Source organism: Nymphalis io, chromosome 28, assembly GCF_905147045.1.
Source record: "Nymphalis io chromosome 28, ilAglIoxx1.1, whole genome shotgun sequence".
In the NCBI taxonomy this organism is placed as follows: domain Eukaryota; kingdom Metazoa; phylum Arthropoda; class Insecta; order Lepidoptera; family Nymphalidae; genus Nymphalis; species Nymphalis io.
In genome coordinates, this window is record NC_065915.1 from 8087063 (window position 1) to 8159151 (window position 72089).

Consider the following 72089-nt stretch of genomic DNA (forward strand, 5'->3'; position numbering starts at 1 on the left):
TTTTTTGGGAACCGCTTGCACATTAGCTCTTCTCCAAGCCTCCGGCACACATCCCGAAGAAAGAGAAAGTTGGAACAGGCGCGTTAACACAGGAGACAGCTCCGCCGCACACTTCTTCAGCACAATGGCTGGTATTCCATCAGGACCGCTAGCTTTCCGTATATCAAGTGATTGCAGCTCCGCACGCACATCACGTTGCCTGATTTTGATGTCAGGTATCGTGTGGCCACATGAAGGTATTGTTGGTGGCTGCGCACTACAATCATCGATCACAGAGTTGTCGGCAAAGAGTTTAGCCAGGAGGTCGGCTTTCTCCTGCGCACTGTGAGCTAGCGATCCGTCCGGATTTCTGAGCGGTGGCAGCGAAGGTTGGCAGAAATTGTTTTGCACAGACTTGGTCAGACGCCAGAAGCTACGAGAGCCCCTAGGATGCGAAATAAGTTCATGACCAATCTGTACAATGCGCTGTGCATCCGCTCTCGTGTATGCCTTCCTACAGGACTTGGAATTTTTATTGTAGTTTGCTTTCAGTGAGTCAATGTTAAATGCCCCGCTAATGCAGCCGTTGATCCACGTGCGATATGCCGCCTGCTTACGCCCGCCCTGACGAACAAGCATACTCCGGCTTTCGCTTTAAAAGATTCTTCTAGCATGTAGCCGGGATAGTTAAGGTAGCTGGTGTCGGCAGGGCGGATTATTTGCGTCTCCGTGAGAAACAGCATTGATTATAACTGAAAATAATTGACTCTTTTAATCTAATTGTTCGGTGAAACCGTCTCACTGTCCTCACTGTCATCCTAATTCTAAATGTTTGAAACTAATAATAATAATATCCTGGGACATTTTTCACACACGGCCATCTGATCCCAAATTAAGCTTGTACAAAACTCGTGCTATGGAAACCTGACAACTGATATACTACATATACTACTTTTCTTTTGTAAATACATACTAATACAGAAAATTACACCCAGACTCAGGACAAACAGACATGTTCATGCACACAAATGTCTGTCCTGGGTGGGAATCGAACCCACAACCTTTGGCGTGAAAAGGCAAGTATCTACCAACCGCGCCAAACGTCTCGTCAAAATTCTTTTAATCTAATCGTTCGGTGAGACCGACTCACTGTTTATGATCTCCTGGTACATTAGCACTGTAATCCTAATGGAAACTAATTGACTCTTTTAATCTAATCGTTCGGTGAAACCGTCTCACTGTTTATGTTCTCCTGGTACATTAACAACGTAATCCTAATTCTAAATCTTTGAAACTAATAATAATAATATCCTGGGACATTTTTCACACACGGCCATCTGATCCCAAATTAAGCTTGTACAAAACCCGTGCTATGGAAACCTGACAAATGTCTGTCCTGGGTGGGAATCGAACCCACAACCTTCGGCGTGAAAAGGCAAGTATCTACCAACCGCGCCAACCGTCTCGTCAAAATTAACTCTTTTAATCTAATCGTTCGGTGAGACCGACACACTGTTTATGATCTCCTGGTACATTAACACTGTAATCCTAACTGAAACTAATTGACTCTTTTAATCTAACCGTTCGGTGAGACCGACACACTGTTTATGATCTCCTGGTACATTAACACTGTAATCCCAACTGAAACTAATTGACTCTTTTAACCTATATTTGAATTATAATAATAATGTCCTCCAGACCGATTTCGGCTACGGTGGCCAATCTCAAGATTGATTAGTCAAATACGCAGGAGATTTTATAGTGCACAAGTGTGTGCGCAACACAGGTTCACTCCCTATTCCTTAACTCTCATAATCCGATGGGACGGCAATCCGACACGACCGGAAAGAGTTCAGGCGCAGGACCATCGGCTTTACGTGCTTTCCGAGGCACGGGAGTGTACACACTTCCAACTTCCAGACTCCGGGCTGCTACTCAGAATTTTCTGACAGACAAACACAATAGCTTTTTTTATTTGCCCGACCTGGGAATTGGCCCGGAGGGGGTCTGCCTTATATCAAGCCACTAGACCAACGAGGCAGTCATAATTATACGAGGACTTTGAAGAGAATAGATTAGCATCTCAACCACCCCATTTACCATTTCCCTTATAATAAATTATTTTTTATTGGACAGAGAGTGTCTGACCAGAGACAAATATTAACCATCTACTTGATACTCAAATATCAATATTTGCAAAGAAGATGCTCTGAACATAATGAAGATAGTAGAAAGCGGCACCAGCACCAAGTTGTGCCTACTACTATAAGAATAAAAAATCCAAATACAGTGCAGACTGGCGACATCTAGTGTCTACTACATGTAACATTATGCTAGACATTATGGTAAGTTCGTTTAATCATTAATTAAATCATATAATCGACTAAATGGGTACAATGATATTTATGATTATATACTAATGTATGGAATTCGATTAACGCTACAAGATTTACTATTGAGTTTCTTTCTTCGGTTCAGTTCTTCTTGGTAGAATCTGCATATATCCACAACTAGTAGCTTTAAACCTTTGTGAAATAATTCGAATGTACTTATAAGTCTACTTGATTAATTATCATCAATTCAGCAAGCGCGCATTGTCGTGAAACTTTCTTATGAACGCGGGTTGACACAATAATTGCTAATTTATTTTTTACAAAGTGTAGCTTAAATTATAAAGATTTTAAATAAAAAATCCAACATACTTTAATTATTTTTATTATAGTCTAATGATGTGCTAAAAAATGTTTTAATTTTTTTTTAAATATTGAATGACTGATTTAAATTTTTTTTTAATCTTTGCTAATATATAACATTTTTCTAAGTCAGTAAAAAACATTGTTTTATTTTTTAAGTCACAATCACACGTTTTATTCAAAGCATAATTAAATAAAAAGATTAATTTAGTCTAATAGCACCCTAAAATTTTCATAAATCGATGACACGAAGCTAACTTTTATTAAAACTGGCCGTTTACTTTGACAAAATTAAAAAATTAAAGAAACACACGTTTCAAATTAATATTCTAAGCGAACTGCCACAGATAATACAGAATTAATTATTTAACACCATCATTTCATCGCTTACCATTACTTTATCAAATTAAATTAATTCGGATTAACTGATACTTTGAGGCAAAGAGATCTAATAAAATACGTACTTAAAATTTATGCAATAAGGACTATTATTGTATAAACAATAAGATATGTAAGAAAATTTTAAAGTCGTTAAGAAGAAGATAAAAGTTAAAATGAATCTTAGTGGAATATATATAAAATACAAATTTGATGATAAATATAGAGTAAATGTAAAAAATACACTTATAAATATACATTTTTTAGTAGGATTACTTTTTAGGTATTTTTAGTTCATACAAATTATAAATTAAAATATTTACTTACAATTGTTTTTACAGATGAAAAACGAAACAGCAAATTATTTAATTAATTTTGTTCCCATAAATATTTCTGAATTTCAAAATGGTGTCACTTAAAAATGTCTTACGTTTGTGTTACATAAATACGTATATTTAACTTAAAATAGCAAGTTATATCAGCTTACAGGAACTAGAAAAATCATTTAGATTTAATGTACAAAATTTAAATACTTCGACAAAAGATATGTAGAACAACACAAATAACAACAACAACAATACAACAATACAATAATATGAATCGCGCCAAAATTTAAATTTAAAATGTCGTCATGATTATGTTTAAAAATATTTAATATTTTAATAAATTTAAATAACACAATACGAATTTGAAAATGGGGTCTTTTCAAAATAACAGAATATGACATAACAGAGCATTTTTTAATATTCTTGAGGATGGTTATCACTCAAATGCTGTTTTGTGATGTTAGGTCTGCTATTCTTTTAATAATTATTGTTATTTAGCTTAGCGGTATTTTTTTTCCATTCATGTTGCCGCAGAGTCTTAAACACAGGCCATTCCTTATATATTCAAAATGGCGCCTAATAAGAATAAAATATAATTTTAAAGCAGTGATGAATCGCTTGAATTTTGTAAAAATTTACCAAAATAGTAATATATGATTTTGTTTTGGTACATATTCAAATTTAGTATTGCAAAAGTTAGGTAATAGACGAAATTTCATTTATATTTATAACTGATCAGAATATGATTGACGTGAATAGTTCGTGCTTATAATGCCTGAAGTTCTCAAAAAAATATGACCGAGTTATTACAACTTATACCTAAATACCTGGATGTTTATTTTTTAATTTATATATAATTAACATTATTTTATGCTGCAATTTTTTTAAATTTGTTATGTGTAATATAATAATCAGGTTAGTAAAGATTTGAATATGTTTTTCTATTTAAAAAAATAACTTTTAACGCGACACGTTTTCTTAGACCAAAAACGTAAATGATACTAATTATCTTTGTTTAAAAAAATCTTATTGCGCCCTTATATTGAAAAACGATTTATCCCATACTTATCAACCATTAATTGCTTTTATTAAATTATATTTAATATTATTGTAGTTTAATTAATATCGATACCACAGATAGCTATAAAAATATTAATTAATACAAATCATAAAAAGTCAATGTCATATCCTCTAAAGTAAAATCGGCATTAAATAATCCGATCATTGATAGTTAGATATCGTAATGTTATATAAATATGTATCATTAGCTTAAAATTGCAATTTATAAACAGGAACTGGATATATCATTTAATGTACAAAGCTTAAATACAAAAATATGAAAGCTAATTTTGGTTTACCTCTTGAGGTAGTGATTATATTAATGGCGCCAAAATTGTAATTCAAAATGGCGTCATGACGTTTGTGTTTTTAAAATGCTAAGCATGTTTTTTTTTAAATAAATACAAAAATTATTTTACCGTACAACATTATTGTTTTAAATTTATAATCAATTTTTATTGGAGTCTTACATATCAGCGCAGCTTAATGCAAAAGTAACATCGGCATTGTAAGTAAGTAATTGTATCTACCATTAACAAAAAAAAAAAAATGCAAACCTAAAGATTTGTTCCTTGGGGCGTGATTATCATTATAAACAGTTACGTTATATATGTATGCATATAAATATGTTATTTCATTTAAACAGACAATAACTAGTGTATTAAAGCCACAAGAGTAGACAAAGGCAAATTAACAACCGACATTGAATTGGCGCGATATCATTGGTCGAGATTTTGAGTTATCTGTGATATTCATTATGGATTTGCGAAAAAATTGCGTTTTATTCGAGAAAGTAGTTAAGCTGAGCTGTTAGCGACTATCACGGGATATGGAAATATAAAGTTAGTTTATATTTACTCCTACGATTGGAATATACTAAATATACATTTCAACTAATTGTAAAAGGTGTATTAAATACAATATTAACACGTACATAGTGCTATTTTGATTTTAAATAAGAATATTTAATTTAAATCTCAGTTTATTTGAAATTTTAAGTCAACTAACTTCTAAATAAGTTATTATTGTAACAATTTAACATACGATAAGATTATCATAGTCCTGTCACCGTGGCGTCACGGAAGGGTAGATATGCAAACATGGTATAACTAAGAATTTAATGTTTTTGAATGTACATATTTTCAAATATAAAGACTTATAACCTTTTACTGTTGCGATTTCCGTTTCTCTTTTTTAATTTCGAATAGGAAGGCTAATGTAATTTTGGTGGTAATTCTCCACCGCGTCATTGGCGTTTTAAGAAATATTAACCATCATTTATATTGTCAATGTGCCACCAACATTGGGAACCAAGATGTAATATCCATTGTGTATGTACGTTATTTCATAAACCTAGTTATATAATTATTTAATATTAACTAGAAATTGGATGTATTATATTTTCATATATATATATATATATATATATATATATAAGCCTTTATATATTGCAATATTATTTATACATAAGCATAGACGTTTTGCATGTATGTTATATACGTAATAAAAACTCTGACACTGATTAATTAACTGACTGAATAAAAATGAGTTATGAGTGAAAATTTGCTCGATCACATATTTATTAAAAATTTGGTTATTAAAAATTTGTCCGCTAGTGTTAAATATATGAAAGTTTATATGGATGGTCCACATTTTTGTATACAGTGTTGCCAACTTGGGGGTTTTCCCCTTAAATAGGGCTATGTCAGATGAAATCAAATAGGATATTTTCAGGTTAGACATTTTTTAGGAGGAACATTTTTTAAAGAAATTCTCTCCGGGGATTAACTCTTCAGCTTCATTTAATTGAGTATATATAAAGTTTACTAATGCTACTTGCAGTACTTGATTTGCTTTTTTTTAACATCATATTATAAATGTATTTTGTATTTGTTTCAATTCATCCGTCAGGAGGATGCTTCTAAGAGATCATCATCATCGTTTGTCGTTTTTTGTAATTTAATCCGCAAGGCGAAACGCCCCCTACGCAATCATGAAGTGAACACGACAAGAAAATTGGTTACAGATACAATTAATATATTTAATTTATCTAGAATATTCTAGAGAGATCTCGAATTTTACATTGGAGCCGTGTTCTATAGAATTCATGGTATGTACGGGAAGGTTTGCGTGACCCGGCCGATGGCTCTGTAACAAAACAATTTCGTTAATATATAAAAATGGCTGTTTGTGTATCTGTTTGTGATTAATAGAGTTCGGACCGTTTGAATCACCATCATAGTTGAAATTTAGATGTATGTCTCATGGATGATTTTATAATATCCTCTTCGTTGTAACTCCGCTAGATGGCGCTGTACCACATTAACAGCCACCTACTGGGTTTTGCTAGTAAAGTACAAAAGTGTCTGTTGGTCGAAGATATCTCTTCTTAAGAACAAAACTTATTCCAACATGATTCAAAACAGTTACAGTATATAAATGTCCCACAGCTGGGCTAAAATCTCTCCTTCTCGGGAGAAGGTTTGAGCTTATTCCACAACCTGCTTCGATGCATGGATTTCCTTCACCGAACACTTATAAATTAAATGTGTGAAAGTCAGTGGAGCTAGCAATCTCGGATACCAACACTGAGCTGACGATATACTTTAATGGCTCAACAATTCTACTGTAATTAGAAGTTATCGTTGGGTTCGTTGAGCGGTACCTGGTCTCCAGCCCCGCCGTGAATAGCAGCCGGCGGCCCCGCACGAGGTACTCCGGACAGCGGGCGAACCTGAACAGCACGGAGGCCCCCTCGCCCGCCCTCAGCACGTTGTTTGGAGACATTATACCCTAAAGCGAAAAATATACCCGTGGTCAGCAATGCGATCAGCAACCCGATGGTAAATGGTCACCACCGCCCATAGACATTGACACCGCAATAAATATTAACCATCGCTTACATCACCAATGCGTCACCACCCTTGGGAACTAAGATGCTATGTCCCTCGTGCCTGCAGTTACACTGTTTTACTCACCAACAACAATGCTATTGCTGTTTGGCGGCAGAATATATTATGAGTGTGTGGTAACTGGTGGTAAGGGCATTGTGCAAACCCACCTGGGTAGGTACCACCCACTCATCAGATATTCTACCGCTAAACAGGAATATAACATAAAAAAATAAATATCATTATCATACTTAAGTATTTTACGCAACACCACAAATTATACCAAAATTAAACTATTTAATTCCATTCCGCAAAGTGAGTTTGATGTATATATTCGTTACCTCGATAATGGCCGTCTGACGCACGTTCCCGACATGCACAGAGCACTGGAACCCTGGGTAGATGGCCGTGGAGTGTCTCAGGACATGCACAGATGCCTGTTACATTCAATCAAATTTAATTCATGACCGCATTACATATTATATTGCACAGTCTGTGCTAATATTGCTAGCATATAAAAAAACAGCCGAGATGATCCAGGCACCACTGAATTTTCATGTACTTAATTTGTGATTATAATTCATCTCGTACTTTACGATGAAGGAAAACATCGTGAGGAAACCTGCATGTGTCTAATTTCACTGAAATTCTGCCACATGTGTATTCCATCAAACCGCACTGGAGCAGCGTCGTGGAATAAGCTCCAAGCCTTCTGCTCAAAAAAGAGAGAGGAGGCCTTTAGCCCAGCAGTAGGACATTCACATGCTGTTACGGATAAAAAAAACACACACACACACAATGTGCTGTGCAAACACATACAAATCTATAGTCGATTCCAATAGCAAGTAGAGTATATAAGCAACTTTGACTTTGAAATTTGGTCGAAACCTTAATATTCTGTGGTATTGACTATGGATTCGCGAAAAATTTAGCGTTTTGGTTATCTGTGAAGTTGTTATCGGAACTTTTTAAGTAAAACTAAAGTGTATACAAGTTGTTAAGTGTAACAGTGTCGTGTTGTATATAGAGATATATTGATCGAGAAGTGTTTGTAGTGTACAATACAGCAGAGCTGGTAGCGAATCGCATGGAATCGCATATCTAAGGTTTGCTAATCTTTTAAAAACGAATAGAGTTTTCTGCTCACCTGAAAGTATATACAGCCTCTAGGGTCGTTTGGGTCTTCGAGGAACACCAGGTCGTCACACACGCACTTGTCCTGCGTGTCGCTCGACACGTGCGCGTCGCTGTACTTGCTCCCGTCGTCCGACACGTACACGTTCGTGCACTTCGTGTCCGATGTCTTCGTGAGGCTGTTCTTCACGTTGGCGATGTCCTGGAGGATATTCTTGTTCTGTCTCTTGGACTAGTTCTGATATCTGTAACAATGAATTTTAAAAATAAAAAAATATATCACTTTTTTAATTTCGTATAGGTACGCTGGCAAATGACCACCTTATGGTAAGTGGTCGTCACTACCCATAGACTTTGTCACAGTCTATTAATCACCCCTAACATCGTAATGCGCCATAAAACTTGGGGATTAAGATATTACGTCTCTTGTGCCTATAGTTACACTGTCTAACTCATCTTTCAAACTGGCACACAATAATACTAAGTATTGCCATTTGGCGGTAGAAACGTTATTCAAAAAAGCCTTTTTAAATCGTTTGTATAATATAATTTTAAATATAAAGCTACAACCAGTATGGCTACTCTGTAAGAACATTCTCTCACTCATCATCATCATGTCAACATTTCACCGGAGAGTGATGAATCTAAAATTCTAGAATAGCACTACTGGCCGCGTATATATTTTCTGTCTTAAATACATGTAAGTTTTTATTTAGTAATAAGGTTTGAATTAGCGACCCACCTGTCGTGTCAAGTCCCGGGCGGACAGCCTCCGAAGGTGGGCCGCTCGTGTCCCGCGGCTTAGCCCCCCGGCCGCGCTAGCAGCATCATGCCCTGCCGCAGTCCCGGCGGGAAGCGACCCAGGCCCAGCGACGCCGACTGTCCCGCGCGCACGCTGCCGCACGGGACGCGGTTGCGGTATATCGTGCGCACGGATATCTCCGCGAACTCGCCGGACTCCAGAGGTCCTGGGGGGGCGTGGTGTTAAATATACGTCCTCGCGCGAGCAGTCCCCCAACGACGGGCCCCGTCGAGTCCCCTACGTGGAAAATTTCGTCTATTTGAAACTTGCACGCCTCCTGTAAAGTGACATAAATTATAACATTTATAATTTAATAAAAAGGATACTAGTCAACTGCGCAACATATGGTTCACTCACGTCCTCGGGGCGCTGCTGGTTGCGGCGCGGCGCCAACGCCAGCAGGCACGCGTGCAGCGCGTTGAGCTCACCGGGAACACGGCCACCCTGCCGGCCGACACTACTGTGATTTGCGTTCAACTATATATATATATCTGATCCGAAACTAAGCAGAGCTTGTATTATGGCAACCAGACAACTGATATACTATTGTATAGACAATTACACACAGACTCAGGAAAAACAGACATGTTAATGCACACAATTGTCTGTCCTGAGTGGGAACCGAACCCACAACCTTTGGCGTGAAAGGCAAGTATCTAGCAAGGGTGGTTGGCGTAGCTATAGACAATACTATTACCATTACCAACAGTATGGAACTCGTTTTAAGGTCATACATAAGAGTTCACCCAGAAACACTTCGGGTTAAATAAAGGCTTGTGAAGCTACTCACTCCTCATCCTTTTTGATTTCCTCGTCTAGATTGTCTATGGTGTCCAGTATCGACTTTTGCGGCGCAACGCAGTTCCTTGCCATATTCTCCTCAGTTATTAACAGCGGTTTCTGTAATAATACCAATATATACCATTACTTTAAATTTGAATAAATCTATAAATTATACAGCATCCCTGATTTATCATCTCGTGCACCTTGAAGAACATCGCGAGGAAACCTGCATGTTTCCAATTACAATATATACTAATATTATAAATGGGAAAGTAAATATATCTGTTTGTCTGTTAAACTTCCCCCCCCCCCCGGCTTCTCTTTATGTTATATGTGTGCAATTGGGCCACCTGATGGTAAGTGGTCACCATCAGCCATAAGCATTGATGTAAGAAATAATAACCTAGTTTATAAGCTAGTCTTTATAGATGCTATTTAAAATAAAATCACTGACCTTATTAGCGGGTTCCAACAATTGAGCCAGCCTCGCTACAACAGCGTTGATGTTGCTAACCAGTTCATACTTGTTGATCACTGCGAAGAACGGCATGTCCAAAGCCAGCAGAATACCGATGTGTTCTTCTGTGATGCGAGTTATACCGGCTGTTGCCGAAATCTAGAAATTAAAAAAAAACTTTATAGTATAAGTTGATATTATGACTACAGTGCCATCTATAATATTATCTTGTAGCTGAATTAAAAAACTTACAGCCACTGGGTCGCTGTGACCCTGGCCCCTCGGGCCAAAAATTAAAGACACGACAGGTTAGGGGGCAACCCCGCGGCCCGTACCCAGACTGGTCTAGGCCAGTTAGGAGGAACCAACTCTCTCTCTTAAAAAACTTTCATTAATAAGACGTATTGCTCGATAAGGGTTTATAAATATGATAAAAAATTGTGTTTAAACTCTTACATAGTTTAATTGTAGCAAAAGAGTTTAGTTTTTTGCCGATTATTTTTAGTAGGATCTACAGTTTGAGCCGGTGTTAGGTTTATATATTATTACCTGAATAAATTATTTTGATTTTGAGCTGTTTGTAAAAATGTATTATTAAGATAAGATATTTATTCAATAAAATGAAAATTAACTTTTGGTTTGATATGTCAGGACTCCAAAAAAATCCTTACCTAATAATAATTTGAAAACACGTTGTCAGGGCTATAGAAAAAGACTTAGGATACCTAAAATCTGAGCCCCCCTCACACTTATGGGAACTAGTAATAAATAAACATACTTACAACGAGCATGGCGTAGTGCGGGGAGTAACCCGTGAGCCCGTGGAGCGTGGTGCGTTGGTACTTGCTGTGGCCCGCCAGGTCCAGGAAAGACACCAGCTTGGCGCTCCTCTCTCCGATGCGCTCCGCTGTCATCAGCTCGGAACAACCGTAGTTGACGACATTACCCTGATTATATGAATGTAATACATTACATGACTTTCATTTTAGGTATAAGTAATACCGGGTAGTGTTGCATGTCGATAGTCCATTATCGATAAAATCGATAGTTTTGGACTATCGATTATCAATGATTTTTCGATAGTATTGACGTTTTGCCTTAAATGTCTTGAGGATGATGTAATGAAAGGCAATTGAGTATAGATATATGTATTGTAATATAATTTACAATATTTAATTGTTACGACGATATTACAGTGCGATGTTAGAATGGCGACTGGCGACAGAACATATAATAATGTATTAATTGACAATGGAGCATATCGAATATCGACTTGTTTCTAGGCGCCATTATGGACTGTGATTTTTGCTTACATTAATAAAAATTAATACGTAGGCACAACGTATTGATTTTTTGACGAGCCGGTAGACGTGGTTGGTAGTTACTTGCCTTTCATGCCAAAGGTCGTGGGTTCGATTCCCACCCAGGACAGACATTTGTGTGCATGAACATGTCTGTTTGTCCTGAGTCTGGGTGTAATTATCTATATAAGTATGTATTTACAAAAGAAAAGTAGTATATGTAGTATATCAGTTGTCTGGTTTCCATAACACAAGCTCTGCTTAATTTGGGATCAGATGACCGTGTGTGAATAATGTCCAATTTTATTATTATTATTATTATATTATTGCTTTCTCAAGATAAGTAATGTAGTAGTACCAGTAACAACTATAAAAGGTGGATTACCAGGGTGGCGGCGAAAATGACGATACGTTATATAAGAAAACACTTGTAATGCTCGTTACAACCGTTACAATACCAATGCCCGATATATTTAAAACTGGCGGTATTTATACAAAAACATCTTGACCTAATTTAATACTAAATTTACAAACTTAAAAGATAATATTAGACATTGTTTATCTTAATTATTCTAATGATTATTTACGGACAAATATTATTTAATAATACAGGATTATGTAACATTAAATATTAAAGATTAATATATTACACCGGAAGTTGATAAGCAGCAGATAACCTAGCCAGATCAGTAAAATAAGATTCTAGTAGCTTAATCCTTACATTATACATAATAAAACAAAATTATTATAGCATTGATTAATAGACATAATTTGAGAAAATATAAATAAACAATAAGCACTATTTATTAATTGCGCCGGAAGCTGACAAGCAGAAGGCGCCATTAATAAATAGAATAATATATAATAAAATGTTCCAAGTATAAACATATATGAATCAACTATTTATTTGATTATGAAATTACTAATTAAATTGTTAAACAGAAGTTCTATACTTATAAAAAATCATCAAGATGTACCCGAACTAGCCGTATATGTAGGACCGGAAGTATTAATTGATGACACAACACTATTATTAATGAAGTTTTATTAAATCGTTACTATCGACAGAATACCTATGGACTGCTGTTATCAATAGTATTAATAATAATAATGTCCTCCAGACCGATTTCGGCCACGGCGGCCAATCTCAAGAGAGATTAGCCAAATACGCAGGAGATATTATAGTGCACAAGTGTGTGCGCAAACACAGGTGCACTCTCTATTCCCTAACTCCCATAATCCGATGGGACGGCGATCCGATACGACCGGAAAGAGTTCAGGCGCAGGACCAACGACTTTACGTGCTTTCCGAGGCACGGGAGTGTACACACTTCCAACTTCCAGACTCCGGGCTGCTACTGAGAATTTTCTGACAGAAAAACCCAATAACTTTTTATTGGCCCCACCTGGGAATTGAACCCAGGACCTCCAGGGTCTGCGGTCTTATATCAAGCCACTAGACCAGCGAGGCAGGCAAACGAGTTATCAATAGTATTGTGAACAGAGAGCTACAGTAACTATCGATAATATCGACAATACTGACACAAGACGATACTTTCGGAAGTACTGTCGATAATAGTTTTCGAGGTCAAACTATCGATAGTTCTGCAACACTGATAGCTGGGATTAGGTAAATGAAACTACAATTTATTAGATTACAAGAACAATCACTTCTACACTATATATACTCCGTAGCGAATATCTAGACAGCGCGATTCAGGAATGTGACATTTTGAATGAGCGCCATCTATCGTTAACGGGGTGTAACATACGCCATCATACAACTGGATAATAGAATAACGGAAGCTTTTACAAAGATTAATATAATTGAAAAATGAGTATGAAAACTAGATAATGATGTTTAGACAACTTGTAGCCGAGATGGCCCAGTGGTAAGAACGCCTGAATCTTAACCAATGATCGTGAGTTCAAACCCGGGCAAGCACCACTGAATTTTCATGTGCTTAATTTGTGATTATAATTCATCTCTGCTTGACGGTGAAGGAAAACATCGTGACGAAACCTGCATGTGTCTAATTTCACTGAAATTCTGCCACATGTGTATTCCACCAACCCGCCTTTAGCCCAGCAGTGGGACATTCACAGACTGTTACGGATACGAATGGTTTAGACAACTGCACGGGACTAATAATGGTACTTGTGTGTGCGTGCAAGCACAGACAGTCTCTATTCCCACACACTCTTAATCCTATTGAGAACCGAGATGGTAGTGAATAGAATGTGTAAATCGTTACCAATGATAGCGTGTTAAAACCCAGATTAGCACCACTAAATTGGAACAGCGTATTGGAATAAGCTCCTCATCAAAGGGAGAAGAGGGAGGGATTAGCCCAGCATAGACATTTACATAATCCCAGGGTGAAGATTAGAGAGTTCAGGCGCAAACAATGTCTTTACACGCTTCCAAATCTCACTTCTAGTGTACAACTTACTTTTACTTTTTTTTTCTATTTACTTATTATAAAAAAATAACACCTCTGCTGGGCTAAGGCCTCCCCTCCACTTGTGATTTGGAGCTCTAACTTGCAGCTTCAATGCGGGTTGATTCATATACATAGCAATACTTCATCCCATAAAAGCAGATCTCCTGACAATGTGCCCATTAATTAAGCACATCAAAGTGCAGTGGTGTTTGCCCGGGCTTTGCAAGTGGGTGGGGGATTGTTCTTAATTTAAATCATTAGCGCACCTGAGCATCGAAGCCGAGTATCTCGTGGCTGAGCGAGAACGTCCTACCACTTTTCACTTCGTGCAAATGCCTGAACATGTTCAGGCGAGCGCACCCTCTACCGTTATCGAGTTCACCTGTAGAAAAGAAAAACTATTGTATTGCGCACTACAAACAGCTAACATACCATCAACCAATGACGTCATTACAATTTCAAGATCAAATTTTATACTGCCATTGTAATTACAACTAAGTTTCTTGACCATAAAATATTTATCTGAGGATAAAATAAATGATATTACATTATAATATTAACAAAGTCGGTTTTTGTCCCGACTGACTAGGTATCATTTAACTTGTTTAAAAATTTAACAGCATTTTTACCCACAGCTGGGATAAGGCGTCATCTCCTTATTACGAGTACACACGTATAGGACCTCTACATGATAATCGAATCAAAAACTTCTGGATACGAAGCCTTATAAATATATTTTTTTATAGAATAGGAAACATTGGCATTGCAAGAAATGTTAACCATCGCTTACATCGCCAATGCGCCACCAACCTTGGGAACTAAGATGTTATGTCCCTTGTGCCTGTAATTAAATACTCAATATTTAATTTAGTTACTAGAACTCACTACTTCAACAAGATAATAACGAACGTACCTTGAGTGAGAACGCCTATGAGCGTCGACTTGCCCGCCTCGTTCGCCCCCATCACCGCGACCCGCAGCTCGACGCTCTGCTGCGTGTCCGCCAGCTGCGAACCGAGTACGTACTGTAGCGTAGACAGGTTTAGACAGAGATAGAATTATCAAATCTTTTGACCCTTATCGTGTAACCAGTTTTGGTGTTTATTGAAACTTGACAGTTGGTGCGTTAATTGTGTTTTATGTTCAATTTTCGCTTATATTTATGTTAGAAAACGATTCTAATCCAGTGTAAAGGCCGAGAAACAATCCTTATATCATATCGATGGTTATACAATGGTGCAGTGTCGTATTATTTTATGTTAAAGCGACAGATAATATAGTTTCTCAGTGATGTTTATTTATGCCATAGCATGACGGAACCTTATATCGCATTAAAATCCTAAAGATAATATGATTTTCCAGTTTTTATTATTCATAACCTATAATTATTTATCATGTGAGTGCTGCCAGCATCGGCTAAAAAAAGTCCCGATATTCGATAAAAAATATCGACTCGTGGACAATGAAACAAATAAATACGGCGTCCATTAATAAACTAAAGTGCTTCGTTATATGTATATATGTTATTTTAATTTATTTGTTATCCTATTTATAGTTTTCTAATGACAACATGATTTAACATTCTTCATGAATTTATAATATTATTAGATTCCGAGTCAAGAGGGTAACATAGAAATATATGTGGCAACCATTCTTTATGAGGAGAACGCTAATCCAGTACCATATAACGATGCCGAAGTACTATTGATAACGGAAACAAAAACAAACAATGCAACGGTTTTCGGGTGTAGGAGGAAAACAAAAAAATATTATAATTAAAAAAAATGTATAATAAACATTAAAAAGTAAAATTTAATAACCCTATTTAGTTTTAATTAAGTCCCGAAAATCTCCCAAAACAGGGAACGCGGGTACTATGGCAACGTTATAAGCACACATCGACAAACCATCTCCGTCTCGATCGCGGCCTCGCGGCCCCTCGGTGTACCAGTTCCAGGCGTGCCCACCTTGCGGATGTACACCTCGGCGACGGCGCGCGCGGATGCCACGCGGCGGGCCCGCGCGCCCACGAGTGCGGCGCCGAGCGCGCGCGCCTTGTCCCGCAGCGCGCGCAGCGACGCCCGCAGCGCGCCCGCCCGCAGCCCACGCAGCGCGCCGCAGTCGCGCACGCCTACCACGTACACCGCCGCGCCACCGCCCGAGCGCAGCCGCCACTTCAGCTGCGGGGGGGGGGGGCACATGTTGAGGTGTCGGGGTGACAATACGATATATTTTTACTGGTGGGAGAGCTTTGTGCGAGCCCGTCCGGGTAGGTGCCACCCCCTCGTCAGATATTCTACCGCAGACCAGCGGTACTCGGTTTTGTTGTGTTCCGGTTTGAAGGGTGAGTGAGCCAGTGTAAATACAGGCACGGGGGACATAGCATCTTAGTTCCCGAGGTTGGTGGCGCATTGATGATATGAGCGATGATTAACATTTCTTACAATGCCTATGTCTATGGGCGTTAGAGACCACTTCCCATCGGGTGGCCCATATGCTCGTCCGCCTTCCTATTCTATAAAAAAAAAAAAATTATCTCGCTGAATGTTAATCGCCTATCAAAATTCATTTTAATTAAACGATTCGCTAACTAACAGCTCCACACGTGTGTATCTGGGGCATTATTATGTTTTTGACATGCCGCTTAACGTTGTACGTCACTCGAAACGGCGCCACCTATCGGCCCCGAGTGGAACTACGAGCGACATATAAAAACACTATTGTTTTTTTTTAATCCGTGTTATAAAATGAATTACCTCGTGGCGTTGAGCTGTCAAGACCACAGGGTCTGTATAAAAGCACACACTGTAGCTCGTGGTTGCGTTTTATCAGCGTTAAAAGTCAATATTAGCATATTTTTAAAACCTTCGTGATTTAATAAAATATTTCGAACAAGGAAAATGTTTTCCTAATAAAGTGTTTCTTTTGTATCAATTAATAACCGTTGTGTGATATCAAAGGTATTTTTTTTTATAGAATAGGAAAGCTGACGAGCATATGGGCCACCTGATGGTAAGTGGTCACTAACGCCCATAGACATAGGCATTGTAAGAAATGTAAACCATCGCTTACATCGCAAATGCGCCACCAACCTTGGGAACTGAGACGTTATGTCCCTTGTGCCTGTAATTATACTGTCTCACTCACCCTTCAAACCGGAACACAACAATACCAAGTACTGCTGTTTTGCGGTAGAATATCTGATGAGTGGGTGATACCTACCCAGTTAGCTACCTAAGTTATGTATAATGTTATATATTTAATATTATTTATTATTCACTTGCGTCACCAGGTGCTGGAAGCGTCGCTCGCACGGCGAGACCAGCTGCAGTTTGTACTCGACGTTCCCGAAACGAGGCTCTGGGGGTAGACTCCCGTAGCACTCGTCGCCGGAATCGTCGGCGTCGGATGTTCTGAGGGCCAAATCGAATATATTTAACATTGATCTTATTTCGATTAATGCCATCCGCGTTCGGTGAGACCGACTCACTGTTTATGATCTACTGGTACATTAACAACGTAATCCTAACTGAAACTAATTGACTCTTTTAATCTGATCGTTCGGTAAGACCGACTCACTGTTTATGATCGCCTGGTACATTAACAACGTAATCCTAACTGAAACTAATTGACTCTTTTAATCTAATCGTTCGGTAAGACCGACTCACTGTTTATGATCTCCTGGTACATTAACAACGTAACCCTAACTGAAACTAATTGACTCTTTTAATCTAATCGTTCGGTGAGACCGACTCACTTTTTATGATCTCCTGGTACATTAACACTGTAATCCTAACTGAAACTAATTGACTCTTTTAATCTAATCGTTCGGTGAGACCGACTCACTGTTTATGATCTCCTGGTACATTAACACTGTAATCCTAACTGAACCTAATTGACTCTTTTAATCTAATCGTTCGGTGAGACCGACTCACTGTTTATGATCTCCTGGTACATTAACACTGTAATCCTAACTGAAACTAATTGACTCTTTTAATCTAATCGTTCGGTAAGACCGACTCACTGTTTATGATCTCCTGGTACATTAACAACGTAATCCTAACTGAAACTAATTGTCTCTTTTAATCTAATCGTTCGGTGAGACCGACTCACTGTTTATGATCTCCTGGTACATTAACACTAATCCTAACTGAAACTAATTAATTGGCTCTTTTAATCTAATCGTTCGGTAAGACCGACTCACTGTTCATGATCTCCTGGTACATTAACACTGTTATCCTAACTGAAACTAATTGACTCTTTTAATCTAATCGTTCGGTGAGACCGACTCACTGTTTATGATCTCCTGGTACATTAACACTGTAATCCTAACTGAAACTAATTGACTCTTTTAATCTAATCGTTCGGTGAGACCGACCCACTGTTTATGATCTCCTGGTACATTAACAACGTAATCCTAACTGAAACTAATTGACTCTTTTAATCAAATCGTTTGGTAAGACCGACTCACTGTTTATGATCTCCTGGTACATTAACAACGTAATCCTAACTGAAACTAATTGACTCTTTTAATCTAATCTTTCGGTGAGACTGACTCACTGTTTATGATCTCCTGGTACATTAACACTGTAATCCTAACTGAAACTAATTGACTCTTTTAATCTAATCGTTCGGTGAGACCGACTCACTGTTTATGATCTCCTGGTACATTAACACTGTAATCCTAACTGAAACTAATTGACTCTTTTAATCTAATCGTTCGGTGAGACCGTCTCACTTTTTTAAATATAAGTATATTGTTTTATATTAATAATTACTAAGTTATGTATAATGTTATATATTTAATATTATTTATTATTCACTTGCGTCACCAGGTGCTGGAAGCGTCGCTCGCACGGCGAGACCAGCTGCAGTTTGTACTCGACGTTCCCGAAACGAGGCTCTGGGGGTAGACTCCCGTAGCACTCGTCGCCGGAATCGTCGGCGTCGGATGTTCTGAGGGCCAAATCGAATATATTTAACATTGATCTTATTTCGATTAATGCCATCCGCGTTCGGTGAGACCGACTCACTGTTTATGATCTACTGGTACATTAACAACGTAATCCTAACTGAAACTAATTGACTCTTTTAATCTGATCGTTCGGTAAGACCGACTCACTGTTTATGATCGCCTGGTACATTAACAACGTAATCCTAACTGAAACTAATTGACTCTTTTAATCTAATCGTTCGGTAAGACCGACTCACTGTTTATGATCTCCTGGTACATTAACAACGTAACCCTAACTGAAACTAATTGACTCTTTTAATCTAATCGTTCGGTGAGACCGACTCACTTTTTATGATCTCCTGGTACATTAACACTGTAATCCTAACTGAAACTAATTGACTCTTTTAATCTAATCGTTCGGTGAGACCGACTCACTGTTTATGATCTCCTGGTACATTAACACTGTAATCCTAACTGAACCTAATTGACTCTTTTAATCTAATCGTTCGGTGAGACCGACTCACTGTTTATGATCTCCTGGTACATTAACACTGTAATCCTAACTGAAACTAATTGACTCTTTTAATCTAATCGTTCGGTAAGACCGACTCACTGTTTATGATCTCCTGGTACATTAACAACGTAATCCTAACTGAAACTAATTGTCTCTTTTAATCTAATCGTTCGGTGAGACCGACTCACTGTTTATGATCTCCTGGTACATTAACACTAATCCTAACTGAAACTAATTAATTGGCTCTTTTAATCTAATCGTTCGGTAAGACCGACTCACTGTTCATGATCTCCTGGTACATTAACACTGTTATCCTAACTGAAACTAATTGACTCTTTTAATCTAATCGTTCGGTGAGACCGACTCACTGTTTATGATCTCCTGGTACATTAACACTGTAATCCTAACTGAAACTAATTGACTCTTTTAATCTAATCGTTCGGTGAGACCGACCCACTGTTTATGATCTCCTGGTACATTAACAACGTAATCCTAACTGAAACTAATTGACTCTTTTAATCAAATCGTTTGGTAAGACCGACTCACTGTTTATGATCTCCTGGTACATTAACAACGTAATCCTAACTGAAACTAATTGACTCTTTTAATCTAATCTTTCGGTGAGACTGACTCACTGTTTATGATCTCCTGGTACATTAACACTGTAATCCTAACTGAAACTAATTGACTCTTTTAATCTAATCGTTCGGTGAGACCGACTCACTGTTTATGATCTCCTGGTACATTAACACTGTAATCCTAACTGAAACTAATTGACTCTTTTAATCTAATCGTTCGGTGAGACCGTCTCACTTTTTTAAATATAAGTATATTGTTTTATATTAATAATTACTACCTAACATTGAAAATAACAAAAATTAAAACAAACTAAGTCTTAATTTAAAATTGGAACTCAAATTGAAAGCGAATATTTATTTGCTCATACAATAGACATACGATAACGCAACCACAGAACTGCCAACTAATATTTATTGTATAGCTCTATGTATAATAATAATAATAATAATATCCTGGGACTTTATTCACACACGGCCATCTGATCCTAAATTAAGCAGAGCTTGTGCCATGGAAACCAGACAACTGATATACTGCATATACTACTTTTCTTTTGTAAATACATACTTATATAGATAATTACACCCAGACTCAGGACAAACAGACATGTTCATGCACACAAATGTCTGTCCTGGGTGGGAATCGAACCCACAACCTTCGGCGTGAAAGGCAGGTACCTACCAACCACGCCAAACAGCTCGTCATATAATATAAATACCATTCTGCTAGGCTTCAAATTAGTTCCGCCCGAGGTTTTATTCACATTGCTCTTTTTATAAACAAATTAGTCTCATAAAAGGCTCGAATTCAGGGCGTCATTTTGTTTAACTTCAATTGGATAGAATGCGAATAAAACTGCGGGACTGCGCTTGTATATTTTGAAGTTTTATTTTAACAAATAAATATTGAAAATCGATTTCATAATTATATTAATGTAAAATAAAAGCTTTATAAATTGTTTTGGCAACACACCATATTTTCATTTCTGGCATTGGTTTTTTTTTTTATTGAAGTGGTATATTGCCAATTTGAAACAGTCATTATTGTTGAAGGTAGTGTTATATGTATTTCACTATGCCTTCTTGATATATATATTTAAAAAAAAACACACAGAAAGTGACTTGGGAACAGATAAGTAACATTCCTTTTGAATACAATAACATAACATGAATGACAAATTTTATTATCAAAATAATCACAACAGATAACCGATAAGGCATTTTAATGTTTTTATTAGTCATAACAGATTCAATCAACAGCCAATCGTTGTCCACTGCTGAACATAGGCCTCTCCCAAGGTGCGCCAAAGCTCCCTGTCCTCCGCCTTCCGCATCCAGTTGGTGCCCGCCACCTTCTTAAGGTCGTCGGTCCACCTGGCTGGAGGGCGCCCTACGCTGCGCTTGCCGATTCGCGGTCTCCACTCTAGGACTCGTCTGCTCCAACGGCCATCGGTCCTACGACATACGTGACCAGCCCACTGCCACTTCAGCCTGCTAATTTTGCAAGCTATGTCGGTGACTCCGGTTCTTTTCCGGATAATCTCATTTCTGATCTTATCCTTCAAAGATACTCCGAGCATAGCTCGCTCCATAGCACGCTGAGCGACTTTGAATTTGTGGACTAGTCCCGCAGTTAGTGTCCACGTTTCGGCACCGTATGTCATGGCAGGTAAGACGCATTGGTTGAAGACTTTCGTCTTCAAACATTGCGGTATAGACGACTTGAGGACTTGACGAAGGTTGCCAAATGCTGCCCATCCCAAGCGAATTCTTCGATCGGCTTCCTTCTCGAAGTTGTTCCTACCGACTTGTATTATCTGTCCTAGGTAGGTATATTCACTAACAACTTCGAGAGGTTTCCCCTCGACGTATATCGGTCCCGGCACGACATGCCTATTGAACATGACCTTGGTCTTTTCCAAGTTCATACCGAGACCGACACACCGGGAAGACTCGCCTAGGCTACGCAGCATTTCGGTGAGTTGTTCCAGCGACTCTGCTATGATGACGATATCGTCGGCAAATCGAAGGTGTGAGATGTACTCGCCGTTTACATTGACTCCATACCTAGTCCAATCCAGCGTTTTGAAAACGTCTTCCAACGCGTTGGTGAACAGTTTCGGGGATATTACATCCCCCTGTCTCACCCCTCTGCGCAGTTGGATCGCCTTCGTCTTACAGTCCTGGATGTGGATAGTCATTGTAGCGGCGTTGTACAGACATCTCAGTACCTCGATATATCTCCAATCGATATGACATCTCTGCAATGAGTCGAGCACTGCCCAGGTTTCGATGGAGTCGAAGGCTTTCTCGTAGTCCACAAATGCCATACACAGCGGCTGATTGTACTCTTCGGTCTTCTGCACAATCTGCCGAACAGTATGGATGTGGTCCACGGTGCTGTAGCCTGATCGAAAGCCGGCTTGCTCTGGGGGCTGGAACTCGTCAAGTCGTCTGGCGAGACGGTTCGTGACGACTCTTGAGAACAGCTTATACACGTGACTCAGGAGGGAGATTGGTCTGTAGTTTTTCAAGAGGGTTTTGATAACAGATTAGAAAAAGATAAATTAAAAAGTTATCTTTTTGTATGTTTACTATAAAATATGTTTATAAATGTTATATTATTTTATAAGAAATGATCCAGAGACTTCATTCGAATTTATTTCTAAATTTGATTTTTTTACCAGTATCTATGCTAGTTGTGTACAAAACATTCTGCCTTGATAAAAATATATTTGTTGCTTATTACAAAATTACTACTACTATTTACTTTATAGACTAATAGTCTGAGTTTCTTTCACTGGTTCGACACAGGGCTGGGTGTTACTTTTAACCGGTGGAAGTTTCTAGTTTGACTATCAATAAGCAAGTGTAATGCTTCAATGTTGAATAAAGTATTTTGATATTAATATTGTTTATGTGAACCTAGTGTGTTTGTTAATTCATAATAAAATTTAAATAAAAGATGACCTAGGATCTGGATAAGGATAAACAAACATAAATTATGTAAATAAACAGAAAAAATGACTAAATGAGTCATGGAAAACCACTAATGATGGAATTCGATTAACGCTACAAGATTTACTATTGAGTTTCTTTCTTCGGTTCAGTTCTTCTTGGTAGAATCTGCATATATCCACAACTAGTAGCTTTAAACCTTTGTGAAATAATTCGAATGTACTTATAAGTCTACTTGATTAATTATCACCAACTCAGCAAGCGCGCATTGTCGTGAAACTTTCTTATGAACGCGGGTTGACACAATAATTGCCAATTTATTTTTTACAAAGTGTAGCTTAAATTATAAAGATTTTAAATAAAAAATCCAACATACTTTAATTATTTTTATTATAGTCTAATGATGTGCTAAAAAATGTTTTAATTTTTTTTTAATATTGAGTGACTGATTTAAATTTTTTTTTAATCTTTGCTAATATATAACATTTTTCTAAGTCAGTAAAACATTGTTTTATTTTTTAAGTCACAATCACACGTTTTATTCAAAGCATAATTAAATAAAAAGATTAATTTAGTCTAATAACACCCTAAAATTTTCATAAATCGATGACACGAAGCTAACTTTTATTAAAACTGGCCGTTTACTTAAAAAATTAAAGAAAAACACGTTACAAATTAATAATCTAAGCGAACTGCCACAGATAATACACAATTAATTATTTAACACCATCATTTCATCGCTTACCATTACTTTATCAAAGTTAAAATGAATCTTAGTGGAATATATATAAAATACAAATTTGATGATAAATATAGAGTAAATGTAAAAAATACACTTATAAATATACATTTTTTTAGTAGGATTACTTTTTAGGTATTTTTAGTTCATACAAATTATAAATTAAAATATTTACTTACAATTGTTTTTACAGATGAAAAACGAAACAGCAAATTATTTAATTAATTTTGTTCCCATAAATATTTCTGAATTTCAAAATGGTGTCACTTAAAAATGTCTTACGTTTCATCATCATCATCATCATCATCATCATCACCAGCCGAAAGACGTCCACTGCTGGACAAAGGCCTCCCCCAAGGATTTCCACGTTGGCCGATCTTGCGCTGCCCGCATCCAACGGCTTCCCGCGACTCGTTCTAAGTCGTCGGTCCACCTTGTAGGGGGCCTGCGCACGCTGCGTCTTCCGGTTCGTGGTCGCCACTCGAGAACCTTTCTGCCCCAGCGGCCGTCGGTTCTGCGAGCAATGTGCCCCGCCCACTGCCACTTCAATTTAGCAATTCTTCGGGCTATGTCGGTTACTTTGGTTCGCCTGCGGATTTCATCATTTCTGATTCGATCTCGCAGAGAAACTCTGAGCATAGCCCTCTCCATTGCCCTTTGAGTGACCTTGAGCCTTCTTATGAGGCCCATTGTGAGCGACCACGTCTCTGATCCATAAGTCATCATTGGCAACACACACTGGTCGAAGACTTTCGACTTGAGACACTGCGGTATTTGGGATGAGAAGATATCGTGTAGCTTCCCGAACGCTGCCCAGCCGAGTTGAATTCGACGATTGACCTCTTTCTCGAAGTTGGACCTACCTAGTTGGATGGTCTGACCTAGGTAGACATAGTTGTCTACAACTTCGAGTGCAGAATTTCCAACCTTGACTTGAGTGGGTGCAACATGGATGTTCGACATGATTTTCGTCTTGTCCATGTTCATTTTTAGACCCACTTGTTGGGAAACCCTGCTGAGGTCATCGAGCATAGTGCCGAGGTCTTCCAAGGTCTCAGCCATAATTACAATGTCATCGGCAAATCGAAGATGAGTGATGTACTCGCCGTTAATATTGATGCCAAGTCCGGTTCAGTCCAGAAGCTTGAAAACATCTTCCAATGCAGCGGTAAACAGTTTCGGAGATATCACGTCTCCCTGTCTTACACCTCTCTGCAGTTGGATAGGTTTTGAGTTCTGATCCTGGAGTCGGATCGACATGGTGGCGTTCTCGTACAAGCACTTTAACACCCTGATATACCGATAATCAATTTGGCACCTTTGAAGAGAATTCAGCACGGCCCAGGTTTCGATCGAATCAAAGGCTTTCTCATAGTCCACAAACGCTAAGCAAAGTGGCTGGTTATACTCCTCAGTCTTCTGTATAACTTGCCGCAGCGTATGTATGTGGTCTATGGTGCTAAAGCCTTTCCGAAATCCGGCTTGTTCGGGTGGCTGGAAGTCGTCAAGCCTTTGCTCGAGACGATTCGTAATGACTCTCGAAAACAACTTGTAAACATGACTCAGCAGTGAGATGGGCCTGTAATTCTTCAGAAGGGTTTTATCACCCTTCTTAAAGAAAAGTACCACCACACTTCTGTGCCATGCTTTTGGCGTTTGACCTTTGGCAATGACGGAGTTAAAAAGCCTCTGAAGAGCCCTGAGGATCGGTGTACCACCCGCCTTCAGAAGCTCGGCTGTAATACCATCATCACCAGGTGCCTTGTTGTTTTTGAGTTGTCCGAGAGCCATTCTAATCTCGAAAAGACTGACGTCCTGAAAATCTTCAGTGTAGTGTCGGGTTAGTCTTGCTCTGGGATTTGCAGCATGACTACTGACAGGTGATTGAGCTGTCGTGTACAGCTGACCGTAGAACTTCTCAGCCTCTTCCAACAGCTCAGATCTTGACGTGACTATTCTGCCATCCTCAATTTTCAGCCTTGTCAGTTGACTCTGACCAACAGACAGATCTCTGGCGAACACTTTAGAGCCTTTGTTCCGCTCGATGGCCTCTTTAATGCGCATTGTATTAAATTGGCGAGTGTCGCGAGTTAGAGACTTTGAAATCCGTCTGTTGATCAGCCGATAGCCGGCAGCATCAGCTGGGGACGTCAGAATCATTTTCCGTCTTTCCTCCATAAGCCGTAGGGTAGAGGCAGAGATCTTTTTGGTTCCTTTTGTACGGCTGGTCTTGAAGGTCTTAGACCCAGCCGTACGGACAGTTTCCACAAGCCTGTCGTTGTATGTGTCCACTTCCTCGCAGTCTGCTAGGCAATCGAATCGGTTTTGGAGTTCGAGCTGAAAGGCTTCGGGATTTCGGATTTGAAGAGGTGATGGTCGGAGCGTAGACTTCATCAGTCGGGACCTCTGGAGTTTAACATTGATATTTAACGAGCCTCTTACGAGTCTGTGATCGCTCCCAGTTTTGACTGCATTGATCACGGAGACGTCATTAAATATTTGTCTTCTCGTCGACAAGATGAAGTCTATCTCATTCTTGGTTTTCCCATCAGGGCTCACCCAGGTCCATTTACGCTGACCTGGCTTCTTGAAAAAGGAGTTCATCACCAAGAGTCCCTCCTTCTCCATAAAGTCGGCCAACATCTGGCCCCGAGGGTTGCGGTCTCCAATTCCATGAGGTCCCACCTTTAACTCATCACCGAATCGTTTGCCCAGCTTCGCGTTGAAGTCCCCCATTACAACAGTGAAATGAGTCTTGTTGGTATGTATGGCTTTAGATAAATCCTCATACATGACCTCAACCTCATCGTCGGAGTGTGTCGAAGTCCGCGCGTATACCTGTATGACCTTCAAAGAATACCGCTTGGTGATTCTGAGTATAAGGTACGCCACCCTAGCCGACACGCTCTCGATTTTCACAACGTTGTTAACGAGGTACTTGTGGACTATGAACCCGACACCACCTTGAGACAGTTGATCGCCCTCTCGGAAATAGAGAAGGTTACCGGATTTCAGGATCATCGTATCCTCCCCCTGTCTTCGGACTTCGGATAATCCGACGATATCCCAGTGTAACCTGCTCAATTCTTCCTCCAGTTCGATGATCTTCTCGTCGGTCCGCAGTGTACGCGTGTTATATGTTGCCAGGGCCAGAGGTCGTCGGTGTTGGTAACACGAAATCTGCCGGGGATTCTTAGCACCCCCTGCCCCGCCGTTACCACAGCTGTTACCAAGGCTAGGAATAGCAGGGCTGCCGGGGACTAGGGGCCGTGGTTTAGTTGCGCCAATCATGAGGGGATATGCCATAATCGCCACGCTTGGCAGACGGGTTGGCGATCGCAGTAAGTTAGTCATAGTACTCAGAGAGACGCTGCTGCCCGTTCTCTGGTGTATATTCCCTCGGGTCGACTTCTACGCCCCCCACGGGATGAGATGGGGTCTTACGTTTGTGTTACATAAATACGTATATTTAACTTAAAATAGCAAGTTATATCAGCTTACAGGAACTAGAAAAATCATTTAGATTTAATGTACAAAATTTAAATACTTCGACAAAAGATATGTATATAACAATACAATAATATGAATCGCGCCAAAATTTAAATTTAAAATGGCGTCATGATTATGTTTAAAAATATTTAATATTTTAATAAATTTAAATAACACAATACGAATTTTAAAAATGGGGTTTTTTCAAAATAACAGAATATGACATAACAGAGCATTTTTTAATATTCTTGAGGATGGTTATCACTCAAATGCTATTTCTGATGTTAGGTCCGCTATTCTTTTAATAATTATTGTTATTTAGCTTAGCGGTATTTTTTCCATTCATGTTTCCGCAGTCTTAAACACAGGCCATTTTCTATATAAATTAAAAATGGCGCCTAATAAGAATAAAATATAATTTTCAAGCAGTGATGAATCGCTTGAATTTTGTAAAAATTTACCAAAATAGTAATATATAATTTTTTTTGGTACATATTGAAATTTAGTATTGCATAAGTTAGGTAATAGACAAAATTTCATTTATATTTATAACTGATCAGAATAAGATTGACGGGAATAGTTCGTGCTTATAATGCCTGAAGTTCTCAAAAAAATATGACCGAGTTATTACAACTTATACCTAAATACCTGGATGTTTATTTTTTAATTTATATATAATTAACATTATTTTATGCTGCAATTTTTTTAAATTTGTTATGTGTACTATAATAATCAGGTCAGTAAAGGTTTGAATATGTTTTTTTATTTAAAAAAAATAACTTAACGCGACACGTTTTCTTAGACCAAAAACGTAAATGATACTAATTATCTTTGTTTAAAAAAAATCTTATTGCGCCCTTATATTGAAAAACGATTTATCCCATACTTATCAACCATTAATTGCTTTTATTAAATTATGTTTAATATTATTGTCCTCTTCCCCCCGGATCGCCGTACGGTGTAGACGTGCTACTTGAACCTCTTTTTATCTTATTAAAAAAAAAAAATAATTACACTTTTAAAGTAAATAAATAGTGTTGTGAAAAATAGGAGAACATAAATCGCAAGAGACCGTCTGTAAAGTGAGTGAATCTTCTGTTTACCTGTTGCCCTGGTACCTTGCGCTTGCGACTGAAATTTCTGCCTACAGCTACGTGATTGGTCAGGTAGCTCCACCCAACTGTTGGCCATTGGTCCTATGACCCCACCCAACTGCTTTGTAATTGGTCGTATGACTCCGCCCAACTGCTTATATCACCTATGAGGTACTTTTGACAGGACCATCTTGCACTTACGATTTACGTACTAATTACTGATTGGAATCTAAAATCCCACCTACCATACGAGATCTAACCAGCGTTATTTATTATAAGCTATTACTGATATACACTATCCTAGTACCATAGATTCATCGTTAAACAAGTCAGCCTCCTATTCGGAAATAGACTTAATTAGTAGAGAGGATAAAACACCACCGAACTATGTTGCGTATCGGAACAAACGGGCTAGAGAAACCGAATTCAACATAGACCTAGATAGTTTTAAGCTCGAGATAAAAAGTATGATAACATCTTTATTTGCTACACAAACGAAGGAAATCCAAAAAATTATTGCTACTCAAAAAGAAATACAACAAACAAATATAAATATCGAAAACTCAATCGCCTATTTAACCGACCAGAATGAGGAATTTAAAAAGAAAATTGAATTATTAGAAGGTAAAATTAAGGATGATCAACTGTATATAAGCACGCTGGAGGATCGGATTGAAGATCTTCAAAGAGGGATGCGTAAATGTAACTTCGAAATAAAGAACGTTCCATCACAATCCAACGAAACCAAAGAAGACCTTACTGAAATGGTTTTATGTTTGGCCAGAAATGTAGGCTATAATATTGAGAAAACCGATATTAAGGACATTTATAGAGTACGGGTAAAAAAAGAAAAAACAAAAAATAGCTCCATCGTTGTTGAGACTTCCTCCACCACTTTAAAAACTGGCATTTTGAAAATGTGTAAAGCCTACAATATTAAACATAAATCTAAATTGTGTGCCAAACACTTAGGAATAAGAACAGCCGAAGACACTCCGATTTACATATCGGAACAACTTACTCCAAGAGGGGCCCGTCTGTACTTTCTGGCTCGGGACATCGCTAAATCGAAAACGTATCGGTTCTGTTGGACTGCTTACGGTAAAGTTTATCTACGGAAAGATGAAAATTCACCTATTATTAACATAAATAGTGAGACACAAGCGCATCAATTATTACAAAAATGACTATATGTAGCCGGCTTTATATACCAAATGTGTTTCAATTTAAAGTACTTTAAAAATATTATATGTAAAATTATGTTTTGGTTATTATTAGAATTAGCTGTTAATGTAATTATTAGTATTAAGAACATTTATACTACACAGCATGGAACTCATTTACCTTTTTTCGTCATCATACAATCAACAGCACACTTACACATTTACAATGTACGCATATCTAAATCTTATATACACAAATACACATTCACACATACACACCACCTAATAACCATATATTTTCTGACTACAAAAGTATATGTTAAAACCATTCACAACAGAAGCACGCGTATTCTTTTTAACTTTATTAAAACAATATTGTATACAAAAATATCTATATATTATACTACTATATACATAACTTACATACTCTACATACTTGGCTTACTAAATTTATCACATTGTTATGGATAGGTCTCTTACTACTCAGAATGAAATAGACGATCTCGAAGTTAGTAGAGCAATGCAATGTGATATTGAAGACCTTAAGCAGTATATACCCGTTAAAGAAAACGACTTAACTATCATATCACAAAACATTAGAAGTGTTTATAGTAATATATGCGATTTGAATGTTGCCTTAAATGTATTAAACTTTGCCCCTGACATAATTATACTAACCGAATGTAGAATTAATCCTAGTAAAACAATTCCAAACCTTTCTAATTATAATGAACACGCCACGACTCATCACCTCAATCAGAATGATGGGCTTGTGGTATACTTAAATAAAAATATTGTTTGCACAAAAGCAAAAGAAATTAAATTATGTCATGCTTCATGTATTCAAATAAGTATTGGAACTACTGTTATTCTGGGCATATATCGTTCGCCATCAAACATAAACGCTGAACAGTTCATCAATTCATTAAATTCCCATCTGGAAACTTTAAAATCTTTTAAAAATATTATATTAACTGGGGACATTAATATAAATATTGTCGCTAAAGAAACAGAGCAAAGTCAGGAACGTAATAATAGATTAAACTATGTGAACATGTTATCGATGCACAGTTTGATGCCGGGTCACTCATTCCCAACAAGGGAAAACAATTGTCTTGATCACTTCATGTTAAAATTAGACAAAAACAAAAATTCTGCCCAAATCGCAGTCCTGAACACTACCATCACAGACCATAATATGATATTTCTTTGTTTGGCTTCACTTACATCTAAACATAAAGCACATATGAACATAAAAACTATTGTAGATTTTGATGGGGCTCTTGTTAGTTTAGCGGAGAAAAATCTGTCAGAATTACTATTTTGTGATAACCCAATAACTGTAATTGAAAAGCTTATTCATAATATTGCTGAGTCCTTGAAAGATAACACCAAAACTATACGTGTACCTAAAAATAAAAGAGTTATAAAGCCGTGGATAACTCCCGGTATATTGAAATGTATTCGAAACAGAAATAGAATGCAAAAAAGGCTAAGATCAGACCCATCTAACGAAATTTTAAAAATCTCTTACAAAAGGTATCGTAATTTCTGCAATAAACTTATCAAACAATTAAAACGAAAATACGACAGAGATCAGTTGGAAAAATCATCTAAAAACTCTAAAAAATTTTGGTATAACATTAAATCTATAACTAACTTGAACTGCTCAAAATCAGATAATACAGAATTACTAAACATAAGATCTTCTCCCACTGAATCAATTAATTATATCAATGACTACTTTGCTAGCGTAGGTGAAAAACTGGCCACTGATATTGTCCAAACAAGTGGTTCATTTTTTTCCAATACTCATACAAGTCAGTTAAACTCCTTTGTACTTCTTGATACAGACTGTAAAGAAGTACATGATGTACTTATGTCTCTTAAAACAGATAGTGCCCCTGGATGGGATAATATTCCAACTAATTTTTTAAAAATAGCTAAACTAGTAGTTCCAATAATCTGTCATCTAACGAACCTTTGCTTTAGAAAAGGAATCTTTCCGTCCCTGCTTAAACGATCTATCATAACTCCCGTTCACAAGGGTGGTGACAGAGATGACGTTAGTACAGTAACAGTACAGTACAGTAACAGCCTGTAAATGTCCCACTGCTGGGCTAAGGCCTCCTCTCCCTTTTTTTTTTTTTTGAGGAGAAGGTTTGGAGCTGACGTTAGTAACTATCGTCCAATTTCCGTTTTGCCGTCAATATCAAAGTTAATAGAAAAAATTATAAATGTGAGATTATTAAACTATTTAAATAAATTTAAGCTTTTGTCAGACTCTCAATATGGTTTTCGTCAGGGCAAATCCACGGAGGACGCTGTTGAAGCTCTAACCTCGCACATTGTTAAGAGTCTCGACAGTGGTAAAAGGTCTTTGGCTGTATTCCTTGATTTAAAAAAAGCCTTTGATACGGTCTCTGTCCCCATTCTTGTGAAAAAGTTAGAAAATTTGGGAATCAGAGATACCTCGGTGGCTCTTTTTAGGGACTACTTGAGCGACCGAACTCAAGAAGTCAAAATTGGACAGTTTGTTAGTTGTGCCTCAAAAATAACTTATGGCGTACCGCAAGGTAGTGTCTTAGGACCTACCTTGTTTCTAATTTACATTAATGATCTCTGTAATTTAAAAATAAACAATGCTAAAATATTTTCCTATGCAGACGATACCGCAATTGTTTTTACAGATACTATTTGGACTAAAGTTAAAAATACAACAGAAAGAGGTCTCTTCACTGTCTCCTGTTGGCTGAAGTCAAATTTACTGTCTCTAAACACAACCAAAACAAACTACATGCCTTTTTCCATCTATAATCGAACCCAGCCAGATAGTAACTATAATATTACAGTTCATGTTTCCAATAGCATTAAATGTGAGGATTGTAATAACTGCTCCATGATCAAACGAGTGAACTCTTTCAAGTACCTTGGTGTGTTAATAGATCAAAGACTATCATGGGATGCACAGCTAGAAGCTATAGGATGTAGATTGCGTAAACTAATTTGGATATTTAAGATGTTACGCCACAAAGCCTCTTGGGCCTTATTACATAAAATATATAAAGCTCTGGCGCAGTCAATATTGGAATACTGTATTCCTGTATGGGGAGGAGCTGCTAAATCTAAGTTCATTGAAGTTGAGAGAGCGCAAAGGCTTTTGCTAAAAGTTATCCACTTCAAGCCACATCGCTTCTCAACGGACACGCTATATTCAATGAGCCAGATACTGACTGTCAGACAAATGTATATCCAACGTATCATTCTTAAAGCTCATAAATCATTAAAATTCATTAAATCCAGTTCATTAAACAGAAGAATAAAACATAAAATTGCTGAAACGTATGGTGCTAAGACTACTTTTGCTAGCAACCAATATATAACACGTTCTGCCTACCTTTATAATAAAATTAATAAAATTCTAAACATATATCCCGAACAATATTTTAACGTCAAACAGAAATTATTTGAATGGTTAAAAACAAAAACATACGATGACACCGAATTAATTCTGTTTCATAAAACATAATCTAATCTACTGTAATCTACACATCCACCCACCTACACATACACACACACATACACACATACACACACACACAAACACACAAGTAAAATTCATTTTGATATAATGTTAGTTTACCTACTGATTGTGAGTTTTAGTATATAGTAAGATATTGTTTATTCTTTTTAAGAACATGGACAGAATTGTATGTTATAGAAGAGCGGGTCCTTCTGTCACGAGTATTATATTATACTCACTAGAGGGTCCCAACCTTTATTTGCTATGTACTTGATAAAGAATTGTAGTTTAATTAATATCGATACCACAGATAGCTATAAAAATATTAATTAATACAAATCATAAAAAGTCAATGTCATATCGTCTAAAGTAAAATCGGCATTAAGTAATCCGATCATTGATAGTTAGATATCGTAATGTTATATAAATATGTATCATTAACTTAAAATTGCAATTTATAAACAGGAACTGGATATATCATTTAATGTACAAAGTTTAAATACTAACAATATGAAAGCTAATTTTGGTTAACCTCTTGAGGTAGTGATTATATTAATGGCGCCAAAATTGTAATTCAAGTTTCAAGCATGTTTTTTTTTTAAATAAATACAAAAATTATTTTACCGTACAACTGTAATCCTAACTGAAACTAATTGACTCTTTTAATCTAATCTTTCGGTGAGACCGACTCACTGTTTATGATCTCCTGGTACATTAACACTGTAATCCTAACTGAAACTAATTGACTCTTTTAATCTAATCGTTCGGTGAGACCGACTCACTGTTTATGATCTCCTGGTACATTAACACTGTAATCCTAACTAAAACTAATTGACTCTTTTGATCTAATTATATAAATATATATATTTTATAAATATTCATGTTTTGTCCTAGACATTAGCATAACGTTACATGAAGTAGACACTAGATGTCGCCAGTCTGCACTGTTTTGAGATTATTTTTTTATCATTGTAGGCACAACCTGGTGCTGGTGCCGCTTTCTACTATCTACATTACACGTTGAGTGCTCCGCCAGTCGGTACGCGTCAGATTGTGTTTTGCGTTTTAATAGTTCCGTTAGAAGTGTTAGTTAGCAGGGGCAAGTGTACATACCACGGCAGCATGCGAAATCGATCCCGTGGCGCTCCTCGTTAAGATGGAAAGGGTACCGCTGGTTTTTTAGTGGGTATCCCGATGTTCGGGGCGCACTCGGTGCCTTAGACACCGGCGAGTCCCACTTACCCCCCCACTGTTCCCGTGGGGGAAACGTGTAATGCGTTATTCCAGCGTTAAAAAAAAGGGGCAAGTGTACACGTGTTGTTTCGAAAAACTATGAGTACACAGCTAACAAAATTAGAAAGTATTTTTTTATTTATAGAATAGGAAGGCGGACGAGCATATGGGCCACCTGATGGTAAATGGTCACCAACGCCCATAGACATTGGCATTGTAAGAAATTTTAACCATCGCTTACATCACCAATGCGCCACAAACCTTGGGAATTAAGATGTTATGTCCCTTGTGCCTGTAATTACAAAGGCTCACTCACCCTTAGATCCGGAACACAACAATACCAAGTACTGCTGTTTTGCGGTAGAATATCCGATGAGTAGGTGGTACGCGGAGCTTGCACAAAGCTCTACCACCAGTAGAAGTTTTGTTCCGACTAAGTTGGAACAAAAGTTGATGCGCACACAACGCAGTAATCGACATAGGACATCGAGATCGAGGAGACTGTCATCATCGTCAGATACATCGCGACCGTCATCCAGCTTGAGTTCTGAATCGCGCTCGTCGCTGACAGAGCACGAACATGCGGGCGCACTGCCGCCGAAGGCGCTATGCATCGAAGGTAAATATATATATATCAGTTTCTTTAAATCAATAGTGTAGTTAACCGATGGGGTTAGCACCTTATTGATAGAAGAACATATTCTTAAGTTATAATAGTACTGCGGGTAGTCTGTGGGACTGTCACTTTACTTTAATAAACGTAGCCATACACTAAAGTGATGATGCGGGCGTTCTCTAGAAATGTCACTTCATTACGCATTTTGACTACCTGAACAGCAATAAATAAATAATGCGGTCAGCTACTAGGGTTGTCTCTTTATTTAATATAAAAGTATTAATTTGGGAATTCGGTCAGTCTTTGGGACTATTACTATATATACTACCTATATTTTAAGTAGGATTTCATTACTCCAAGTGCGTCAATACTATCAACAAGCGCCACTGCCGCCGCCTTCATTGTCAACAGCGCCACGGCCTCCGCCTCATTATCTTCCCCTTCTGAGCTACCTTCAGGTACCTTTGACTTTCCCCTAGGTTCATCAGAACCCATGACCAATACAAAAAAAACAATCTTCAACCGCCCCCTACTGAACAGACAGGGCTCTTAATGATGAACTCCGATTAATTTTTTTGTGAAGGTGAAATTCAGCCAGATCTTGCTAAACGCCTACAGCATATAGCTATGACAGGTTTACCAAAAGATATCCGTAAGGAGCTCGTAGACAAACATTTACATCTAGTAAACTATATCTTAATTGAAGCACCCACCCTCAACCCGGAGGTGGTAGCTGCCATTCCAGAAGCTGTTCATAAAAGAGGTAAAGGCATTGAGTTCAGACGAAAACAGCGAACTTCCGCAGTGTCATACATAGCCGAAGCTCTTACATCCCTTATGACATCAGAAACAAAAAATACTGACGTTATTCAAACATTGATAGACGCTATTAAGCTTATGTGTGATAGACAGTACACTGATTCAACAATAAGAAGAAGCTTCATTCTTAATACCTTGAGAAAGGAGCCTAAAAATTAATTGCAAGCGAAAAAAATCGACAAATTGTTTTTAGCGAAAACCTAGCTGAAACTCTAAAAGCAACTAAGGCTACCTCAAGATCCGGAGCAGACATGAAACTATCTCCTTCTAAGCAACATACTGTAAAAATTAAACAGTATAAATATTTAAACTAGCGTGTTCCTCCCCAGAACCACAGGCTGAGAGGCATTCAGAGGACGAAGGAGCCTGCCAACAAGGATCGCCCCGACAAATCAACGAAGCAGTCGTCGCACAGCATCGCAACCGCCATTAGATACGGTAAAAAATGCGGGTAGGCTTTCTTACTTTCGCAGACATTGGTGACTTGACGTGATTGATCACACGTGTGATAGAACTATTCTGTCATGGGTAGAAGAGTATCAAATACCCTTTTCTCGTCTAGTAAAACAGACAAACCTTCCCGTTACAAGAATATTTAGGAGGTGGACGTTGTAGCGGTAAAATAAAACTTCTTATTGTAGAACAGTAGAAACGGTGAATATGGTGGAATGCTTTATTAAAAAATGGTACGAGTATATATACAAAAAGTGAAGTCACAATTAACCAATGAGAATACAAGAAAAATATAAATTGTAAAAATGAAAAATTAATATCAAATGTGCGCGTCTACATTACTTACTCCCGCGATTAATTCCCCACTATCGACGATGCGCGGCTGATTCTACAAATACTCGTTTTACCGCGGCGTCGCGTTCAGTCAGTTCGAGCGGCGCGTGGAGCGGAGACGTGTTTCGAGAAGTCAGCTTTATAGGAAGATAATAAATATAAAAACAGCTCTTTTAAGAGCTTGACATTACATCATACTACGTCATTGCATGCTGCTTCTTGTTTCAAATAAACAATTCTTTTCAGAGCTATTCGTTGTTTTAAAAGATGACGTCATATTATGAGGCATGCGTGGCGTGTGTATTCTTGTTGCTATGCGTACTGCTACAGGAGTCCCCCTCAAGTGAAATGTACCAGCAGCTTAACGATGCGGCCTGATTGCATCTGTGTAGGATTGCGATACGGCTCTGACGTCATGTTGTTTGGTGAATGAGTTTTATTCATTGTAGTCCAGTCAAAATAGACAAAAATAAGTCATAACTTAGCCAAAGTCCGAATAGAGCTGAAAATTGGCAGAGACGTTAAATACATCATTATAAATAAAATTTCAGAAATCCTCGTGGATCCTACATCTGCAAAAAAATGTATTCAAGGTCAAACGTACAAAATTAAGGTTTTTTCGATTTTTCTTGAAAACGCTTAGTTTTATCGTGAAAATAAGTAAGACAAAAGTTGTACATCATACAATTCTCTACAAAAATAGTTCAGTCACTTTTTTTCTTACGACTCACCATTCGGTGAGATATCGGGGTTTTAATTATTAGAAAATTCATATTTTACATAATATGCACTAAAATGCAGCCTGTACACGTCATCGGACGTTCAATACAAATGAAAATAAGAAACTATTGGTTTTTGGTACACACACAATAAAACTTGTATAAATTGAATGAGTATTTTAAAATAAGACTGTACTGACAGCCCCTAATTCCCTTCGTCAGTAACCTTGAGTAACATGTAATAACTACGTCATTGTTCGAGTGTCGCATACCTGCCTATTTTTGAAGGAAGAAAATGAAATAACTCAGTATATACTGTTAGTTTGAAAATTCCTTTGCAGTGATCAGACGTGCTTATTGGTAATATTATCAATTTTAATTTGTGCTGTTAAATAATTTTAACAAAATGTCAGAAGTTTGTTCCATTTGTGATAAGCCTTTGAGAGAAAGTAAAGTTGTTGTTGTCGATCGTGGAATGAAGACTTTGATTGATGCAAGTGTTGAAAGAAATGATAAGTTTTTTCGAATACTTGAAACACGAGCAATCTGTGAAAGTCCACGTGCAGTGTCGTAAAATGTACACTCGAAAGAGTAGTATTATTGCAACTAAAAGACAGTGCGAGACCGAACAACGTAGTACATCCATGATAAGTCCACCTCATACTAGAGCAAGAGTAAGTGAACCGATTTTAACTTTAGAAGATATTGTTTATTTTGCGGCGATGAAGCAAGTAAAGAAGCTGAAAAGAAGAAAGCGCAGAATGTTCGTCGTAAAATATATAATGTATCTACACTTGAATTTAAATATTCCATTTTAACGGTAGCTCGGACTCGTTCTGATGATGTAGCAAAAGCTGTTATTGCCCGCATTGGGTATGAATTTGACTTAGTTGCTGCTGAAGCTAAGTACTACAATAACTGTTTTAATATCTTTCTGAGGCCTACTACGGGATATAAAGTCGGTCGTCCTGAAGATTATTCAGTGAACTTGGCGATGGAGGAAATATTTCAATACATTGAAAATAATGATGATTGTCAATTTTCATTGCAAGAATTAAGACATTGGCCAAAATCCAACTATAGATAATAAAACAATGAAAAGAAGATTAAAGTATGGTGATAAAATTATTATAACTGAGAAAAAAGGGAGCTTAACAATTATCTGTTTTATTAACAATCAGTTCGATATTCTTAATAAAGCTTGGTATGAAAATAAAAAACAAAATAAAAACGAAGAACGATTCAGAATACTGAAAGCTGCCGCAGCAATTATTCAAGAGGATATTCAATCTGTAATGATTGATAATGATAATTATCCCCCGCCGAGTCAAATGTTTGAAAATATTGACAGCGATATTCTGAAGTCCTTGACTTATTTTTTGGAGCAAGTAATTTAAAAAAATCGATAATTTAAATTAGATCATTTGAAATTAATATGTACAACTATTAGCAACTGTATAATGACTGCTGTTCGGCCTAGGTTTTTCAAATCAAGATTGTAATTGGGTTTATCAGTTTTTTTTCATCTTTCGGATTATGTGCATCATATAACGATACAATAATGTATGAGGCAGCAGCAGTTCTGAATTGTCTACCGCATATTTTGCCACCAGAAACTGGCTTATTTATTCAGTATGTTGCAGATAATGCTGATATAAATGTACATACTTTGGACGGTCATAATACGCTTCACATCATGGGGATCATTAAAATTATTTCTTCAAAAAGTTCAGTTACAGCAGCCGTAACCGTAACAGCCTGTAAATGTCCCACTGCTGGGCTAAAGGCCTCCTCTCCTCTTTTTGAGGAGAAGGTTTGGAGCTTATTCCACCACGCTGCTCCAATGCGGGTTGGTAGAATTCACATGTGGCAGAATTTCAGTGAAATTAGACACATGCAGGTTTCCTCACGATGTTTTCCTTCACCGTAAAGCACGAGATGAATTATAATCACAAATTAAGCACATGAAAATTCAGTGGTGCTTGCCCGGGTATGCCAGCAGAAGAGCCTATAATACGAACAAACATACTTCCTTCAGCGCAACATTTCGCAGAAAAAGCTCATGGTGTAGTAGGATATAGCAAAATAGCTGTGCAGGATTTTAATTATGAAAGTAATACAACATCTTTACTTTAAAAGTAGATATGTTATGGTTATATAGGAAATGGAAAAATTTATTATTGCCCGGATGGAATGGTTATATTGAACATTTAACAAGTAATATTATACATTTTTCGGAATCTCGAATTTTATTTTTACCATTTATTCATCAACCTAGGACCTACAGCGAAACTATGGATACAATATTTTCATATGGTGTCTATTGTAAAGGAATTTATAAGAGCTGAACGTATGGGAGATTGGCGAGCTAATTTGAATTGCGTTAAAGAAATGCTTCCCTATCTTCATGTGTCAGAATATAATAATATGCCAAGCCTGCGCATTTATATCTACAAGATATGATACAATTAGAGAACTTGATGGATCCTGGTGTTTATCAAAGATTTATCGAAGGATTTTTCACTATTAGACGTTCTGATAAATTAAATTGTGGAACTTCGACGGATATGGATATTGAACAATCATGTAGTATATGAAAACAGACGGAGGTGTTGCTCGAGGGAGAAGTACGCAAGAAAGTGACATTAGTAAATGAGTTTATGGCATGCTTACCATGAATACTGTGTGTGAAGGATTGGAAGATCTCGCTAATGTTAGAATGGACACAACAGACCAGCATGTGGATGCAAGCGATTCTCGTGTAAAGAGAGATATTGAAGATATTAATAAACTCTTATCACACGATCCGTTCCCTGTGTTTCCAAAACTTATGTCCATTGCCAGCGGAGTCATACTGTCATAATGCTCGTGCAGTTGGACTTGCTTCTATAAGCAAAATCACTAGCCAAACGTTTAATAATATTAAATCAAAACGCGCTAATAGAGTACTTACTCTTTTAAGTGCAAGTAATGTCATAAAAGTACATGATGAAAAGGTGCCTATAGACCCTGTATTATTATTTCAACGCATGAGCATTACTAAGATATTTAAAGATTAACTTGAAACATTATTCGCATATGAATTAGCTCTTTACCCATTATCACTCTTTGATGCAGTGGGAATGCGTAAAACTATGAAGTCAGCTCTTTATAATTGCTTTGAATGTTTAAACTTCAACTTCAACTTCAGGTAACACAAATGCTATCTACATCATCAATGGAGGGTATTTATTACACCGTATTGTATGGGATCGAGATGAAACATTTCATATTATTTTTGAAAAATATGTTCAGTATGTACAAAGTGAAACAGAAGGTGGGCCAGGATAGCGAAAGAAGTGTTGGGTGGCTATAAACAATATTTATTTAAACAGGCAGAGTAACCACCCTGCTCAAGTTCAACAATAATTATGATCGTTCATTTCAAATACATCGCTTTTTATACAAAAGTTAAATCATTATAATGTCGGTAGTTGTAAAAATCATATCACGAAGTTAAATAACATTAAAACAAAATTTATAATAAAATTAACTTCAATAAATATTAGGTTATTCTAAATTATATACGCGTTGGTCGTAGCGTTGAGTTTAACAAAAGACATAACAGTCATAACAGTACGATTGTATTTGATGGTTATACTAATCATACGAAAAATATTAAAGCTGCAGAACAACGTCGTCCAAGTTCCAACAAACCAACAACAATTTCTTGCAAATACTCACAATAAGTCTCGCTTCATTTCAATGTTTTGTGAACAATTTACAGCTGCTGATATTCCAATAAAACAAGCTGATATATGATGCTGATGTCCTTATAACTGAAACAGCAATAGAACAATGGAAAAGTTCAAATACAACTGTTTTGTTGTTAGGGCAGATGTTGATTTGTTGATATTACTGACTGCACGGACTCCAAATGATAAAATTATTTACTTTTTGAAACCTGGGAAATCTCAAGTACAATCAACAATATATTCATCACAAATTCTGACTGCATATCCAAAATGTCAAGCTCATATTTTATTTTTGCTGGTTGCGAAACTACATCAGCAATTTTTAAAAGAGGTAAAATAGCAGTATTTAAATTGTCCGAAAAACGTAATGATTTAATTGATTGCGCGTATTTACAAAGATTGACTCTTCTCCACACCACATCGTTACAAATAGAATTCGTTTTCTTCTTGCAATATATAGTGCTCCAAAAAAAATTGATTCCATAGACAAATATAGATATTTGAAGTTTGTAAAATCTGCATGGAACAAAAAAAACAGTACAGTTGTCTTGTCTGCCTCCAACATCTGCTTCTGCCTTTCAACACTTGTATCGTGTGTATTATCAAGTTCAAGTATGGCTAGGCAATGAGCTGGACCCAGAAGGATGGGGTTGGAAATTAACAGATAATTATTTGGAGCTACTTCAAACTCTACTCCCGCCTGCTCCAGAAAAACTGCTTAATACTGTTTTTTGTAAATGCAAGACGGATTGTAGTAAGAATTGTGGCTGTAAAAAAGTGGAATTATTTTGTTCGCCAGTATGCATCAATTGTCAGGGTCAGACTTGCTCCAATATTGAAACAAATACAACAGATGAAAATATTTATGATATTAATGAAGAGACAATTGATGCATCCCTTTTCTTAGAACAGCGAACAGAAATTCTGCAAGAAGAAGAAATAATTGTCGAAGTAGAATTAGACAATTATCTAATATAAATACCATTTAGGAGAAAACAACCTATTCCACTTTGATCATTAGCAATATTGCAATTCTTTCAATCAATAGGATTCGATCTGATCAAACTTTCTTTATTACAATAGATCGTGGAGTATACCTACTGGGTAAACCACGTTAAAAAAATGCGCCAAGTACATTATCTCATAGGTGGTGCATATTATACATTTCCGTATAATATGCACAGTACAGTACAGTAACAGCCTGTAAATGTCCCACTGCTGGGCTAAGGCCTCCGCTCCCTTTTTTGAGGAGAAGGTTTGGAGCTTATTCCACCACGCTGCTCCAGTGCGGGTTGGTGGAATACACATGTGGCAGAATTTCGATGAAATTAGACACATGCAGGTTTCCTCACGATGTTTTCCTTCACCGAAAAGCACGAGATGAATTATAACAGAAATTAAGCACATGAAAATTCAGAGGGGCTTGCCCGGGTTTGAACCCACGTTCATCGGTAAAGATTCACGCGTTCTACCACTGGGCCATCTCGACTTTTATAATATGCACACATTTAAATAAAATTATAAAAATATGAATTTTCTAATGATTAAAACCTCGATATCTCACCGAATGGTGAGTCGTAAGAGAAAAAGTGACTGGACTATTTTTGTAGAAAATTTTATGATCTACAACTTTTGTCTAACATATTTTCACGATAAAACTTACCGTTTTCGAGAAAAATGGAAAAATAACCTTAATTTTGTACGTTTTGTACCTTAAATAATTTTTTTTGCAGAAGTAGGATCGAAGGGGATTTTTGACATTTTATTTATAATGATGTATTTAATGTCTCTGCCAATTTTCAGCTTTATGCGAATTTTGGCTAAGTCAAATGTTTATTATGACTGGACTATTGCGAATGTAAGTGGCTTGTGATCGGTAAATATGATTAAGGACGGCAGTCCTTCGAATATTTTACGGAAGTGTTTTACTGCCATATATATAGCTAGTAATTCACGATCGTATGTTGAATATTTTTTCTGAGCGTCTGTGAATTATTTTGAGCCGAGTGGTTGCCATTTTTCATTAATATATTGTTGTAATACAGCTCCAGCTGAGTTGTCAGAGGCGTCGCTGAATATCGCAAGTGTAGCTTGATGAGATGGGTGAGCGAGTAAAGTCGCGTTAGAGATGCTTGCTTTACACGCTTCGAATGCTTGTGTGATTCGTTGTTTGAAACTATGACGTCATATAATGCGGCATGCGTGTCGTGTGTATTCTTGTTGCAATGCGTACTGCTACAAATACTTTCCGCAACGGAAAGAATTCAATACGAACAGTCGATTCGCGATCTTTTACCAATAGGAACTACTACGGAATGTAAACCTTGACGGAACCAATTTATATCTCCTATATTTTTAGTACCAAAACCAAGCCGCAAATATTGGCTTATAATGAATTTAAAAACTCTAAATAAATTCATTGAAACTGCACACTTCAAACTCGAAGACCTGCGGACGGCCTTAAAACTGGTTTCCAAGGAATGTTTTATAAGTACCTCCAATTTATGAATTTAATGCCCTGCCTTTTGGCTTATGTACTGCCCCTTCTGTTTTCACCAAAATTATGAAACCTGTGATCAGCTTATTGCGATCTTGTGGCCACTTGTAAACAATATATTATTGATATCTAATAGTCTAAAAGCCTGTCATAAAAACATAAACGATACAACGAGGCTGTTAGAAGCGCTAGGCTTTATTATAAACACAGAAAAGAGTAATCTCTCCCCTGATACCACATGTAAATTCCTGGGTTTTTAATTAACTCCCATAATTTTACAAAAAGTTATTTTACATCATGATAAAATTACCAGATTCAAATCTGAATTAAATAAATTCCGTAGTGTAAAACGTTGTAAGGTTCGACAATTCGCTAGTTTAGTTGAGCTATTTAACTCAGCCTGCCTAGCCGTCAAATACGGTTGGCTTTATACAAAAGAACTTGTAAGATGTAAATATTTAACTTAAAAAAAAAGCGATAATTATGACCAATTTATGAACATACCACCATAAATATTATCAGACTTAGTTTGTTGGTCTCAAGCAATCGTTCGCCCGCTAAATGACATTAGACAAAATGAGTTTTTGTTTGGAAAACTATTGTGATGTCTCAACAATGGGAAGGGGAGCAGCCTGTGGTGGGAAACGGGCTAATGGGATGTGGACGGATAAGGAACGTTCCCGTCACATCAATTATCTAGAAATTTTAGCTGCATTTTTTTTTCGAATTAAAAATATTTGCAGTCTTTTCGTGATAATACTACAGCCATATCATACATGAATCGTATGGGAGGTGTTCAGTTCCCGCGACGAACAAACGTCAAGATCTCTGGTAATGTTGTTACTATATGCTCAACCGATAATGTTGTCGCAGATGCTGAACCACGTCGTATCCATCCAGATTTTGAATGGGAACTGTCAGATTTCGCATTTCAAAAAATTATATAAAATTTCGGAAATCCAAAAATTGACCTACCTTACCTAAAAACTACCTAAAAATTTACCTAAGTATGATACTACATGGCACATCTATTGTTCTTAACTACTTAGCAAACTGGTACACTAACGATACATTAAGTTTTGAAAAATTATCATCAAAATTATCAACTTTACATGCGATAACGACAGCACATAGAGTGCAAACGATCACCAAAATTTGTACAAAAAATATTTGACCGATTTTGGCTACGGCGGCCAATCTCAAGAGTGATTAGCCAAATACGCAGGAGATATTATAGTGCACAAGTGTGTGCGCAAACACAGGTGCACTCCCTATTCCCTAACACTCATAATCCGATGGGATGGCAATCCGACACGACCGGAAAGAGTTCAGGCGCAGGACCAACGGCTTCACGTGCTTTCCGAGGCATGGGAGTGTACACACTTCCAACTTCCAGACTCCGGGCTGCTACTCAGAATTTTCTGACAGAAAAACCCAATAGCTTTTTTTTATTTGTCCGACCTGGGAATTGAACCCAGGACCTCCGGGCCTGCCTTACATCAAGCCGATAGACCAACGAGGCAGTCATAATTATACGAGGGCTTTGAAGAGAATAGATTAGCATCTCACCCACCCCGTTTACCATTTCCCTTATAATAAATTATTTTTTATTGGACAGAGAGTGTCTGACCAGAGACAAATATTAACCATCTACTTGATACTCAAATATCAATATTTGCAAAGAAGATGCTCTGAACATAATGAAGATAGTAGAAAGCGGCACCAGCACCAAGTTGTACTACTAGATGAAGCAAGTAAAGAAGCTGAAAAGAAGAAAGCGCAGAATGTTCGTCGTAAAATATATAATGTATCTACACTTGAATTTAAATATTCCATTTTAACGGTAGCTCGGACTCGTTCTGATGATGTAGCAAAAGCTGTTATTGCCCGCATTGGGTATGAATTTGACTTAGTTGCTGCTGAAGCTAAGTACTACAATAACTGTTTTAATATCTTTCTGAGGCCTACTACGGGATATAAAGTCGGTCGTCCTGAAGATTATTCAGTGAACTTGGCGATGGAGGAAATATTTCAATACATTGAAAATAATGATGATTGTCAATTTTCATTGCAAGAATTAAGACATTGGCCAAAATCCAACTATAGATAATAAAACAATGAAAAGAAGATTAAAGTATGGTGATAAAATTATTATAACTGAGAAAAAAGGGAGCTTAACAATTATCTGTTTTATTAACAATCAGTTCGATATTCTTAATAAAGCTTGGTATGAAAATAAAAAACAAAATAAAAACGAAGAACGATTCAGAATACTGAAAGCTGCCGCAGCAATTATTCAAGAGGATATTCAATCTGTAATGATTGATAATGATAATTATCCCCCGCCGAGTCAAATGTTTGAAAATATTGACAGCGATATTCTGAAGTCCTTGACTTATTTTTTGGAGCAAGTAATTTAAAAAAATCGATAATTTAAATTAGATCATTTGAAATTAATATGTACAACTATTAGCAACTGTATAATGACTGCTGTTCGGCCTAGGTTTTTCAAATCAAGATTGTAATTGGGTTTATCAGTTTTTTTTCATCTTTCGGATTATGTGCATCATATAACGATACAATAATGTATGAGGCAGCAGCAGTTCTGAATTGTCTACCGCATATTTTGCCACCAGAAACTGGCTTATTTATTCAGTATGTTGCAGATAATGCTGATATAAATGTACATACTTTGGACGGTCATAATACGCTTCACATCATGGGGATCATTAAAATTATTTCTTCAAAAAGTTCAGTTACAGCAGCCGTAACCGTAACAGCCTGTAAATGTCCCACTGCTGGGCTAAAGGCCTCCTCTCCTCTTTTTGAGGAGAAGGTTTGGAGCTTATTCCACCACGCTGCTCCAATGCGGGTTGGTAGAATTCACATGTGGCAGAATTTCAGTGAAATTAGACACATGCAGGTTTCCTCACGATGTTTTCCTTCACCGTAAAGCACGAGATGAATTATAATCACAAATTAAGCACATGAAAATTCAGTGGTGCTTGCCCGGGTATGCCAGCAGAAGAGCCTATAATACGAACAAACATACTTCCTTCAGCGCAACATTTCGCAGAAAAAGCTCATGGTGTAGTAGGATATAGCAAAATAGCTGTGCAGGATTTTAATTATGAAAGTAATACAACATCTTTACTTTAAAAGTAGATATGTTATGGTTATATAGGAAATGGAAAAATTTATTATTGCCCGGATGGAATGGTTATATTGAACATTTAACAAGTAATATTATACATTTTTCGGAATCTCGAATTTTATTTTTACCATTTATTCATCAACCTAGGACCTACAGCGAAACTATGGATACAATATTTTCATATGGTGTCTATTGTAAAGGAATTTATAAGAGCTGAACGTATGGGAGATTGGCGAGCTAATTTGAATTGCGTTAAAGAAATGCTTCCCTATCTTCATGTGTCAGAATATAATAATATGCCAAGCCTGCGCATTTATATCTACAAGATATGATACAATTAGAGAACTTGATGGATCCTGGTGTTTATCAAAGATTTATCGAAGGATTTTTCACTATTAGACGTTCTGATAAATTAAATTGTGGAACTTCGACGGATATGGATATTGAACAATCATGTAGTATATGAAAACAGACGGAGGTGTTGCTCGAGGGAGAAGTACGCAAGAAAGTGACATTAGTAAATGAGTTTATGGCATGCTTACCATGAATACTGTGTGTGAAGGATTGGAAGATCTCGCTAATGTTAGAATGGACACAACAGACCAGCATGTGGATGCAAGCGATTCTCGTGTAAAGAGAGATATTGAAGATATTAATAAACTCTTATCACACGATCCGTTCCCTGTGTTTCCAAAACTTATGTCCATTGCCAGCGGAGTCATACTGTCATAATGCTCGTGCAGTTGGACTTGCTTCTATAAGCAAAATCACTAGCCAAACGTTTAATAATATTAAATCAAAACGCGCTAATAGAGTACTTACTCTTTTAAGTGCAAGTAATGTCATAAAAGTACATGATGAAAAGGTGCCTATAGACCCTGTATTATTATTTCAACGCATGAGCATTACTAAGATATTTAAAGATTAACTTGAAACATTATTCGCATATGAATTAGCTCTTTACCCATTATCACTCTTTGATGCAGTGGGAATGCGTAAAACTATGAAGTCAGCTCTTTATAATTGCTTTGAATGTTTAAACTTCAACTTCAACTTCAGGTAACACAAATGCTATCTACATCATCAATGGAGGGTATTTATTACACCGTATTGTATGGGATCGAGATGAAACATTTCATATTATTTTTGAAAAATATGTTCAGTATGTACAAAGTGAAACAGAAGGTGGGCCAGGATAGCGAAAGAAGTGTTGGGTGGCTATAAACAATATTTATTTAAACAGGCAGAGTAACCACCCTGCTCAAGTTCAACAATAATTATGATCGTTCATTTCAAATACATCGCTTTTTATACAAAAGTTAAATCATTATAATGTCGGTAGTTGTAAAAATCATATCACGAAGTTAAATAACATTAAAACAAAATTTATAATAAAATTAACTTCAATAAATATTAGGTTATTCTAAATTATATACGCGTTGGTCGTAGCGTTGAGTTTAACAAAAGACATAACAGTCATAACAGTACGATTGTATTTGATGGTTATACTAATCATACGAAAAATATTAAAGCTGCAGAACAACGTCGTCCAAGTTCCAACAAACCAACAACAATTTCTTGCAAATACTCACAATAAGTCTCGCTTCATTTCAATGTTTTGTGAAGAATTTACAGCTGCTGATATTCCAATAAAACAAGCTGATATATGATGCTGATGTCCTTATAACTGAAACAGCAATAGAACAATGGAAAAGTTCAAATACAACTGTTTTGTTGTTAGGGCAGATGTTGATTTGTTGATATTACTGACTGCACGGACTCCAAATGATAAAATTATTTACTTTTTGAAACCTGGGAAATCTCAAGTACAATCAACAATATATTCATCACAAATTCTGACTGCATATCCAAAATGTCAAGCTCATATTTTATTTTTGCTGGTTGCGAAACTACATCAGCAATTTTTAAAAGAGGTAAAATAGCAGTATTTAAATTGTCCGAAAAACGTAATGATTTAATTGATTGCGCGTATTTACAAAGATTGACTCTTCTCCACACCACATCGTTACAAATAGAATTCGTTTTCTTCTTGCAATATATAGTGCTCCAAAAAAAATTGATTCCATAGACAAATATAGATATTTGAAGTTTGTAAAATCTGCATGGAACAAAAAAAACAGTACAGTTGTCTTGTCTGCCTCCAACATCTGCTTCTGCCTTTCAACACTTGTATCGTGTGTATTATCAAGTTCAAGTATGGCTAGGCAATGAGCTGGACCCAGAAGGATGGGGTTGGAAATTAACAGATAATTATTTGGAGCTACTTCAAACTCTACTCCCGCCTGCTCCAGAAAAACTGCTTAATACTGTTTTTTGTAAATGCAAGACGGATTGTAGTAAGAATTGTGGCTGTAAAAAAGTGGAATTATTTTGTTCGCCAGTATGCATCAATTGTCAGGGTCAGACTTGCTCCAATATTGAAACAAATACAACAGATGAAAATATTTATGATATTAATGAAGAGACAATTGATGCATCCCTTTTCTTAGAACAGCGAACAGAAATTCTGCAAGAAGAAGAAATAATTGTCGAAGTAGAATTAGACAATTATCTAATATAAATACCATTTAGGAGAAAACAACCTATTCCACTTTGATCATTAGCAATATTGCAATTCTTTCAATCAATAGGATTCGATCTGATCAAACTTTCTTTATTACAATAGATCGTGGAGTATACCTACTGGGTAAACCACGTTAAAAAAATGCGCCAAGTACATTATCTCATAGGTGGTGCATATTATACATTTCCGTATAATATGCACAGTACAGTACAGTAACAGCCTGTAAATGTCCCACTGCTGGGCTAAGGCCTCCGCTCCCTTTTTTGAGGAGAAGGTTTGGAGCTTATTCCACCACGCTGCTCCAGTGCGGGTTGGTGGAATACACATGTGGCAGAATTTCGATGAAATTAGACACATGCAGGTTTCCTCACGATGTTTTCCTTCACCGAAAAGCACGAGATGAATTATAACAGAAATTAAGCACATGAAAATTCAGAGGGGCTTGCCCGGGTTTGAACCCACGTTCATCGGTAAAGATTCACGCGTTCTACCACTGGGCCATCTCGACTTTTATAATATGCACACATTTAAATAAAATTATAAAAATATGAATTTTCTAATGATTAAAACCTCGATATCTCACCGAATGGTGAGTCGTAAGAGAAAAAGTGACTGGACTATTTTTGTAGAAAATTTTATGATCTACAACTTTTGTCTAACATATTTTCACGATAAAACTTACCGTTTTCGAGAAAAATGGAAAAATAACCTTAATTTTGTACGTTTTGTACCTTAAATAATTTTTTTTGCAGAAGTAGGATCGAAGGGGATTTTTGACATTTTATTTATAATGATGTATTTAATGTCTCTGCCAATTTTCAGCTTTATGCGAATTTTGGCTAAGTCAAATGTTTATTATGACTGGACTATTGCGAATGTAAGTGGCTTGTGATCGGTAAATATGATTAAGGACGGCAGTCCTTCGAATATTTTACGGAAGTGTTTTACTGCCATATATATAGCTAGTAATTCACGATCGTATGTTGAATATTTTTTCTGAGCGTCTGTGAATTATTTTGAGCCGAGTGGTTGCCATTTTTCATTAATATATTGTTGTAATACAGCTCCAGCTGAGTTGTCAGAGGCGTCGCTGAATATCGCAAGTGTAGCTTGATGAGATGGGTGAGCGAGTAAAGTCGCGTTAGAGATGCTTGCTTTACACGCTTCGAATGCTTGTGTGATTCGTTGTTTGAAACTATGACGTCATATAATGCGGCATGCGTGTCGTGTGTATTCTTGTTGCAATGCGTACTGCTACAAATACTTTCCGCAACGGAAAGAATTCAATACGAACAGTCGATTCGCGATCTTTTACCAATAGGAACTACTACGGAATGTAAACCTTGACGGAACCAATTTATATCTCCTATATTTTTAGTACCAAAACCAAGCCGCAAATATTGGCTTATAATGAATTTAAAAACTCTAAATAAATTCATTGAAACTGCACACTTCAAACTCGAAGACCTGCGGACGGCCTTAAAACTGGTTTCCAAGGAATGTTTTATAAGTACCTCCAATTTATGAATTTAATGCCCTGCCTTTTGGCTTATGTACTGCCCCTTCTGTTTTCACCAAAATTATGAAACCTGTGATCAGCTTATTGCGATCTTGTGGCCACTTGTAAACAATATATTATTGATATCTAATAGTCTAAAAGCCTGTCATAAAAACATAAACGATACAACGAGGCTGTTAGAAGCGCTAGGCTTTATTATAAACACAGAAAAGAGTAATCTCTCCCCTGATACCACATGTAAATTCCTGGGTTTTTAATTAACTCCCATAATTTTACAAAAAGTTATTTTACATCATGATAAAATTACCAGATTCAAATCTGAATTAAATAAATTCCGTAGTGTAAAACGTTGTAAGGTTCGACAATTCGCTAGTTTAGTTGAGCTATTTAACTCAGCCTGCCTAGCCGTCAAATACGGTTGGCTTTATACAAAAGAACTTGTAAGATGTAAATATTTAACTTAAAAAAAAAGCGATAATTATGACCAATTTATGAACATACCACCATAAATATTATCAGACTTAGTTTGTTGGTCTCAAGCAATCGTTCGCCCGCTAAATGACATTAGACAAAATGAGTTTTTGTTTGGAAAACTATTGTGATGTCTCAACAATGGGAAGGGGAGCAGCCTGTGGTGGGAAACGGGCTAATGGGATGTGGACGGATAAGGAACGTTCCCGTCACATCAATTATCTAGAAATTTTAGCTGCATTTTTTTTTCGAATTAAAAATATTTGCAGTCTTTTCGTGATAATACTACAGCCATATCATACATGAATCGTATGGGAGGTGTTCAGTTCCCGCGACGAACAAACGTCAAGATCTCTGGTAATGTTGTTACTATATGCTCAACCGATAATGTTGTCGCAGATGCTGAACCACGTCGTATCCATCCAGATTTTGAATGGGAACTGTCAGATTTCGCATTTCAAAAAATTATATAAAATTTCGGAAATCCAAAAATTGACCTACCTTACCTAAAAACTACCTAAAAATTTACCTAAGTATGATACTACATGGCACATCTATTGTTCTTAACTACTTAGCAAACTGGTACACTAACGATACATTAAGTTTTGAAAAATTATCATCAAAATTATCAACTTTACATGCGATAACGACAGCACATAGAGTGCAAACGATCACCAAAATTTGTACAAAAAATATTTGACCGATTTTGGCTACGGCGGCCAATCTCAAGAGTGATTAGCCAAATACGCAGGAGATATTATAGTGCACAAGTGTGTGCGCAAACACAGGTGCACTCCCTATTCCCTAACACTCATAATCCGATGGGATGGCAATCCGACACGACCGGAAAGAGTTCAGGCGCAGGACCAACGGCTTCACGTGCTTTCCGAGGCATGGGAGTGTACACACTTCCAACTTCCAGACTCCGGGCTGCTACTCAGAATTTTCTGACAGAAAAACCCAATAGCTTTTTTTTATTTGTCCGACCTGGGAATTGAACCCAGGACCTCCGGGCCTGCCTTACATCAAGCCGATAGACCAACGAGGCAGTCATAATTATACGAGGGCTTTGAAGAGAATAGATTAGCATCTCACCCACCCCGTTTACCATTTCCCTTATAATAAATTATTTTTTATTGGACAGAGAGTGTCTGACCAGAGACAAATATTAACCATCTACTTGATACTCAAATATCAATATTTGCAAAGAAGATGCTCTGAACATAATGAAGATAGTAGAAAGCGGCACCAGCACCAAGTTGTACTACTACTATAATAATAAAAAATCCAAATACAGTGCAGACTGGCGACATCTAGTGTCTACTACATGTAACATTATGCTAGACATTATGGTAAGTTCGTTTAATCATTAATTAAATCATATAATCGACTAAATGGGTACAATGACATTTATGATTATATACTAATGTATGGAATTCGATTAACGCTACAAGATTTACTATTGAGTTTCTTTCTTCGGTTCAGTTCTTCTTGGTAGAATCTGCATATATCCACAACTATTAGCTTTAAACCTTTGTGAAATAATTCGAATGTACTTATAAGTCTACTTGATTAATTATCACCAACTCAGCAAGCGCGCATTGTCGTGAAACTTTCTTATGAACGCGGGTTGACACAATAATTGCCAATTTATTTTTTACAGTGTAACTTAAATTATAAAGATTTTAAATAAAAAATCCAACATACTTTAATTATTTTTATTATAGTCTAATGATGTGCTAAAAAATGTTTTAATTTTTTTTTAATATTGAATGACTGATTTAATTTTTTTTTAATCTTTGCTAATATATAACATTTTTCTAAGTCAGTAAAAAACTTTGTTTTATTTTTTAAGTCACAATCACACGTTTTATTCAAAGCATAATTAAATAAAAAGATTAATTTAGTCTAATAACACCCTAAAATTTTCATAAATCGATGACACGAAGCTAACTTTTATTAAAACTGGCCGTTTACTCTGACAAAATTAAAAAATTAAAGAAACACACGTTTCAAATTAATAATCTAAGCGAACTGCCACAGATAATACACAATTAATTATTTAACACCATCATTTCATCGCTTACCATTACTTTATCAAATTAAATTAATTCGGATAAATTGATACTTTGAGGCAAAGAGATCTAATAAAATACGTACTTAAAATTTATGTAATAAGGACTATTATTGTATAAACAATAAGATATGTAAGAAAATTTTAATGTCGTTAAGAAGAAGATAAAAGTTAAAATGAATCTTAGTGGAATATATATAAAATACAAATTTGATGATAAATATAGAGTAAATGTAAAAAATACACTTATAAATACAATTTTTTTAGTAGGATTACTTTTTAGGTATTTTTAGTTCATACAAATTATAAATTAAAATATTTACTTACAATTGTTTTTACAGATGAAAAACGAAACAGCAAATTATTTAATTAATTTTGTTCCCATAAATATTTCTGAATTTCAAAATGGTGTCACTTAAAAATGTCTTACGTTTGTGTTACATAAATACGTATATTTATCTTAAAATAGCAAGTTATATCAGCTTACAGGAACTAGAAAAATCATTTAGATTTAATGTACAAAATTTAAATACTTCGACAAAAGATATGTATACAACAATACAATAATATGAATCGCGCCAAAATTTAAATTTAAAATTGGCGTCATGATTATGTTTAAAAATATTTAATATTTTAATAAATTTAAATAACACAATACGAATTTGAATATGGGGTCTTTTCAAAATAACAGAATATGACATAACAGAGCATTTTTTAATATTCTTGAGGATGGTTATCACTCAAATGCTATTTCTGATGTTAGGTCTGCTATTCTTTTAATAATTATTGTTATTTAGCTTAGCGGTATTTTTTTCCATTCATGTTGCCGCAGAGTCTTAAACACAGGCCATTCCTTATATATTCAAAATGGCGCCTAATAAGAATAAAATATAATTTTCAAGCAGTGATGAATCGCTTGAATTTTGTAAATATTTACCAAAATAGTAATATATAATTTTGTTTTGGTACATATTCAAATTTAGTATTGCATAAGTTAGGTAATAGACGAAATTTCATTTATATTTATAACTGATCAGAATATGATTGACGGGAATAGTTCGTGCTTATAATGCCTGAAGTTCTCAAAAAAATATGACCGAGTTATTACAACTTATACCTAAATACCTGGATGTTTATTTTTTAATTTATATATTATTAACATTATTTTATGCTGCAATTTTTTTAAATTTGTTATGGGTAATATAATAATCAGGTTAGTAAAGGTTTGAATATGTTTTTTTATTTAAAAAAATAACTTTTAACGCGACACGTTTTCTTAGACCAAAAACGTAAATGATACTAATTATCTTTGCTTAAAAAAAATCTTATTGCGCCCTTATATTGAAAAACGATTTATCCCATACTTATCAACCATTAATTGCTTTTATTAAATTATGTTTAATATTATTGTAGTTTAATTAATATCGATGCCACAGATAGCTATAAAAATATTAATTAATACAAATCATAAAAATTCAATGTCGTATCGTCTAAAGTAAAATCGGCATTAAATAATCCGATCATTGATAGTTAGATATCGTAATGTTATATAAATATGTATCATTAACTTAAAATTGCAATTTATAAACAGGAACTGGATATATCATTTAATGCACAAAGCTTAAATACAAAAATATGAAAGCTAATTTTGGTTTACCTCTTGAGGTAGTGATTATATTAATGGCGCCAAAATTGTAATTCAAAATGGCGTCATGACGTTTGTGTTTTTAAAATGCTAAGCATGTTTTTTTTTAAATAAATACAAAAATTATTTTACCGTACAACATTATTGTTTTAAATTTATAATCAATTTTTATTGGAGTCTTACATATCAGCGCGGCTTAATGCAAAAGTAACATCGGCATTGTAAGAGCTACCATTAAAAAAAAATAAAAAAATACAAACCTAAAGATTTGTTCCTTGGGGCGTGATTATCATTTTAAAAACAGTTACGTTATATATGTATGCATATAAATATGTTATTTCATTTAAATAGAAAATAACTAGTGTATTAAAGCCACAAGAGTAGACAAAGGCAAATTAACAACCGACATTGAATTGGCGCGATATCATTGGTCGAATTTTGAATTATCTATGATATTCATTATGGATTTGCGAAAAAAAAAAAAAAAAAAAAATATATATATATATATATATATATATAAGCCTTTATATATTGCAATATTATTTATACATAAGCATAGACGTTTTGCATGTATGTTATATACATAATAAAAACTCTGACACTGATTAATTAACTGACTGAATAAAAATGAGTTATGAGTGAAAATTTGCTCGATCACATATGATGGTTTATTAAAAATTTGTCCGCTAGTGTTAAATATATGAAAGTTTATATGGATGGTCCACATTTTTTTATACAGTGTTGCCAACTTGGGGGTTTTCCCCCTAAATAGGGCTATGTCAGATGAAATCAAATAGGATATTTTCAGGTTAGACATTTTTTAGGAGGAACATTCTTTAAAGAAATTCTCTCCGGGGATTAACTCTTCAGCTTCATTTAATTGAGTATATTTCAAGTTTACTAATGCTACTTGCAGTACTTGATTTGCTTTTGTTTTTAACATCATATTATAAATGTATTTCGTATTTGTTTCAATTCATCCGTCAGGAGGATGCTTCTAAGAGGTTGGCAACACTGTTTTTATGTAACATAAAAATACCATCATCGTTTGTCGTTTTTTGTAATTTAATCCGCAAGGCGAAACGCCCCCCACGCAATCATGAAGTGAACACGACAAGAAAACTGGTTACAGATACAATTAATATATTTAATTTATCTAGAATATTCTAGAGAGATCTCGAATTTTACATTGGAGCCGTGTTCTATAGAATTCATGGTATGTACGGCAAGGTTTGCGTAACCCGGCCGATGGCTCTGTAACAAAACAATTTCGTTAATATATAAAAATGGCTGTTTGTGTATCTGTTTGTGATTAATAGAGTTCGGACCGTTTGAATCACCATCATAGTTGAAATTTAGATGTATGTCTCATGGATGATTTAATAATCTCCACTTCGTTGTAACGCCGCTAGATGGCGCTGTACCACATTAACAGCCATCTTCCGGGTTTTGCTAGTAAAGTACAAAAGTGTCTGTTGGTCGAAGATATCTCTTCTTAAGAACAAAACTTATTCCAACATGATTCAAAACAGTTACAGTATATAAATGTCCCACAGCTGGGCTAAAACCTCTCCTTCTCAGGAGAAGGTTTGAGCTTATTCCACAACCTGCTTAAATGCATGGATTTCCTTCACCGAACACTTATAAATTAAATGTGTGAAAGTCAGTGGAGCTAGCAATCTCGTATACCAACACTGCGCTGACGATATACTTTATTGGCTCAACAATTCAACTGTAATTAGAAGTTATCGTTAGGTTCGTTGAGCGGTACCTGGTCCCCAGCCCCGCCGTGAACAGCAGCCGGCGGCCCCGCACGAGGTACTCCGGACAGCGGGCGAACCTGAACAGCACGGAGGCCCCCTCACCCGCCCTCAGCACGTTGTTCGGAGACATTATACCCTAAAGCGAAAAATATACCCGTGGTCAGCGATGAGATGAGCAACCCGATGGTAAGTGGTCACCACCGCCCATAGACATTGACACCGCAATAAATATTAACCATCGCTTACATCACCAATGCGTCACCAACCTTGGGAACTAAGATGTTATGTCCCTCGTGCCTGCAGTTACACTGTTTTACTCACCAACAACAATGCTATTGCTGTTTGGCGGCAGAATATATTATGAGTGTGTGGTAACTGGTGGTAAGGGCATTGTGCAAACTCGCCTGGGTAGGTACCACCCACTCATCAGATATTCTACCGCTAAAAAGGAATATAACATAAAAAAATAAATATCATTATCATACTTAAGTATTTTACGCAACACCACCAACTATACCAAAATTAAACTATTTAATTCCACTCCGCAAAGTGAGTTTGATGTATGTATTCGTTACCTCGATAATGGCCGTCTGACGTACGTTCCCGACATGCACAGAGCACTGGAACCCTGGGTAGATGGCCGTGGAGTGTTTTAGGACATGCACCTGTTATATTCAATCAAATTTAATTCATGACCGCATTACATATTATATTGCACAGTCTGTGCTAATATTGCTAGCATATAAAAAAAACAGCCAAGATGGTTCAGGCACCACTGAATTTTCATGTACTTAATTTGTGATTATAATTCATCTCGTACTTTACGATGAAGGAAAACATCGTGAGGAAACCTGCATGTGTCTAATTTCACTGAAATTCTGCCACATGTGTATTTACCAAACCGCACTGGAGCAGCGTGGTGGAATAAGCTCCAAACCTTCTCCTCAAAAAAGGGAGAGGAGGCCTTTAGCCCAGCAGTAGGACATTCATGTGCTGTTACGGATAAAAAAACACACACACACACAATGTGCTGTGCAAACATATACAAGTCTATAGTCGATTCCAATAGCAAGTAGAGTATATAAGCAACTTTGACCTTGAAATTTGGTCGAAATCTTAATATTCTGTGGTATTGACTATGAATTCGCGAAAAATTTAGCGTTTTGGTTATCTGTGAAGTTGTTATTGGAACTTTGTAAGTAAAACTAAAGTGTATACAAGTAGTTAAGTGTAACAGTGTCGTGTTGTATATAGAGATATATTGATCGAGAAGTGTTTGTAGTGTACAATACAGCAGAGCTGGTAGCGAATCGCATGGAATCGCATATCTAAGGTTTGCTAATCTTTTAAAAACGAGTAGAGTTTTCTGCTCACCTGAAAGTATATACAGCCTCTAGGGTCTTTGGGTCTTCGAGGAACACCAGGTCGTCACACACGCACTTGTCCTGCGTATCGCTCGACACGTGCGCGTGTACTTGCTCCCGTCGTCCGACACGTACACGTTCGTGCACTTCGTGTCCGATGTCTTCGTGAGGCTGTTCTTCACGTTGGCGATGTCCTGGAGGATATTCTTGTTCTGTCTCCTCGCGTTCTTTCGATTCTTTTCCGAAGCTTGCAACGAGTGGACTAGTTCTGATATTTGTAACAATAAATTTTGAAAATAAAAAAATATATCACTTTTTTAATTTCGTATAGGTACGCTGGCAAATGACCACCTTATGGTAAGTGGTCGTCACTACCCATAGACTTTGTCACAGTCTATTAACCACCCCTAACATCGTAATGCGCCATCAACCTTGGAAACTAAGATATTAAGTCTCTTGTGCCTATAGTTACACTGTCTAACTCATCTTTCAAACTAGCACACAATAATACTAAGTATTGCCATGGCGGTAGAAACGTTATTCAAAAAAGCCTTTTTAAATCGTTTGTATAATATAATTTTAAATATAAAGCTACAACCAGTATGGCTACTCTGTAAGAACATTCTCTCACTCATCATCATCATGTCAACATTTCACCGGAGAGTGATGAATCTAAAATTCTAGAATAGCACTACTGGCCGCATATATAAATTCTGTCTTAAATACATGTAAGTTTTTATTTAGTAATAAGGTTTGAATTAGCGACCCACCTGTCGTCCTCTGCAAGTCCCGGGCGGACAGCCTCCGAAGGTGGGCCGCTCGTGTATCGCGGCGTAGCCCCCCGGCGCTAGCAGCACCATGCCCTGCCGCAGTCCCGGCGGGAAGCGACCCAGGCCCAGCGACGCCGACTGTCCCGCGCGCACGCTGCCGCACGGAACGCGGTTGCGGTATATCGTGAGCACGGATATCTCCGCGAACTCGCCGGACTCCAGAGGTCCTGGGGGGGGGGGGGGTGTTAAATATACGTCGCTCTATTCATCTCACAACTAACAGAACGCAACGCACCTATGATAAGTTCGTCGACCTCGTAGAGTCGCCCTCGCGCGAGCAGTCCCCCCACGACGGGCCCCGTCGAGTCCCCTACGTGGAAAATTTCGTCTATTTGAAACTCGCACGCCTCCTGTAAAGTGACATAAATTATAACATTTATAATTTAATAAAAAGGATACTAGTCAACTGCGCAACATATGGTTCACTCACGTCCTCGGGGCGCTGCAGGTGGCGGCGCGCCAGCAGGCACGCGTGCAGCGCGTTGAGGCCGGCACCGCGCACGCAGCTCACCGGGAACACGGCCACCCTGCCGGCCGACACTACTGTGATTTGCGTTCAACTATATATATATATCTGATCCGAAACTAAGCAGAGCTTGTACTATGGCAACCAGACAACTGATATACTATTGTATAGACAATTACACACAGACTCAGGAAAAACAGACATGTTAATGCACACAATTGTCTGTCCTGAGTGGGAACCGAACCCACAACCTTTGGCGTGAAAGGCAAGTATCTAGCAAGGGTGGTTGGCGTAGCTATAGACAATACTATTACCATTACCAATAGTATGGAACTCGTTTTAAGGTCATACATAAGAGTTCACCCAGAAACACTTCGGGTTTAAATAAAGGCTTGTGAAGCTACTCACTCCTCATCCTTTTTGATTTCCTTGTCTAGATTGTCTATGGTGTCCAGTATCGACTTTTGCGGCGCAACGCAGTTCCTTGCCATATTCTCATCAGTTATTAACAGCGGTTTCTGTAATAATACCAATATATACCATTACTTTAAATTTAAATAAATCTATAAATTATACAGCATCCCTGATTTATCATCTCGTGCTCCTTGAAGAACATCGCGAGGAAACCTGCATGTTTGCAATTACAATATATACTAATATTATAAATGGGAAAGTAAATATATCTGTTTGTCTGTTAAACTCCCCCCCCCCCCGGCTCCTCTTTATGTTATATGTGTGCAATTGGGCCACCTGATGGTAAATGGTCACCATCACCCATAAGCATTGATGTAAGAAATAATAACCTAGTTTATAAGCTAGTCTTTATAGATGCTATTTAAAATAAAATCACTGACCTTATTAGCGGGTTCCAACAATTGAGCCAGCCTCGCTACAACAGCGTTGATGTTGCTAACCAGTTCACACTTGTTGATGACTGCGAAGAACGGCATGTCCAAAGCCAGCAGAAGACCGATGTGTTCTTCTGTGATGCGAGTTATACCGGCTGTTGCCGAAATCTAGAAATAAAAAAAAAAACTTTATAGTATAAGTTGATAATATGACTACAGTGCCATCTATAATATTATCTTGTAGCTGAATTAAAAAACTTGCACCCACTGGGTCGCTGTGACCCTGGCCCCTCGGGCCAAAAATTAAAGACACGACAGGTTAGGGGGCAACCCCGCAGCCCGTACCCAGACTGGCCTAGTCCAGTTAGGAGGAACCAACTCTCTCTCTTAAAAAACTTTCATTGTGTTTAAACTCTTACATAGTTTAATTGTAGCAAAAGAGTTTAGTTTTATGCCGATTATTTTTAGTAGGATCTACAGTTTGAGCCGGTGTTAGGTTTATATATTATTACCTGAATAAATTATTTTGATTTTGAGCTGTTTGTAAAAATGTATTAATAAGATATTTATTCAATAAAATGAAAATTAACTTTTGGTTTGATATGTCAGGACTCCAATAAAATCCTTACCTAATAATAATTTGAAAACAAGTTATCAGGGCTATAGAAAAAGACTTAGGATACCTAAAATCTGAGCCCCCCCCCACACGTATGGGAACTAGTAATAAATAAACATACTTACAACGAGCATGGCGTAGTGCGGAGAGTAACCCGTGAGCCCGTGGAGCGTGGTACGTTGGAACTTGCTGTGGCCCGCCAGGTCCAGCTTCGCGCTCCTCTCTCCGATGCGCTCCGCTGTCATCAGCTCGGAACAACCGTAGTTGACGACATTACCCCGATTATATGAATGTAATACATTATATGACTTTCATTTTAGGTATAAGTAATACCCAGGACAGACATTTGTTTGCATGAACATGTCTGTTTGTCCTGAGTCTGGGTGTAATTTTCTGTATAAGTATGTATTTACAAAAGAAAAGTAGTATATGTAGTATATCAGTTGTCAGGTTTCCATAGCACGAATTTTGTACAAGCTTAATTTGGGATCAGATAGCCGTGTGTGAAAAATGTCCCAGGATATTATTATTATTAGTTTCAAAGATTTAGAATTAGGATTACGTTGTTAATGTACCAGGAGAACATAAACAGTGAGACGGTTTCATCGAACGATTAGATTAAAAGAGTCAATTAGTTTCCGTTAGGATTACAGTGTTAATGTACCAGGAGATCATAAACAGTGAGTCGGTCTCACCGAACGATTAGATTAAAAGAATTTTGACGAGACGTTTGGCGCGGTTGGTAGATACTTGCCTTTTCCCGCCGAAGGTTGTGGGTTCGATTCCCACCCAGGACAGACATTTGTGTGCATGAACATGTCTGTTTGTCCTGAGTCTGGGTGTCATTTTCTGTATAAGTATGTATTTACAAAAGAAAAGTAGTATATGTAGTGTATCAGTTGTCAGGTTTCCATAGCACGAGTTTTGTACAAGCTTAATTTGGGATCAGATCGCCGTGTGTGAAAAATGTCCCAGGGTATTATTATTATTAGTTTCAAAGATTTAGAATTAGGATTACGTTGTTAATGTACCAGGAGAACATAAACAGTGAGACGGTTTCACCGAACGAATAGATTGAAAGAGTCAATTAGTTTCAGTTAGGATTACAGTGTTAATGTACCAGTATATGTTTGCACAGCACATTGTGTGTGTGTGTGTTTTTTTATCCGTAACAGCACATGAATGTCCTACTGCTGGGCTAAAGGCCTCCTCTCCCTTTTTTGAGGAGAAGGTTTGGAGCTTATTCCACCACGCTGCTCCAGTGCGGTTTGGTAGAATACACATGTGGCAGAATTTCAGTGAAATTAGACACATGCAGGTTTCCTCACGATGTTTTCCTTCATCGTAAAGTACGAGATGAATTACAATCACAAATTAAGTACATGAAAATTCAGTGGTGCCTGGATAATCTCGGCTGTTTTTTTATATGCTAGCAATATTAGCACAGACTGTGCAATACAATATGTAATGTGGTAATCAATTAAATTTGATTGAACGTAACAGGCATCCGTGCATGTCCAGAGACACTCCACGGCCATCTACCCAGAGTTCCAGTGCTCTGTGCATGTCGGGAACGTGCGTCAGACGGCTATTATCGAGGTAACGAATACATACATCAAACTCACTTTGCGGAGTGGAATTAAATAGTTTAATTTTGGTATAGTTGGTGGTGTTGCGTAAAATACTTAAGTATGATAATGATATTTATTTTTTTATGTTATATTCCTGTTTAGCGGTAGAATATCTGATGAGTGGATGGTACCTACCCAGGCGGGTTTGCACAATGCCCTTACCACCAGTTACCACACACTCATAATATATTCTGCCGCCAAACAGCAATAGCATTGTTGTTGGTGAGTAAAACAGTGTTACTACAGGCACGAGGGACGTAACATCTTAGATCCCAAGGTTGGTGACGCATTGGTGATGTAAGCGATGGTTAATATTTATTGCGGTGTCAATGTCTATGGGCGGTGGTAACCACTTACCATCGGGTTGCTCATCTCATCGCTGACCACGGGTATATTTTTCGCTTTAGGGTATAATGTTTCCGAACAACGTGCTGAGGGCGGGCGAGGATGCTGCTCAGGTTCGCCCGCTGTCCGGAGTACCTCGTGCGGGGCCGCCGGCTGCTGTTCACGGCGGGGCTGGGGACCAGGTACCGCTCAACGAACCCAACGATAACTTCTAATTACAGTTGAATTGTTGAGCCAATAAAGTATATCGTCAGCTCAGTGTTGGTATCCGAGATCGCTAGCTCCACTGACTTTCACATATTTAATTTATAAGTGTTCGGTGAAAGAAAATCATCCATGCATCGAAGCAGGTTGTGGAATAAGCTCAAACCTTCTCCTGAGAAGGAGAGGTTTTAGCCCAGCTGTGGGACATTTATAGACTGTTACTGTTTTGAATCATATTGGAATAAGTTTTGTTCTTAAGAAGAAATGTCTTGGACCAGCTGACACTTTTATACTATAATAGCAAAACCTGGTAGACGGCCGGTGATGTGGTACAGCGCCATCTAGCGGCGTTACAACGAAGTGGATATTATAAAATCATCCATGAGACATACATCTAAATTTCAACTATAATGGTGATTCAAACGGTCCGAACTTTATTAATCACAAACAGATACACAAACAGCCATTTTTATACATTAACGAAATTGTTTTGTTACAGAGCCATTGGCCGGGTCACGCAAACCTTCCCGTACATACCATGAATTCTATAGAACACGGCTCCAATGTAAAATTCGAGATCTCTCTAGAATATTCTAGATAAATTAAATATATTAATTGTATGTGTAACCAGTTTTCTTGTCGTGTTCACTTCATGATTGCGTGGGGGACGTTTCGCCTTGCGGATTTAATTACAAAAAACGACAAACGATGATGGTATTTTTATGTTACATAAAAACAGTGTTGCCAACCTCTTAGAAGCATCCTCCCCTAGCACCATATCGAAAGCCCCCCGTTTCCTCCTGACGGATGAATTGAAACAAATACAAAATACATTTATAATATGATGTTAAAAAAAAGCAAATCAAGTACTGCAAGTAGCATTAGTAAACTTGAAATATACTCAATTAAATGAAGCTGAAGAGTTAATGCCCGGAGAGAATTTCTTTAAGGAATGTTCCTCCTAAAAAATGTCTGGCCTGAAAATATCCTATTTGGTTTCATCTGACATAGCCCTATTTAGGGGGAAAACCCCCAAGTTGGCAACACTGTATAAAAAAAATGCGGACCATCCATATAAACTTTCATATATTTAACACTAGCGGACAAATTTTTAATAAACCATCATATGTGATCGAGCAAATTTTCACTCATAACTCATTTTTATTCAGTCAGTTAATTCATTCATTCATCAATTAATTCATCAATTAATCAGTGTCAGAGTTTTTATTACGTATATAACATACATGCAAAACGTCTATGCTTATGTATAAATAATATTGCAATATATAAAGGCTTATATATATATATATATGAAAATATAATATGGAACTAATGGCTTCTTATGTATGTACACACATACATCCAATTTCTATTTAATATTAAATAATTATATGACTAGATTTATGGAATAACGTAAATACACAATGGATATTACATCTTGGTTCCCAATGTTGGTGGCACATTGACAATATAAATGATGGTTAATATTTCTTAAAACGCCGCGGTGGAGAATCACCACCAAAATTACATTAGCCTTCCTATTCGAAATTAAAAAAGAGAAACAGAAATCGCAACAGTAAAAGGTTATAAGTCTTTATATTTGAAAATATGTACATTCAAAAACATTAAATTCTTAGTTATACCATGTTTGCCTATCTACCCTTCCGTGACGCCACGGTGACAGGACTATGATAATCTTATCGTATGTTAAATTGTTACAATAATAACTTATTTAGAAGTTAGTTGACTTAAAATTTCAAATAAACTGAGATTTAAATTAAATATTCTTATTTAAAATCAAAATAGCACTATGTACGTGTTAATATTGTATTTAATACACCTTTTACAATTAGTTGAAATGTATATTTAGTATATTCCAATCGTAGGAGTAAATATAAACTAACTTTATATTTCCATATCCCGTGATAGTCGCTAATAGCTCAGCTTAACTACTTTCTCGAATAAAACGCAATTTTTTCGCAAATCCATAATGAATATCACAGATAATTCAAAATCTCGACCAATGATATCGCGCCAATTCAATGTCGGTTGTTAATTTGCCTTTGTCTACTCTTGTGGCTTTAATACACTAGTTATTTTCTATTTAAATGAAATAACATATTTATATGCATACATATATAACGTAACTGTTTTTAAAATGATAATCACGCCCCAAGGAACAAATCTTTAGGTTTGTATTTTTTTTTTTTTTGTTAATGGTAGCTCTTACAATGCCGATGTTACTTTTGCATTAAGCCGCGCTGATATGTAAGACTCCAATAAAAATTGACTATAAATTTAAAACAATAATGTTGTATGGTAAAATAATTTTTGTATTTATTTAAAAAAAAAACATGCTTAGGATTTTAAAAACACAAACGTCATGACGCCATTTTGAATTACAATTTTGGCGTCATTAATATAATAACTACCCCAAGAGGTAAACCAAAATTAGCTTTCATATTGTTAGTATTTAAACTTTGTACATTAAATGATATATCCAGTTCCTGTTTATAAATTGCAATTTTAAGTTAATGATACATATTTATATAACATTACGATATCTAACTATCAATGATCGGATTATTTAATGCCGATTTTACTTTAGACGATATGACATTGACTTTTTATGATTTGTATTAATTAATATTTTTATAGTTATCTGTGGCATCGATATTAATTAAACTACAATAATATTAAACATAATTTAATAAAAGCAATTAATGGTTGAATAAGATTTTTTTTAAACAAAGATAATTAGTATCATTTACGTTTTTGGTCTAAGAAAACGTGTCGCGTTAAAAGTTATTTTTTTAAATAAAAAAACATATTCAAACCTTTACTAACCTGATTATTATATTACACATAACAAATTAAAAAAAATTGCAGCATAAAATAATGTTAATTATATATAAATTAAAAAATAAACATCCAGGTATTTAGGTATAAGTTGTAATAACTCGGTCATATTTTTTTGAGAACTTCAGGCATTATAAGCACGAACTATTCCCGTCAATCATATTCTGATCAGTTATAAATATAAATGAAATTTCGTCTATTACCTAACTTATGCAATACTAAATTTGAATATGTACCAAAACAAAATTATATATTACTATTTTGGTAAATTTTTACAAAATTCAAGCATTTCATCACTGCTTGAAAATTATATTTTATTCTTATTAGGCGCCATTTTGAATATATAAGGAATGGCCTGTGTTTAAGACTCTGCGGCAACATGAATGGAAAAAAATACCGCTAAGCTAAATAACAATAATTATTAAAAGAATAGCAGACCTAACATCAGAAATAGCATTTGAGTGATAATCATCCTCAAGAATATTAAAAAATGCTCTGTTATGTCATATTCTGTTATTTTGAAAAAACCCCATTTTCAAATTCGTATTGTGTTATTTAAATTTATTAAAATATTAAATATTTTTAAACATAATCATGACGCCATTTTAAATTTAAATTTTGGCGTGATTCATATTATTGTATTGTTGTATACATATCTTTTGTCGAAGTATTTAAATTTTGTACATTAAATCTAAATGATTTTTCTAGTTCCTGTAAGCTGATATAACTTGCTATTTTAAGTTAAATATACGTATTTATGTAACAGAAACGTAAGACATTTTTAAGTGACACCATTTTGAAATTCAGAAATATTTATGGGAACAAAATTAATTAAAAAATTTGCTGTTTCGTTTTTCATCTATAAAAACAATTGTAAGTAAATATTTTAATTTATAATTTGTATGAACTAAAAATACCTAAAAAGTAATCCTACTAAAAAAATGTATATTTATAAGTGTATTTTTTACATTTACTCTATATATATCATCAAATTTGTATTTTATATATATTCCACTAAGATTCATTTTAACTTTTATCTTCATCTTAACGACTTTAAAATTTTCTTACATATCTTATTGTTTATACAATAATAGTCCTTATTGCATAAATTTTAAGTGCGTATTTTATTAGATCTCTTTGCCTCAAAGTATCAATTAATCCGAATTAATTTAATTTGATAAAGTAATGGTAAGCGATGAAATGATGGTGTTAAATAATTAATTGTGTATTATCTGTGGCAGTTCGCTTAGATTATTAATTTGAAACGTGTGTTTCTTTAATTTTTTAATTTTGTCAGAGTAAACGGCCAGTTTTAATAAAAGTTAGCTTCGTGTCATCGATTTATGAAAATTTTAGGGTGTTATTAGACTAAATTAATCTTTTTATTTAATTATGCTTTGAATAAAACGTGTGATTGTGACTTAAAAAATAAAACAATGTTTTTTACTGACTTAGAAAAATGTTATATATTAGCAAAGATTAAAAAAAATTTAAATCAGTCATTCAATATTAAAAAAACATAAAAACATTTTTTAGCACATCATTAGACTATAATAAAAATAATTAAAGTATGTTGGATTTTTTATTTAAAATCTTTATAATTTAAGCTACACTTTGTAAAAAATAAATTGGCAATTATTGTGTCAACCCGCGTTCATAAGAAAGTTTCACGACAATGCGCGCTTGCTGAGTTGGTGATAATTAATCAAGTAGACTTATAAGTACATTCGAATTATTTCACAAAGGTTTAAAGCTACTAGTTGTGGATATATGCAGATTCTACCAAGAAGAACTGAACCGAAGAAAGAAACTCAATAGTAAATCTTGTAGCGTTAATCGAATTCCATCATTAGTGGGTTTCCATGACTCATTTAGTCATTTTTTCTGTTTATTTCCATAATTTATGTTTGTTTATCCTTATCCAGATCCTAGGTCATCTTTTATTAAAATTTTATTATGAATTAACAAACACACTAGGTTCACATAAACAATATTAATATCAAAATACTTTATTCAACATTGAAGCATTACACTTGCTTATTGATAGTCAAACTAGAAACTTCCACCGGTTAAAAGTAACACCCAGCCCTGTGTCGAACCAGTGAAAGAAACTCAGACTATTAGTCTATAAAGTAAATAGTAGTATTTTTGTAATAAGCAACAAATATATTTTTATCAAGGCAGAATGTTTTACAACACAAAGCACAACTAGCATAGATACTGGTAAAAAAAATCAAATTTAGAAATAAATTCGAATGAAGTCTTTGGATCATTTCTTCTTCTTCTTCGAGTGCCACTCCGACTAGCGAAGGTTGGCAGTCAGCTTTAAATACTCCTTCTTGTTCTTCGCGAGGCGAAAGAGTTCGACAGCACTCGCGATTCCCGTCCATTCACGGATGTTGCACAGCCAAGACTTTTTTCTGCGCCCAACAGCTCTCCTTCCGGCAACTTTTCCCATCATAATCAGTTGCATAAGTTCATATCTTTCATGCCTAAGCACGTGTCCGAGATATGCAACTTTTCTCTTCTTGACAGTCTCCAAAAGTTGCCGTTTTTGGTTGACGCGTCGCAGAACTTCCACGTTCGAGACCTTTTGAGTCCAACTAATGGCCAACATACGTCTATAAGCCCACATCTCGAAAGCTTCTATACGTTTTTTGAGATCTTCTTTAATTGTCCACGCCTCGCATCCGTAAAGAAGTATAGGCCAGATGTAACAATGTAGGAGTCGTATGCGCACAGGGATCTTAAGTCTGCGATTGCAGAGTACTTTTTTCAACGTGCAGAAGGCACTTCGAGCTATTTAGATGCGAGTCTTTACCTCCTGTTCACAGCTCCAGGTGTCATTAAGCCATGTCCCCAGATATTTGTACTTGCGCACCCTCTCAATTTTTTGGCCTGCTACAATGATAGCAATGTCATCGAAGCTATGTTTAGATAACACCATGATCTTCGTTTTTGATAGGTTCATCCTCAGACCAGCGTTTTCACTGCACTCATTAACACGGCTCATAATTAATTGCAGCTCTTCAGGAGATGATGCTATTAGGACTGTATCGTCAGCGTATCTGATGTTGTTAATATACCGGCCATTTATTTTGACTCCACATTCTCGGCCTTCAATTGCTTCTGCTATTATTTGTTCCGAGTACAAATTAAATAGCGTGGGTGATAATATACAGCCCTGTCGGACTCCTCTCTTTATTTCTACCTCATCAGTCTCCTCATTGTCAACTCGTACAGTAGCCTTCTGGTTCCAATACAGATTCTGGATAATACGTACATCTTTGTCATCTAAGCCGATATCATGTAATATTGCAATTAGACGGTCATGCAGTACTCTGTCAAAGGCTTTTTCGTAATCGATGAAACAAAGGAAAACGTCTTGTTGCATGTCTCTGCATTTTTGTACGAGAGCCTGCATTGCGAAAAGAGCCTCTCTCGTGCCCACTCCTATTCGAAAACCAAACTGACTATCTGCGAGATGTTCGTCGCATTTAGCTCTTATTCGCTCGTGGATGATATTCAGAAATAGTTTCAATACTTGGCTCATAAGGCTAATCGTTCGAAACTCTTCGCACTTCTTGCATTGGTCTTCTTAGGAAGCGTAATAAAAGTTGAGGTTAGCCAGTCTTTGGGTAAGTGGCCAGAGTTGTATACCAAGTTAAAGAATTTAACCAGGAAGTTAATATTTTCGTCTTCAATAAGTTTGAGTACCTCTATGGGAACATTATCCGGTCCGGTTGATTTTCCCGTTTTAGCTTTTTTAAGAGCGTTTGTGACTTCATTTTTCAGGATAGGATATCCCTCATTTGGATCACAATTTACCGCTATGCTTCGGAAATCGTCGGTATATTGATGAAATGTATTGTTCCCATAGGTGTTTTTTTCCTGATATATCTAATATGGGAATATTATTTTCATCCGTAAGTTGGTAAGTCGTCTTTTTGTGTCCTATCAAAGATTTTATTTCCTTATGCAGGTTAAATGCATCATGTTTAGCATAAAGGTCCTCCACAAAATCACACTTGCACTGATACCAAGCATCTCTAGCATAACGAACTTCACGCCGAATTTTCTTATCAATCTCAGTATACTTGCTATTGTCGGAATTCTTGTAGATTCTCCTTTCTTCGATAAGATCATATATTTTTTCTGTCATCCAACTCTGCTTAGGAATCCAATCTCTTTTCAAGTGTGTCTTATTGATGTTTAATATTTTGTTCTTCATTGAACACCACTCTTCCTCCACCGTACGCATTATCCCAGGTTTCTCATCTGCTGCCCACTCGTTTATTTCTTTCGCCACTTTATCTTGGATGTTAAGTTCTTTAAGTTTCCTCACGTCTATTGCGTGGTACTGTGTTCTCTTCTTTAGTTGTTTGAGTCTACATGATATTAACATGGTTCGGTTTGATTTTGGTACTAAGTTAACAGGTGTATTAATGTATTTTGTGTTTATGATTACTCCCACTCAATACTTGTTGGAGCTATCCTCGGAACCAGAGTAATACATGGTGTAATTATTATCTATTTGGTGTTTACCTTTGCCTATCCATCTAATCTCACTTAGTCCCATGATGTTAATTTTCATTCGTTGCATTTCTTTGCAGACATTGTAGACTTTTTCAGGACTCTTCAAGCTTCTGACGTTCCACGTTCCTATCTGCATTTTTTGTTTTTTCCACCTGGAGATTCTTAGCACCCCTGTCCCATCTAAGGGACAGGGGTGCTAAGCAGTGCAGTGCAGTGGTTTCCCCTTGCCTTCTGCACCAGACATTTTAGAGGTTACTTGTACCTCAAGGTCGCTGTTTCCCTTTTTCCAATCATGGTGCGTATGGTTATACCGCCATTGATCGGTCGCCAGAGCCTCGTCTATTATCTAGCAGGGAGCACCACGTGCAGGTTAGGTTGGCAATTGGGTCGGTTTAGATGGTAGTTCCGTTCCCCCCTTACCCCCCTTTCTTATAAAATAATATAACATTTATAAACATACCGTAACCGTAACCGTAACAGCCTGTGTATGTCCCACAGCTGGGCTAAAGGCCTCCTCTCCTCTTTTTGAGGAGAAGGTTTGGAGCTTATTCCACCACGCTGCTCCAATGCGGGTTGGTGGAATACACATGTGGCAGAATTTCAGTGAAATTAGACACATGCAGGTTTCCTCACGATGTTTTCCTTCACCGTAAAGCACGAGATGAATTATAATCACAAATTAAGCACATGAAAATTCAGTGGTGCTTGCCCGGGTTTGAACCCACGATCATCGGTTAAGATTCACATGTTCTTACCACTGGGCCATCTCGGCTCTTTTATAAACATATTTTATAGTAAACATACAAAAAGATTTTTTTAAATTTAACTTTTTCTAATCTGTTATGACTAATAAAAAACATTAAAATGCCTTATCGGTTATCTGTTGTGATTATTTTGATAATGAAATTTGTCATTCATGTTATGTTATTGTATTCAAAAGGAATGTTACTTATCTGTTCCCAAGTCACTTTCTGTGTGTTTTTTTTAAATATATATATCGAGCAGGCATAGTGAAATACATATAACACTACCTTAAACAATAATGACTGTTTCAAACCTAAACAAGCACCAGTGAATTTTCATGTGATTAGTTTGCGTTTAAAAATATCGTGAGACAGCCTGCATTTATAATTATCAAATTTCACTGAAATTCTGCTAAACAAACCACTGTGTATGATGACTGAAAGTCATCGATTATGGGAGCAACATATTGCACTAGAGCAAGATTTTCCGCCGTTTGACGAATTGCAACAATTTTTAGAAACAAGATTTCGGTCGCTTGAGATGATAGAATACAGTTCCAAAACTGTTTGAGCCCGCTCATTCCACACAGCATTTGACAAAAATACAATATCATGCCTATACTGCAAAGAAAGTCATTACATCTATCAATGTAAGCAATTCGTAAAACTAAACTTTAAGGATAGATCGGAATTTGTACAAAAACATAATCTCTGTTTTAATTGTCTTATTAAAACAGAGATTATGTTAAACCACTCAGCAAGTAAATGTCTGCGAAA

General features: G+C 36.5%; 1 protein-coding gene across 1 annotated transcript; it reads right to left on the reverse strand.

The window, feature by feature from the left end:
• Positions 1-6507: 6507 nt before the first annotated feature.
• On the reverse strand, positions 6508-35600 carry LOC126779043 (GTP-binding protein 2-like). The gene is made up of 13 exons (XM_050502793.1): positions 35460-35600; positions 19071-19196; positions 16215-16427; positions 15161-15254; positions 14514-14629; positions 11285-11449; positions 10500-10661; positions 10053-10162; positions 9643-9706; positions 8474-8677; positions 7668-7763; positions 7101-7228; positions 6508-6583 (listed from the first exon to the last, which is right to left on the reverse strand). Exons 1-13 carry the CDS (start codon positions 35598-35600, stop codon positions 6541-6543), a joined length of 1662 nt encoding a protein of 553 aa, XP_050358750.1. The 3' UTR covers positions 6508-6540.
• Positions 35601-72089: the final 36489 nt, after the last annotated feature.

Excerpts from the sequence above, each read along its gene's own strand:
- LOC126779043 (XM_050502793.1), bottom strand. The coding sequence starts at position 35,600 with ATGGGTTCTGATGAACCTAGGGGAAAGTCAAAGGTACCTGAAGGTAGC. Across the intron at positions 16,428-19,070 it reads TCCAGCACCTGGTGACGCAA|CTGAAGTGGCGGCTGCGCTC; the intron begins GTGAATAATAAA and ends CCCCCCCCGCAG. Across the intron at positions 7,229-7,667 it reads GTCAGACGGCCATTATCGAG|GGTATAATGTCTCCAAACAA; the intron begins GTAACGAATATA and ends TTTTCGCTTTAG.